Source organism: Numenius arquata, chromosome 5 (assembly GCF_964106895.1).
Source record: "Numenius arquata chromosome 5, bNumArq3.hap1.1, whole genome shotgun sequence".
Taxonomy (NCBI): Eukaryota; Metazoa; Chordata; class Aves; order Charadriiformes; family Scolopacidae; genus Numenius; species Numenius arquata.
Genome location: NC_133580.1, coordinates 4,385,242 through 4,455,780, shown reverse-complemented (window position 1 = coordinate 4,455,780; position 70,539 = coordinate 4,385,242). Strand labels below are relative to the sequence as shown.

The window sequence follows — 70,539 nt, the reverse complement described above, 5'->3', positions numbered from 1 at the left end:
TCCTTGCTTCCCTGTCATAATTAGGTGAGAACAGTAACAAGTTCAAACACACACACGCACTCACACCATGGTTGGAAGTGCCTTTGGCTAATGAAGCTGCCTCTGCTCCAGGCCAACAGTGGGATGTCGTTTGTGCTCTAGATGCTTTTTGAATATTTGCCATTATTTTAAGCGCACCGCAAGAACGATCCCTAATTTTCCCATACAGGCTACTGTGGTTGGAAAGGACTTCATTATTTCAACATTTATGGGACGTTAATGAGGCAGGTCTTCTGCAGCCATATCAAAAATAGATTAATGACCACATAGCTGGTATGGCACAAAAGCAGTAGTACAATCAAGGTAATACTGTAAGCAACTGGCTAATGGATAATGTCTGCAACTTGCCTCAAATGGGTGGAAGCCAAGCGGTTGAACTGTGTGCTATTGGCCTTATTTTACTAGATTAATGGCAAAAAATGATTGATTCTGCTCCTGGCAAGCTCCACAAGACTATGGTAACATTTCAGCTCTCAATGGCTGTAGGTTCGTGCTCTTAAAGATCATCTGGTGTCGAATTTTTTTCGGGAAACAAAACAAAGGAACAGCTGTTAATCCTGAGTCTAGAGCGATATTTTTAATGGAATGTCCCCTGTCTATCTGAAAAATGTTATTTGCTTAAATTCTGAGCAGTCGCATAGGATATTCTAAGCCAAAGGATTTTATCAGAAAAAGTATTTTCTTGGCGTCTGATGTATTTGACACCACTTCATAAATAATTATTTTGGTACTGATCCAGCAAAGCACTTAACTCAATACTTAACGTTAAGTACATGAGTATTTCCTAGATTTCGGTATAACTATTTATATACTTACAGACGAAAACGTGTTGAAGTGTTTTGCTGGATCAGGTCTCTTCAGCATCATCCCATGCCCTAATCAGATCTCATGCTGCTCCTGATGAAGTCAGACAAAGTGCCTGTTCAGTAATGCAGAATCTAGTCCATCAGCTTTTATTTTTTTTTCCTCCTTGTGCATTTAAATTGACTTTCTCTGAACTGAACGACAAAACTCTCAGTGACATCAACAGATCAAACCTAAGCCTACAGGGAAAGTCCCTTATAAATATCTGTAGGGGACTTTAAAATTCACCCTTAAAAAAGTGTTTACAAACAGATACAAATTACCTCAATACATGCTGTTGAGAGAATGGGAAAATAAAATTCAAAACCGTATCAAATTCAAGTTGAGAATAGGTCATCTCCAAACTATTGCGTGATGCCTAAAGCAGAAGGACGGCCAGGGAACAAGTTCTTTTTCATACTGTTCTCTCAGGATATTTTGTTTACCTCCTCTGCCAGGCAGCCCAGGTTTCTCCTCTGCCTTCTGGAAAGCAGAGAGGCCAACGCAGTGAGAGAAAGGCAGGCTTTTGAACTCTGCTTTCCTTCACTCTCGGTGAGGGTTGGGGAATATGGGAGAAAAGAGAGCTGGAATTTTTTTTATCCTTATTTGACCTGGCAGTCCTATCAGTTGGAAGAATCCTGCTCTGTTTATTGAGCAAGCTGTCTCTGCGACTGACTGAGGAAGAAGAAATATGAAATACCCAGATAGATGATAGCTTTTCTAACCATGACTGATTTGCAATAAAGCCACACGTGGAAAAACCTTGAAGTCAGAGCACAAGAAAGAGAAAAAAGCGTTCTTTTTTCTTTTTCTGTTCCCAGCCCTGCCACTGAGTCACCAGCTGATGGCCACCAGGTCATGCTGCCGCACAGCAACCACATTTCCCAGGGTGGGAAACTGGGACAATTAGTTATACCACTGCCTCCCTCTTCCCAAATCTGCACTGAGGTTCAATTTGAAGAAGGTTGTAAAGCATTTTGGTGCTCCCAAATGGGGAAACCACAGGAATGAGAAGAGGAGAAGATGTCTGACAGTTTTCTACCTACTTGATCAACGAGATTAAATTTCTAGAGGCTGTATATCTGAACATTCCTTGAACGAAGATTAACTCCTCTGTATTTCCACTGATTTTTTCTTTCACATCTTAGGAATACAAATCCTTTGCTTTTATAACTGTAGTGTATGTTTCCCCAAGGTAAGTCCCCCTGCATCCTGCTGAGCAAACGATCTATCTCCTTCCTTCCTCACTCCCCTCGTGTGTTCAGGAACCCTGCCCTGGGCCAGGTGGGAAATGCACATTCTGGCCCCACAGGCTGCTCCAGTCAGCTGCCTCTGTGGCAGAGCCATCCCAATTCTCCGTTGCCTGCAGGAGAAAGGGAAGAGTCCCCCAGAAAGAGTGACAGCAAAAGAGAGATAGCCAACAAATCCAGGCGACGTGGAGGGGCCAGCAAAGGTGGTTCTGTGAAAGAAGGTGGGAATTGCCATCCAGTTCCTCCCAGGGATGATATCTCAGCAAATACCACTGATGGGCTGACACTAATTTGAAGTTCTTCCTGGCAATTCAGTGTTTTAGAGTATTATTAAGTTGTAAATGTTAATGAAACTACCGTGTTCATTAGAATTACTTCTTTTTTTCTTCTTTTTCAAACATTTTTCCAATAGCTCTAGCTGGCAATTTCAGTGAGAGGCAAAACACTGACTGTGGCCATGGGAATGAACTTGCTTGCTTTCAACTGACCCCTGGAGAGTATGTGGGCGAGCGCAGGTGAAGCCTGCACCATGGTAAGGTACCTATTTTCCCATTTTCTCCATTGCTTTTGGCTGGACACTCTTGTCCACCCTTCAAACCTGCAGCCAGCCCACTGCTCAGGCTGGAGTGTTGCCAGTTACACAGAGCAAAAGTTGTGGAGAGTTAAATCGTGTATTTTTAACTGCTGAGATGGAGGGGGGAGCAGGTGCAGAGGAAGATGAACTATTTGCAATCTCTTCTTCAGACCCGCCCCCCCTAAACTGGGGTGTCCAAGTTGCCCCTGTAGAACTGCAGAGTTAACAGCGAGACCTGGACAGGCTGGAGAGCTGGGCAAGGAAGAACCTCATGAGGTTCAACAGGGAAAAGTGTAGGGTCCTGCACCTGGGGAAGAAGAATGTCAGGCACCAATACAGGTTAGGTGTGGACCTGCTGGAGTCAAGTTCTGAAGAGAAAGATCTGGGGGTCCTGGTAGACAGCAAAATGACAATGAGCAAGCAGTGTGCTCTTGTGGCCAGGAAGGCCAATGGAATCCTGGGCTGCATAGGGAAGAGTGTGGCCAGTAGGTCGAGGGAAGTCATTCTCCCCCTCTACTCTGCACTGGTGAGGCCACAACTGGAATATTGCATCCAGTTCTGGGCTCCCCAATTCAAGAGGGATAGGGAACTACTGGAAAGAGTCCAGCGAAGGGCAACGAGGATGATTCAAGGATTGGAGCATCTCCCTTGTGAAGAAAGGCTGAGAGAGCTGGGACTCTTTAGCCTGGAGAAGAGAAGGCTGAGGGGAGACCTTATCAATGCTTATGAGTATCTGAAGGATGGGTTGAAGGAGGAGGGAGCCAGACTCTTTTCAGTGGTTGCCAGTGAGAGGACGAGGGGCAACGGGCACAAGCTGGAACATAGGAGGTTCCACTCAAATATGAGAAGAAACTTCTTTCCGGTGAGGGTGCCAGAGCCCTGGAACAGGCTGCCCAGGGAGGTTGTGGAGTCCCCTTCTTTGGAGATTTTCAAGACCCGCCTGGATGCAGTCCTGAGTAACATGCTCTGACATGCTCTGGGCAATCCTGCTTCGGCAGAGTTGGACTAGATGATCTATACGGTCCCTTCCAACTCTAAAAAAAATTCAGTGAAATTCAGTGAAAATTCAGTTATGGTTTTAAACAGTCGCAGTCTTGACCCAGTGCCCAATAATTCTCCTCAACCAAAGAGCTCTCCACGTTTCAGCAGCACAACCGGCTTCAGTGGGTAGGGGTTGGTTGAGGGGATGAATAGCCTGAGTGCAGCAAGTGAATACAGGAGTAAGACGACAGACGGACAGAGCTGCCATACAGAAGGACTCGAGGCCAAACAAACAAGTCAGCGCTGGATGCTGTTTGTGTTACTTATGCCCCAAACAGCAAATGCCTGTCACACCTACTTTGTATTGTTTTCTGCTATGGCAAGCCCCGCTGCAAATCACTGAAACATAGAAAAATCTTTTCACAGAAGGTAATAAGTTTTCCCCCATTGTGCAAGGCCCTGATCCAATAACGCACGGTGGACACATGCTGAATTTTAAGCATAGAGACCTCACAGACTTGAAATTAGCTTTTTTTTTTTTTTTCTCCCTAAAGTTAACAGCATGACTACTATTTGCCGCCCCAGGGCTTAAATATTTGATTTGAAATGAGATGGCTACTGCAACTCTTGTTTCCTGAAATCTTGATGACAAAGTCTAAAATACTCAAAAAAGAATGATGATTTCAGTGCTTAAGCTGAAATAGAAACTTACAGACAAGGTTTGAACAGATTTCTTGCAGTTAGTTTAAAAGGAGAAGTTTTGAAAGCATTTTTGTATGCTGTAGGCAGGCACAACCAGCCTGCTGAAGATGTGTGACTTCCTAGTAGAAAGAAACTGAAAATTGCATACAATAACATTTTCTGTCTGTGGTCAGAGTGGCAGAAGAAACTCTTTAATTTCCTGTGACAGTTGCATTCAAGAATAACTAACCATCCTCAATTTACTGTTTGCTGTCCTTTAGCAAGGCCTGAAGAGTATTTATAGCTGTTGTCCTGCTGTATCTATGGAGCACGGAACATTTTGAGCCAGATTCTAGTATATGAGGTTGCACTGAATAGCCCTGCAGTCATCTCCTTGGAGCAAGTTCCTACAGTGTGAGATACTCAGACTCTCATCTACCCAGGTACTAAGACCCTGCCGCCAAGTCATGTTCTAGCATGTTTAAGGCATACAAAAGGGAAAGGTTAATAAGATAAAGATTCCGAGTTAATTAGAAAAGGTATCCCAAAGGACTTTATTACTCTAGCAATTGCAGCACATAGTTAGCTCTGTATATGATTACATATTTAAATACTGGGAGCCCCCCTTCAATCAGTGGAGGCCAGTCCCAGCTCTCAGTAAATACCATCTTTTATAGGCTGCTGTTACTGGTATTTCCTTGCCACGGTGTTTAATTTTAACTTCAAGGCAATTCCCAGCCAGGTACTGCGTAAGGATGAGAATCTATTTTAAATTTGCCAAGCTTGCATCTCAGCTGCAAGCTGCACCTTACCCATGTACCAATAATCATCTGGTGCAATCATTTCCACCGCAACACCCGACGAGTGTGTATCAAGTTACTGCAGGAAACGCCTGTGCTGTTCTCTTCCATTCTGAAAAGTCAATGCCTCCTTGATCTTTCTAGGGATGAGCAATTGTATGATGTCTCCAGAGAGTATTTTCATCTGTTACAAAACTCCTGATCTAATTCAGCTGCTTGACAGGAAAAGCCGCCTTGAAGAATTACCTCCTCTGACTTTCAAAAGAAGGTGTACATTCCAGATGAATGAAATTAAGTCACAGTGAAAGACATTTTCACTGTCATACCAAACAGAAGTAGCAGGTAATTGTGTCTGGCTGATGTTTGTCTCCATAGGGTGAGAATCCACCTGTCTGCCCATCTCACTACTGGCAATTTTCCCCCACCTTGCTCTTGCCCGCTCCCCCAGATGGTGACCGTGTGGTCCTGTTGAGGCTTCTCCTCATGGATGCTGTGGGTGAGAGAACAGCCAATGCATTTTAGGTAGCGTAATGAAAAACAGCATTTTGGGAACTGATTTTTTTTGGTAAGGATTCAAAATGGTAAATGCTAATAAGGGCTGGAAGAGTCAAGCTTTTAACTTTGTGAGTAGGTATTATTGAAAAGAATGCCAAAAGCCCCTCTGGCATCAGCAATGCAGAAACAAGCTACAGAGAGAATGTAGGAAACGTTTATAGAATCTTAGAATCATTTAGGTTGGAAAAGACCATTAAGATCAAGTCCAACCGTTAAACTAGCAGTGCCAAGTCCACCACTAAACCATGTCCCTCAGCACCACATCTACACATCCATAGGTACCTCCGGGGATGGTGACTCAACCACTTCCCTGGGCAGCCTGTTCCAATGTTTGACAACCCTTTCAGTGCAGACCTTTTTCCTAATATCCAATCTAAACTTCCCCTGCCGCAACTTGAGGACATTCCTCTTGTCCTGTTACTTGTTGCCTGGGAGAAGGGACCAACCCCACCTCGCTACGCCCTCCTTTCAGGCAGTTGTAGAGACCGAGAAGGTCTCTCCTCAGCCTCCTTTTCTCCAGGCTGAACACCCAGGAGAATGCTGTGGGAAATGGTGTCAAAGGCTTTACTAAAGGCTGGGTAAACAACATCCACAGCCTTTCCCTTGTCCACTAAGCAGGTCACCTTGTCATAGAAGGAGATCAAGTTTGTCAGCAGGACATAAGTAACGGCTGGAGTGGTGTTACAACACTGTGTTGGGTTTTGTCTTACTCTCAATAACACGTTTTTCTGGCTAACATCCTGCATTTTCTTCTTAAAGCACGTTCCATGGGCAAGTGAGGTCAATCATTAAGATGCAAACACGCCTGGGGCTCTAAAGGGTAGTGATGCACAGTATTAGGATAAATATTGTCATGCTTTTGGATTTAACATAATTAATTTTTCTCAGTTTTAACTGTCTTCTTGAGGTGGATAGCACTAAATAAAATAAACGCATGAAAATGGAAAGAGAAGTTGTTCTCTTACTTCTTTTTCATGGGAGGCAGAGTGCTGGGAGGAGGAGGAGGAGGGAAGAATGCCCTTCCTTGGAGAGGGGATGGTGTGGCAGGAGAGTGGAGGATGTGGGTAGTGCGCGGGTGGGTTCTCAGCAGAAGGGGAGAGACCAGCAAATCTGAGTTTCAGAATAATTTGGTTGCTCCCCTGCCTCTGCCCAGGGGCTCTGTAGTGCCCGAGGCCAAACCTGTACATCACATGTTGCTACGAACCACAGAGACACTGGGGAACGCACGGGTGGTTTGGATAAAGCATACTTAAAAGCTCAGGATTAAAATAGGTATTTAATCCCTTTTGTCTGTGTCTTTATGCACAAGCAGTTCCAGCGGTGAAGGACGTGGGTTCCCTCCAAGGCGCTTCTGGAAGCAAACGCCGCCCTTTCTCGGAGGAACGAAGGGATGTGTCGCTGCAAGTCCTGCCCGTCCCTCTGGCAGGGTTGGAGCCCAGGCGGTGCCTTCTCCCTCCGACTGGGAAGGACCAATCAGGAAGCCATGGAACACGCACAAATTTATATTTTATAGCTTTACATTCTGTTCTTGCAGGATCTGCTCTCACTCCTTTCGCCAACTGGTTCTCAACAAAAAGAGCCATCCGCTGCCGGAAACCAAACAGGCACCAGTGTAAGGACAGAAAGCCAACAGACGGGCTGACAAGAGGTAGCAGCATCCTTAGGAAAGATACAAAGATGAGCTAAAAACATTACTAAAAAGCTACAGGGGCTTGGGAAGGAAAAATGGAAACATACTAGGTCAGATGTTAACTAAAATCCCTCATATTGCTTTTTGCCATATCTGAGTGATAAATACATATTTTAACATTGTTTATGACAAAACATAAATGATTTGGTGTTGTATGAGGGTCATGAGAAAACAAATATTAGACATTTTTATTGGTAAACAAGCTTGTGTAAGTACAAACCCAGAAGCTATAGGAATACAATATAGCTAACACAGAGCTGGTCTTAAAAGTCCCAAAAGTTCTTATGTCAAATTTTCTTGCATTCTATTTGGGCAAACTGCCTGTTAATCTGACATCAGTCGTAAGTAATAGGTTATGTGAAATCCTTTTTAATTTTGGCACTGTAAGGGGTATTACTGCCTTGTAGTCAAAGAGATTCCCATTATAGGCTTGGTCTCTACAGAGCAAGTTTAACAAATCCAGCTGTACGGGAACCGTAAAGATTTCTAACATGAAGTAAATGAAGTAACACTTTGCTTCCATTTTCTTGGCTGTCTTTAAGCTGTGCCCAACCTCAAGGCAAGAAGAATGTGTTCTCTTTAAATATTTTTAATGAAGAAACTGCTTGCAAGATATGTATGGTTGAAATAATAAAATATGTGTAAACTGATTTTTTTAATTAAGAGAACAGACAAAAATATCTCTAAGGTGTTTTTTTTTTCTTTTATAAATGGATTCCTTTATTAAAATGTCTATTCAGTGTTGCAAATCATACACATGGGCATAGTGCACTGCACTAATGCTCTTCCCATCCCAAATACCCAAACAAACAGGTAAAACTACGTCTTCTTTTACAGCAAAGCACAGAATTACCTCACTCAGTTGCTTTTTATTTTGTATTCAGTACATGTACAACTCGCTGGTTATCAAAATAACTTGTATTCTCCAGACAGGTCAGGCTAGTAGGAGGTTAATCAATATCAAGAGTTTTAATTCTCTGTGTAGGTAAGAAAAACATACCAATAGAATAGAACTGTATCTTGTTCAGCATTATTTTTTCCAGATTTTTAACATTTATTACATTAACAAACAGTGAATGAAATATTTCTTATAGTATGGTTACTCCTTTTATTTGTGTGCTGTATCAAGCTGCATTTAAAATCAGTTAAAACATACACGCAGAATGTTAAGATTGTTTTTACAGTTAAAGCAAATGCTATTAAATTCTGAGTATGAAAAAACTTTATTATTTAAATGTCAAAAAGTATTTTATGAAATAAATACAGTGCCGTCCACATGTAATACATTGCATTAACTGCACATGGTCTCTGTTTCCTTCCTGATTTCAGAAGCAGTAGATCTCATCCATTCACATCCCATTTTGACCACAGGATAGAAACAGGAGGGCTTTCCTGCCTTTCCCAGTTTTAAGCACATAAGTTACTGAACTGGACTAGTTGAATGAGCTAAAATGAAAAATTCCCCCTGACCCTTAATAAGACACTTGGAAATGATGGTTTAACTTTTCAATAAACTTTAATTTTAGGTGCTCGTGTAGTGACTTCCACCAGGCAAATGACAAAAAAAAATTCTTTATGATCCTGGGAGCAAATACATAAAATAATATAATGTTTTGATGTTTAATTTAACATGTTTTTATGAACTATATTAAGTTTAGACATGAATCTAGGGTCTCATTTCTACAAAAAAAAAAATCAATATGCATTTAGTTTACATCAGTAAACCACTCGTAAAATAAAGGAGGTGGTGATGTTTCTCTTACAATTATTTTATGTACTTTTCGTATTTTATTTTATAAACATCTCCTTTATTTGTATCTTTTCACTCCCCGCCCCACTACACAAATTGACATCTCTCTGAATGCCAGGTATTACCACGTCGATCTGCTGCTCGCGCGTAGAATACCAAACCCAGCCAACAAAAACCAAACTGAAAAGAAAACCTGAGGCGGCAGCTCCTTTGCATCGCCGGAACGGAGAGAAGAGCTTTGCAGAAACCCTGGCCCCCGCAGGCGCCCACCTCATCGCCGCCCGTTCACCCACCGAAGATGCTGCCGCCTCCCCCAGCCGCTGGGATAACCTGGGTTAGCAATAACCTGCCGGTACCGTATCGCCCCCCCCCCCTTTCCTTTCCCCGTCTTCACTCAGCATGAAGCCCTGATAACCTGAAGGAACATACGCTGCAAAATATTCAGCTAAGCGCTGGATTTTATTTTGAGTCATTATTTTATAATAAAAGCCACATGTACCTCGGGTCGAATGAAATTGGTTTGTGAAAAAAATAATCTATTTTCACTCGCGGCTAATTTTCCTTCTAAACGATGCATTTTCCTTAGTCAGGAAAAACCAGCAACTGCGGGGAGATGCAGAGAGGGACAGGGCCCTGTGCTGGCAGCCCCCGGGGAGCCGCGGGGACGGTGCCACCGAGGAGGTGACACTGGGCTTCCGTCTGTCAAAACAGTCGATAACGTCTCTACGCTTCTCCAAACATATTTATCTGATTGAAACTGCGGATTTTAGATTGGATGCCCACCCCGATTGCTGATTTTAATGTTATTTTTACATAACAGAAAATAATGTATTACAATAATTATAATTACACTTACATTTAATGAATAAAACCAAGTACCACTGGAAGGTTAGAAAAGAATGCTTCGGTGTCTGTAGGGCAGGAAAGTGAAAGAGAATACTTCCAGCCTGCCTTAACGTTTTAGCAATAAAATGCAATCAAATGCAGGAATACCTTACCTCAGCCTCCGACAGCCGGGCAGAAGGTCCAGGCAAACAATCCGTAACACGTTCTTCAACTCCGTTCTGAAGAAAAAGCACAGACGCATTTACGAGAAAGGCACTTTTCTGAGCCATGCGTAGGCTCATACCGCTGCTCATTTTTTCACCAATTTCATAATCAAAACTACAGCTTAGCTTGCATACAGGAAAAATACACGTTTGCCCAGGTTTTGCCTGGTCTTTCCATAGACAATGCCTATTTTACTCTCTTAAATATATAGCGCTCGGAATTCAAGATGTAAGCTGAGACTGTGGTTGACTTCTAAACTGTAGAGAGTGATTTTTAGGGTAAGGATTTAACTCAGCTTTAATGAAACCAGTAAAAGAACTCCGAAACACTTAAAGAAAGCTACATTTTAATATTTGTAAGATAGTAACTGCGAATAAAACACTCTCTGAAAAATCAGTACAGATTTTTCTTCATCAATTAGGTATAAAAATTAAAATACATGAAGTCTTTAAAAAATAGCATTTGCAGCCAGACACATACACATCCAGAAAAGCCATTAACGTTTAATAATTTTTAAAAGAAACATGCGAATACCAAGAAAACAAAACGCTCTCAAGATGCCTTTTCAGGAAATACATTTAGAAAAAAAAAAAAAAAAGAAAAAAAAGAAAAAAAAATGATTTCTTGAAATCTACGTGAAGATCTAATCACAAAATTGCTTTTAAAATAATACGTCTCAACCACATAGACAATCGGTCAAAACTAAAGTGTTGGCTCTGTAAACCGAGAAGAACATAAACCATTTTGCAGTCTTTCTTTACACGCGTCTGTTGCGATTAACATCTCCCAAAGCCCGGCAGCAAACTCCAGCTTGTGGGGAAATCCACGCACCCACAGATGTTGCGGAGACACAAGAGGCCAGGAGGACACCGAGAGCAGCAGGACAAGCACCAACCCGAGAGACAGAGAGCCAGGAGGCACACGCGAAGGCCCAAATATATCCGATCCCGGACAGAAAAAGCTCTTTGACCATAAAAAGTCTCACTTGTACCAAAGTCTTCACGGCTCCTGGTGATTTCAGGGAGTTCGAACTGGGGACATATCTTCCTTGGTGGGAACAGTGATGTCAAACAAAGTTCTTCCCTGGCTTGTCAGAATCGCACGTGTGAATAATCCACTTTTTGTTTAAAACACAAAGCCATCTGTTTCTTGTGGGATATTACACTACAGCTCCGAACCTTGCGTTTTTCCAATCCATTTCGTGATGCTAATCATGAGAATCCCCTCCCTTGATGTTTTCCAGAGTCCGTATATTTCGCTCCAGAAGCTTGACAACTCTTGGGAGGCTCAAAGAGCAAAACCACTGGAATCCGCATCCACTTGGCAGGTACCTGCAGGAATTCGTGGCAACAGCTAACTTTTTGGGATGGGGGGGGGGGGGGGGGGGAGGGGGCGGGATTTGCATCATTTACAGGGGATATCATAACAAGATTCAGTGGTGAATCCTGGGTTTGTACCCCTAGGTTTTTGCCATCGTTTCTGAAGCACAGAGCAGCTCTGCAGTAGACTATCATTATTACCGCCTAGCTGGGAGGAAGAGTGACTTCATACACTCACCTGTGTCCAAGAGAGAGAGAAAAAAAAACCAAAAAGAGGTGCTAATGGCACTAATCTTTCAGAAAATCCAATTAAGGCTTTATAGCAACTCTTTGAAAAGCGACGCACACAACCTTACTTCTGCAGGAGACACTTCTACGCAGGCTTTTCCCCAGGTGGGTACGTGAAGAACAGTTTGTAACGTGGTTAACGCTTGGCCACACAAACATCCTCCTCGTCTCTATGGGTTTTCTTTGCATCCTTCCCAAACACTTCTCCAATCCTCTCCCGTCGTGGTCCCTACCCTCCTACCTGGGGCTGCAGCTCCTTGTTCCTGCAGGGCTGGGCTGTCCTTGTGTCACCGGGCTGAGGCTTCTGGGCCACACACAGGGAGGGAGCCCACACCAAGCTTCAGTCTGGCCCATCTCCAGTGATGCAGGTGGGATCGCTGAGACCTACCAGTGTTTAAATAGGCACTTTGCACATACTTTACATTATCTCTCTCTATTTTTACCTTTTAGGGTTTTTGCTGTGCTTCTGTATTATTTTAAAGGCTCTATTACTTGTCATTAAAAAACCAACGTGGTGTTTCATCCCTACTGGAAGCCTACAAGGTTTCTCTCTAAATTCCTCACCCATGGCCAGGAAGAGGTGGGGACAGTCCCGGGCCCCTCACCACCTGGGGGGCAGCAGCCCCTGCCCATTGCCTTCCTGCCCCACTGGCACCAGCAAACGGTGAGGTCCGTGGGGCGGGCAGTGACGCCGTCCTCACCTTGTGCACCATCCCTTTGCCTCCTCCAGCTGCTTTGCCGATGGGAGATAGGGTTCTCTGGCCACTCAGGCCATATGGTGGACACTGCCAAATTTTGCTTGGCTGTACTTAGTTTTCTATTTTTATCTTCCACGGCTTGTAAAAATGCTTTTTAAAAGACAGGACACGATTCTCCCTTTTCCCGACTGGCTCCACTTCTCCATTTGCAGCAAATTATTACTTTTTTCCCCCTTTCTCTCCAAAGGGGTTGAAATTAATGGGCTTATTTTAACCCATCTCAAATGAGTATGATTCCATTACCAGGCTGCCTGAGAATGGTACCTACTAGCAGTTGCTTTAAAACTGTTATTACAGGGCCAGTAAGGGGAGCTCAAGTCTTGTTTACGGTAGGTCCTACACTAATGATATCTGCTATCTGCTCGGTCTTTTTCCACCTCGTTCGTGACCAGAGCGGTGCAGATACATAGGCACAAGATGCACGGACCCGCTGTTTCTCGCTGGTGGCGAGTGGGGATTATTGCCAAGACGTGGAGCAGAGGGAAGTTGGGAGCAAACTCTCCCACTTGGCGAGGAGAGGGCGCCCGGTTCCCTCGGGTGGAAGTTGCGCGGAAGCCGAGTTAGTACCCCCCCCCCCCCCCCCCCCCCCCCCTTGCCCAAGCCCGGCTGGAGGAAGCCTTTGACCACCCACCGCGCCAGCGCACGACGAAAAAGAGCGGATTTTCCGCTGAATTCCGCCCAGCTGTGCGCACTCAACGCCTTACGAGCCGCGGAGGGAGGGGAGCCATCCCGGGCCGGGGCTAGCTGTCCCCGCCGCCCCGGCCCCGCCAACCGGGGAGCCCAGGCAGCCGCGCCCCGGCTCCGCTCCGCCCCGCCGGGCGCTCACCGGGAGGCCGCGGTGACGGGCGCTGTGCCCCGGCGGGCCGGGCCGGGCAGTCCCGTCCTGTCCCGCTCCGCCCGCGGGGGCCGGCGCCGGTGAGACGCCGAGGCCAGAAATTGCGGCGAACGCCGGCGGCGGCGCTGCGGCTCCGCGGGCCGCGCTGCTCCGGGGCCGCCCCGCGGGCTCCGCTCGCCGCCCCCGCCGCCCAGCCCGGCCGCCGCCGCCGCCGCCGGAGGGGGAGCCCAGCCGAGGCGAGGGCAGGGCGAGCACCGCTTCCCTCCGCGGCGGGTCACCGGATTAATCATTGCAGAGCCCCCGGACCGCGCCGGCGGCGCGGGGCGGTCTCCCCCGCCGCACCTCCTTCCCCGGCAGCCTGCCTCCCGCTCTGCCCCCCGCCGCCGCCGCTCACACGGACGGCAGGCAGCTGCCCGCCGCGGCCGCACCTGCCCGCTCTCCCGGCTCCAACTTTTCCCGCCTGTTGCACGTACCGAGCATCCCGCCCGTCGCCGTTCCGGCGGGGATGGACGCCGCGGAGCAGCACGGCTGCTAGCCGGGACGGCGGCCGCCCGGTCGGGGGGCTCCTGCCGGGGCTCTCCGCCCTTACCTCGCCTGCCGCTGCCGTTTTCGCTGTCCCGCTCCCGGCGGGCATGGAGGTGCAGCTGGGGGTCGGCCGCGTCTACCCGCGGGCGGGCGGCAGGACCTTCCGCGGGGCTTTCCAGAGCTTCTTCCAGAGCGTCTGCGAGGCTTTCCAGGCGCCGCGGGAGGAACCGGGTACCAGCCAGCAGCCGCCGGCGTGCGCGCCCTGCCCGCCGAGCAGCCCCCCGCCGCCGCCGGGCTCGCCCGCCTGCCTGCCGCCCCAGGAGCCCCGCGGCGCCGGGAAAGCGCTGCCGGCCGGTGGCCCCGCCATGGGCTCGCCTTTCCCCTGCGCCGGCGAGCTGAGGGAGCTGCTGTGCGAAGCGGGAGCGCTGCCGCTGCTGCCGCCGCCCGAGGCCGAGCCGGCGCCCAAGGAGGACCCGCTGGGCGACAGCGCCAAGCAGCTCTGCAGGGCCGTGTCCGCCTCCATGGGCCTGGCTCTGGAGGCTCTGGAAGCGCCGGGAGAGCCGCTGCCCCGGGAGGACTGTATGTTCGCCCTGCCCGCCGAACCGCCCCGCGCCCCGCGACCCCCCGGCGGGGACCCGCCGGAGCCGCCGCCCGCCCCGGCCGCCTTCGCCGCCGCCGAGGCCGCCCTGGCCGTCGACGCGGCCGCCGGACCGGGGCTCTACCGCGGCTCGCCGGGGCCCGCAGCTCGGCCGCCCCCCGCCTTCAGCCTGGCGCCGCCGCCCGCCCGCATCAAGCTGGAGACCCCGCCGGGGCCGGTGGCGGGCGGCGGCTGGGGCGGACCGTGCCGCTACGGAACCGAGCTGGCCCCGGCGGGCCCCGCGCCCCCCTGGCCCACCTTCTTCGCCGAGGAGGGGCAGCTCTACGGGCCCTGCGCCGAGCCGCCCGCCGGGCCCTTCGGCTGCGGGCGAGGGGCGGCCGCCGAGACCGCCGACTTCCCCGCCGACGCCTGGTACCCGGCGGGCCGGACGCCCTTCGCCGCCCCCGCCGCCTGCATCAAGAGCGAGCTGGGGCCGTGGGCCGAGGGCTACGCCGGCGCCTACAGCGAGGTCCGGTGAGTACTTGCGTCCCGCATCCCGTCGGCATCCCGTACCCCGCGTCCCGCATCCCGTCGGCATCCCGTACCCCGCGTCCCGCATCCCGTCGGCATCCCGCGCCCCACTCCCGCAGCTGCCCCGGCAAACGCCGCGGGTCCAGCCCACCCCTGTCCCGGCTGCCGCCGGCTTGATTCACCCTTCTGCTGCTGGAGCCTTCCCTTTTTACCAAAAAAACCTGTCACTTGTGTTAGGCAAGATTGTGCCAGAAATACTACGCTAAACTCCTGGTGTTCTCCGCCACCCCCCTGATGGGTTTATCTCATTTCCTTGCGTGTCTGTTATCCCTCTTCTCTCGGCCGCGTGTGGGAATCGGGGCGCTGCGCTTCAAGCACCGACCGATCTCGAGATTAAGTTAAAATTCTCCCTGCACCTTGCTCTGCCGTGAGCTGGCTTTGCAGAACGTGCTGAAACTGCTGAATGCATAGGTAGAGAAATACTGCATGTGCTTTAAAGCTGTTTTAAGTACAGATAGAAGATGTGTTTTGAAGTAGAGAGAACAGTATTTAGGAATACGGCAAAGGAGGAAAGGCTTATGTGTTTGAGAAGAAGGATTTGTTCAGAAGTAATTTTTCCTGGCCGATTAACCTCAAAAAAAAAGGAGATTATCTCTGTAAAATAAGTGTACACAAACAGTGGGCATACTGCATCATCACCTTCCATCATGGCAAAACGCGTTGCTGCGTGAGGGAATCGCTGCAGCGGATAGAAGCGGGAGAGAGAATGGGAATGCAAGGGGATTTTTCTGCTGGCTTGGCGGTAGCCCCAGCCACAAGTGGTTGGTAACGGCCCTCAGCTGGGGTTTGCATCGTTGGAGTTTCACATCCCCATGCTCACCCTGTGGTACTCTGTGTGGTGGGAGCAAAGATTAAAACCAACAGTTAGATTTTATTTTTTTTTTCCCTTTAAATTAGCACAGGGCAAACGCATCACGCTCCCGCTTCTGTCCTTGTTTTGCTGCTTTAAAATGCTCACAGCTTTATTTGGGCGGCGTGGTAATTATCATCCACACAGCAATATTCTTGGGGATTTTTTGAAGAAGGGCTTGGCAAAAAAAAAAAGGGGGGGGATAAAAGTAAGGAAATATCCAAATGAGCGTGGTACCGGTGGCGGGAGTTGTGTGTACTGTGTGTATCCTCCTCTGGAGTGCGGATAAATCTCTGCTGAAATCAGCGCAGAGTGAGGAGGGATGAGTAAAGTTGGGAAAAGTTCAACCGTTGAAATGCAGTCAATGGCTGATGCAGGTTTTTGATAGTGGAAGGCTCAGCCTTGCGATGGTTTGTTTGCCTGCGAAGCCCGGGCAATAGAACCTTGCAGAGACAGGGAATATTGTGATGAGAACAGGTTTGGGCTTAGGTGGTGGTCAGCAGAAGGTCCTGTGGACTGGACCTGACCTGGGCAGCAGGTAAATTTTGCCTGAACCTCCTTAGAGATAAATGACGTCTCCCTTATTCCTGTGGGAAAGGTTGTATTCTCCTCTTCCTTGTGGCACCATTCAGTGTGCTGGGTCCGTGTCCCCGTTTCCCCTGGCACAGTGGATCTGGGGGGGGAAGACGGGCTCCCGCTGGCAGACTTCTGCAGGGATCGGTGGAGTGGGAACTAGCGCAGAGAGCTTTTAAAACACCATTATCTTGTCCTTTGAACTCGGTTGCTTGCGCAGCATTAGCTAGCCGCTGCGAGTGAGCGAGGGACTGACAGTATTTATACCTTTCTGCGTGCTCGGATGCGATTTAAAAAGCTGTAAGGAAAACGGAATGCTGCTTTGTGGCCTGTCTAAAGCCGTATGGGCTAATTGCTGCCAGGTTTATATTTCATCCTAGTAAAGTCTCCAATAACTTTGCAGCCTGGTGCCTATCAATTGCCGTGGCTTTTGACTTTCTCCTAGACACGCGACGGTGCCAGTGCAATGAGCAGCCTCAGCTGGAGCTGATGGCAGCAGATGATGTACCAGCTTCCCAGGTAGCCGCGCTCATAGGGAAAGGAGGTCATGGGAGCTAAAATGCTTTATAGTAAAGTTCCTTCAGGATGGTCTGCTTTGGAGCTGCGCTCCCCCACTAGCCTCTAGAGCTAGGTTTAAATTCCTGCCCTGTGTGGCACGGCACAGAAAGCTGTACCCTCTTAGCCTCAGAAAATGTGGCCTCAGCATTTTCAGGAAGGGCAGCGCTGTGGGCTTGCTGCAGCTTTCCCAGCCTAAGGAGATCGGCACTTCGGAGCCCCGTGCCGCCTCAGTGCTGGCAGTGGCAGCTGCAGACACAACCCCGTCTTCTTTGAAGATTATGAATAAAGAGCATTTTAAGGTGTGTCGCTCCTAGTTCTTTCCCTTTTTTGAACGTCCCGTCTTGCGCTAGCGGGGCTGCATCTCTTCCCTCCATGGTGAACCTTTCTTCAAAACCCCAGCTCTGCTCTGGTGCAGCCTGGGTCAGGTGTAGATCGGTATTTTTGAAGTCAGAGACACCCCCCCGGCTCCTCCTTTATATATGACACTAAAGCACAAACAGTTTCTTAATATTTCGTGGGAGTTGTTTACATTTCCCCTTCATATAAACTCCTATCGATTTGGGTTTTGGGGTTCCTAGTGGACGAGTTTACCTCTAAAGCCGTGAGAAAGGGGGGGGGGGCTGGGCTGCTCGAGGGATCATTGATGGAAAATTGGGTGCTGCCTTCTACTTCGGGAGACAGCACGCACAGCTCCTAAAACAAAATGCTGTCACCCACCAGGGGAAGCCAACAGATTCGAGGGGACCGAATGAAGGTGCCCCCTCGGCAGGAGCCGTCCTGGGCACCCTCGCTGTTTCCTGGGGTGGTGGGTGGTCTCCTCGGGGCGCGGGGTGGGACGGGTGCTCAGAGGGAGCAGTGACCCTGCAGATCCGTAACCGCTGCCGGTCCCTTGGCGTGTGCAGAGAAGGGGGATATTGGTCTGGGCTTAGAGGCACTGGAACATTGCAGAGGAAAGAAAATAGGCATTAACACAATTTGATTTCATTTAAAGCTTTTGATACAGTGTACCTGATTGTGCCAGTAGTGATTACATATAATTAGCAAATCAATCCAAGCTTTTGTTACACTGGGGACTTGTAGCTGTTTATCTTTGTGCTCTTGTTGTTGCATAATTATTACCAGCAGTCGTTGAGGTGACTAAATAATCTCTGTTAAGAGCGAGACGCAGCATTGGTAGAGTAAATCCGAGGTTACCATGTCAAAACGACTTTGTAAGACCAAAACACAGCACCGGGTGAGTGGTGTAGATGGCTTAAGCTAAAATGGAACCAAAGAAGGAGCTATTACTGAAGCAATGGAAACAAAGGTGATAAACTAATTTAGGAGGTAACTGGCTCAGAAAAATCTTAACTGTCCATGTAGTTTCAGATGTTTTCTTAAGCCGCGTTTGCTATTACTATTGCTACCCCTTTGGCATCCCTGTGTTTGCCGGTTACACCTGCCTGCAGATTCCTTTCTCTGGTTCAGTTGTAATCAGCTTGGGCCCGCGCCATGTGTTTATGCATCGCCTGGCATAATGGCTATATAATCTTTTTGTGACCAGCTATGTAATTGTGATACCGCTTGCAGATAATACCTGTAATAATTTCTACCTACTGGAGGAGATAAGAGTCAGATAAGAAGATCGAGGGCAGGTTATTACACTCACAGATGAGAGAAGGAGCAGGAGGCCGTTCTCTGGGCAACCCTCGCTCCTGGCCACCGTCTGCCCGCCTGGGCTCTGCTCTGGTGTCCCCTTCCCCAGGAGACATCTGGGGGACCCTCAGCTCCTCACTGGTGGGACTTAAAAGCCCTTGCGAAGGGGATGACCCTCCTGTCTGCTGTTGTCGGTATGACCTCTCTGTGCAGGCGAAAGGCAGTATTATGTAAATATTTCTTTTGAAGACAAGCCGTGCGTGGAAGAATGCTCATTCTGAAGCCTGTCCCTCTGGCCAGCATCGTGGTCCGCAGCTGCTGGTACGGATCCATGGATTGGGAACCAAGGGTGGCTGGGAACCTCATTGACGGTTCCCGATAAAAGCAGAAGAGAAAGCATAAAAGAAAGTTTTCTTCCGCATCGCCTTTCAATTCTTGTTTTTAATTCTTTAAGCTTACACTCCTATTACCAGTGCTCTTGGTTGGAATCAAGTCCTCCTCCCGAGGTGCAGCTGAGGTTTTCCTCTTTTCAGGAGACTTTTTGGGCATGGTGTTCTGAGGTTTCTGCGCAGGTACAAGTCATTGTGGGGCAAACGAATGCTGTCAGAGAGCACTGCATCTGCCTCGGGAAACACCCGTTTCTTGTCTCTTTTATTTGGTAGGTGATAGGGTTGATCTCTTGTCAGATCTTGTTGGGAAAACCAGATTCCGTGTTTTTTCCTGATCGCTTCCGGATTTTAGGCGAGTCGTGGGTAGCACTGAGTTCAGTGGTGCACATTTAAATCACGGTCATCTGTGTTTTCATGTTGTGCCAGGCCAGTTTGCATCGCTGTTATTCACTGGGAGTGACTGTGCCTTAAATTAGCAGTTAATTCTCCAGGTTGCAACAGAGATCCCAGCGAGTTTACAGTAGGAGAAATCTTTCCTAGGACACGCCTGAAAAGTATCCTGGATTCGTGTAGGTGCTTGCCGAGCCGTCTTCAGTCACTGCGAACCCTCAAGCTTCTCACAGTCAAAGGGGGAGCCTGGGGTGGGAGAGGGGACCCCAGCTCCTGTGGCACTTGGCTGACGGGCTCCCCGGCTTCAGCGGCTGCTGGATCTGGCCGCTGGTTCGAAGCCTGTAGACCCGCAGGGTTTATAACTGTGTGCTAAGGTCTTCTGCAGCCAAGTTTTGTCCCGGGTTGCCAAACCAGCGCTCCGCTTTTCCGTGCGGAATGGGATCCGCATGGAGCACGGCTGAGTCACGAGGGCAAGGGCGGCTGCCAGCCTGTGCCAGCGGGGCTGCCTTTCAAACCGCCTAAACACGGAGGGGAAAGAAGCAGAAGCGCTCTGCGAAGCTCGGGAGGGATGGGAGCTGAGCTTTCCCCAGGATATAGCGTTAATTGAAAGCTGCTTTCAGAGGTTCCCTACCGACAGGCAGGAGAAGGCTGTCGTAAACACGGCACGAAGCGCCCGTCCTGCACCAGTGCTGTGCCTGGTTTGGAGAACTCGGGATGTGTTTAAGAGTGAACTGGCACGCTGCCAGGCTGTGGCATCCGTCCTGGCTTGAGTTAAGGTTGTGAAACAAGTGATGCGCTGGGGCAGGGTAACTGGAGTGGCTGGGATGTTTGACTTGTGCTCAAGCCTTGGTCTCACAGCGTAACAGTGGGGGCAGCAAACCCCTCGCGTCCTGGGAGAGCAGCAGAGATGGGCACTGCTGGCTTCCCCCGTGACTGGTGTGGCCACTGGGTCACCCAGTGCCGGGGACGTAGCGGTTGCGATTCCTTTTCCTCACTCCTGGGAGTTGCTCTCTGAAGGATTGTGGCGTGTGAGCCAAAGCTCATTCCTTCTCTTCCATGCTTAGCTGGTTGACTTGCTTTCATTTCCTTTTGAGGATGCTGATTTATTTAGTCTTTCCCGTGAGTTAGTTTTCATTTAAACTGATAAACGAGATTATCCTCGTACACATCGAGTCACCTAGACCCATCCTGCGGTGGTGTGAGGGCAGCAAATGGCCCTTTCTAAAGATGGAACGTTTGACTTGATGCCGGGTGCGCCTTGAAATCTGCTCCGGGAGCTGGAGTCCCGGTGGCGTAACACACCTGACTGTCAGAGAGTCTGCCTGTCAGAACTGGAAAGATTGTAGTCCTTGTGTTAAGACACTGGCTGAGCCCATGGGCACTGGAAAAGTGTCGGTGGTCTCAATCCTCACCCAGGTTTGTCCTTGCGGGTGCAGCAGCGCTGGAGGTGGGGAACGGCTCTGCCCGAGGGGCTGGCACGTCCCTCTCCTGTGCCATTAAATTGGGATTTATGTCCCTGGCAATGGATGAAGGAAAAATAACTGTTTTGAATGTTCTTTATTTTCCAACTTGCTCCTTCCACTCAATTGATTTTGATTCTGGAGTTTTCCCAGTGTTTCCACAGCATACACCAAGTACCATTAAATGGGTCTTCCCTCCCTTCTTCCCCTCCTTCTTTCCTCCTCCATCCTCTGTCCCTCCTTGTCTTCCCTCTCGTGATGACTCTTCCACTCCCCAGCTCTCCCTCTCTCCCTCCCCACTGGAAAGGGGAGATGTGTCACCTTGTTAAGGGACGGCTATGGAGGGCATACACGCACGGTGTGTTTGCGTGGGACCTGCCTGTCCACTTTTACCACACAAAACATCTATTTATTTGCTTTTTCACTCATTCATTGTAAGACTCTTCAAGGGCAGACATTCCCCCGCCCCTCTGTGTGCTTTCCCATCCTCTTCTCCCCATGTCTTGAATTTCTGAGCTCTTACACCCTCTGAAAACCGGCTCCAGAGTCTCATGCTCAATACCAACAGTGATTGCTTCCTCCATGTCCCCAGTTGCTCTTAAGTGCTGGTTGCAGCCAGAGGATGCACTCTACAAGACTCTAGGCATAGAAAACGGTGGCTGAGAATTCAAAAAATTTTACCAGAGAAATAATGCATAAAAAGCTATAAGGGTATTGGTGGGTTTTACAGGCATTTTGTTTACTCTGTGCTGTATTTCTAAGGACTTGTGGGCAGGAAGCAGGGAAGGATTTGCCCATGGTGGCTCTTCTACTTGAACTGCTTTTACTTTTTTTTCTCCTGTTTGCGGTATTCACTGGTATTTATTTGTTATGCAGATGCTATCTGGCCTCTGCCAGTCTATAGTATAACCCGCTGCTTTTCCTGTTCTGAGAACTTCATTTCAGCCAGAGAGAGCTAGTTAAAAGTGGGTAGCCATTTGGTGCTTTTTCTGAGGGCAAAAGGGCAACCTATTTCAAAATACTGATTGTGAATGAGAGATAGAAGGCGTGTTTTGTAGCCCTTGTAGGAGCCTGTGGCTTTGCAATATTGCTGTATCTGAAAGAAAACAGCGCTGGTGCCTTTCCACCCATGTTTTCTTCTTGGGAGGCTGTGGGGACAGGAATTGGCCCCCGGGGCCGGGTCCCCTCGGTGGGGACGGGCATCGTCCCCTGGTGCAGCATCCCCCCCTCCCTTGGGACATGCCTCCAGGAGGATGGCACTCTTGCCAGTGGGCACCTGGCAGCGTGGTCACGCTTGGTGATGATCTGGCACCATGCTGCCGAGAGCATCGTGGTGTAGGAGGTATCTGGATGGGGCAGGGGCCGTGCTGAGGAGCCCGGGAGCCTCCGGCAGGTTTATGGGCACTCCTGTTGGGAGCATACCACTGCTGCTGCCCTGTCCCCATGGCACGGAGCCGGCAATTCCTGGAAATCTCTGCCTCTGGCCCCTTGCTTCAGATTGAGGAAGGTGTGGGACGGTCCCGGCAAGAATTTAAGCAGAAACAGTGTAGCCAGGCGGTGAATGCTGAATGCCATCCATGGCCCGGGCAACCCCTCCGGACGATGCGCAACTCCCCTGGCATCAGCTTCGAGGAGCCTCCAAGGCTACCCTCAGCTCTGGGCAGGAGACAACGGTTCGCTCTGTGTCCCTTGCCAAGGTGGCACCTTTGAATTGCGTCTCTCGGGCGAATGAAAGATAAAGGCAGGCAGCGCTTCCAGAGCGAATCTCAGATGGGGAGTCCGAGGGGAAAAGCACAGTGAAAACTGGAGCTGATCGGAAGTCAATCTGTGCATGGGGTGGGGGGAGAAAAAAAGTTGCGCTGGTGAACTGGGAAGAAAGCTGGAAATGCTGCCATTCGTTGCAGGAAGAAATGCCAAAATTTCTTAAAATATTGGAAATTTTTTCCGTCATATTGGGAACATTTTGTTTTGCTGTGGTGAAAGCCGTTTCATCTCACAGAGTGAAAAGTAATTTGTAACAGAGAGCGGTAGTTCAGTTTCTCTGTCATTCATTTTAATTACATTTTTGTCTTCAGCACTGAGCTTCATTCATATTTTATGAATTGCTGATTTTAAAATGGCTGTCCTAATTTGCCATTTCTGCAGTGGCATTTGTTGTTCTAATTGGCTTTCAGGCTGTACTTGGCTCGCTGGCTGGTGGCTGTCCACTGGGCTGCTTTGGTTGGCTGTTCGGTTTGAAATGGATACTTTCCGCTTGTGATTGTAGGCTAAAATTACAAAGTTAAATATAAAAGAAAAAAATCGTATTGTTTTATCATCCCGTGGAACATTTTTTTTTTTAATTTATCAAATGAGCGTTTGCTGAAAGAAAACTATTCTGTGGGAGACTTTCTACTACTTCTAGTAAAAAACGTTTCTTTCTTTGAGCTGCTCTGGTAGATCCCAAAGATGCGTGCAGGGGTTGGGTGACTCTGGCAGTTAAACATTGGAAATATATTGAAAAACACCTCACCTCAGCAGGTGAAGGAGGTGATTCTCCTCCTTTGCTCTGCTCTGGTGAGACCCCACCTGGATGGAGAACTGCCTCCAGCTCTTGGTGCCCCCAACATAAGAAGGACATGAACCTGTTGGAGCTTGTCCAGAGGAGGCCACAAAGATGCTCAGAGGGCTGGAGCACCTCTGCTGTGAAGACAGGCTGAGAGAGTTGGGGTTGTTCAGCCTGGAGAAGAGAAGGCTCCGGGGAGACCTTAGAGTCCCTTCTACTACCTAAAGGGGCTTCAGGAGAGATAGGACTCTTTATCAGGGAGTGTAGCCATAGGACGAGAGGTAGCGGTATTAACCTGGAAGAGGGTACATTTAGGTTAGATATTAGGAAGGAATTCTTGACTGTGAGGGTGGTGAGACACTGGCCCAGGTTGCCCGGAGAAGCTATGGAAGCCCCATCCCTGGAGGTGTTGAAGGCCAGGCTGGATGAGGCTTTGAGCAACCTGCTCTAGTGAGAGGTGGGGGGTTGGAACTGGATGGTTTTTAAGGTCCCTTCTAACCCAAACCATTCTATGATTCTATGAAAATGAGGTTTCCCCCTTGCACAGGCATTCAGCACGAGGCCTGGGAGCATCTTTCCCGATGAGGTGCCCCCAGGTGGGGCTGTCGTGTTGGCTGGGACTGTGTTCCTGCTCTGTGGGGCTCAGCCCACAGCCCTGGGAGCTGCCAGGCTCCACGATCCCCGAGGCAGCAGATGGGAGCCCACCATGGCCAGAATGGGTTGAGAGAGGAGATGCTCCTGTGCAACAGGACCCAGCGAGCGTGATACAGCTCAGCTGGTGTGCAGTAACTCATGAGTGTCATCTGTGAACTCACTGCATTGCAGATGTTTGTAGAGGTTCCAAGCAGCCTTTGGCCCTTGTCATGCAGTTCCTCAAACCCCTCCTTTGCTGTTAACAGCTCACGGACATCTTGACATAATAGCCCAATAAACCTCACACCTCCACATACACGTGAGCTTTTAAAGAAGGATTTTAGTGTTTGATATATTGCAAGGTGATTTACATGCCTTGAGAGGTATCAGCTTTACCTGTTTGCTCTATTCCCCCTGCATTCCCCTGTTGGATTTTCAGGATGTGAGCAGTCTTGAATGCATTTGCAAGTGGAAAAAAACAGTTCAGCATCATAAACCAGAAGGCAACGCTAAACAAGAAGCATCAGATGAACCTCACTGCCTGCTGGGCTTACGAGACATGGTCTTTTCATCTTCCCGTTCAGTTTATTTCAATATTTTTTTGCAATTTAGAGTGAATTTTCTTTTTCTGAAGAATGTTTTCTGCCAAGAGGGACATCCGCACCAGAAACCGACACAAAGCGAGAGCTGTAAAATCATCTGGGACAGAGCAACCAACTCATGTCACCTGGGAAGAGACTGCTCATTGATGCCACGTCAAACTGGTGACGTGGCGCAGAGGGCATGGGCACCTTTCTTTGTTCTTATCCTTAACATTTGCCAGAAGTGATCTCCTCTCACCTTGGGTGAACTGTATTCGTGGGAATGCAGCAAAGACAAAGTTTTCTGCGTGGGTACCGGATCCTTTCCAGCTCTTTTTTTTAACTCAAGAGAGCCGGGAGACAGCGTGCACAGGAGGCAGATGTCCTGTCTCCCTTTTTAGTGGAGCGTTTATGCCTGGTAAACAATTAAGAGACGGATACAGACATGTTCTATCTTAATACTTGGCCAATGCAGACATGCTGTCCTGCCTCTGCCAACTTGTCACAGTTGCTGGATTGCAAACCAAACTGCGGTATTGCAACTTCTCATTGCTAGCAGGGTTCAAGAGGCAGCTACAGAGTGAACCTCGCTGACTTCTGCCTGGAAAGCTGCGGCCATAGAAGACGTCTGGCAGTGTCTTTTGTGTATCTCTGTGTCAGCTGAATCTTCTCTTCCTCCTGCACAGGCTGGCACGGATACCAACAGGGAACACCTGGAAGATACAAATCTACCTGGCAAGCACACTCAGCAGCATGGACTTAGAGAGACCAGTAACCTGCTCAGAGTCCTTCGCAATAGCCCAAGCTTCATGGTCCAGCAGGTGATGAGTAGGAGGAGGCCACAGGACCACTGTCTGGCTCTCGTTAGCGTTCTTTGAAGAAGTCTTGAGGACAGCAGTGGATGCGTTACCTTCCAGTATGCTGGTAGGATGTGGTGAGTGCCAAGGGGTCGCACTGCCAGGAGTTAGGATGCTGCCATGCCAACGCTGAGACCCAGCATTCACCCGTGGGGTGTCCCTGCCCCGTCCTGCTACAGCTCACCTCAGATGGGAGCCCACGAATCCGGGTCCCGCTTCCTTTCCCTCTCATCCTCGGCTGTGAGGGCAGACCAGCCGGTACCTTGGTCTGTATTGGGCCTGGCATGTGGCTCCGTGGGGTTTGGTTGTTGGATGCAGGATGCTGTGCTTGTGCTGTACCCTATGGAGCACCGTGTTGCACGTGCAGGTACCCTTCCCTGCTTCTCTTGGCAGCCCAGGGGAGCCCTGGTGGCCACGGCATCCCGCTCCCTGGGCACCGCAGGAGGTACCCCCGTGCATCAGTTATCAGCACACGTACGGGTCCTTGCAGAAGCTTGTTTTGCTCTGTGTAAGAGCTTTAAATTAATTAGCAGAAAGTGTAACTTAGGATTTGACATTGAATATGAACAGCAGCAGGACACGAAGAACTTCTACCTGATACACAAAAGCACATTCAGTTTCTTGTAGGTTCAGCTCTTTTGCAGAGATGGGTCCTGTGACATAAAGCTGAGTAAAAATACTCATTTATTTGGGGGAGTGAGAAGTAAATCTTAGATTTTACGTACCCCTAGGGGTGAGAGCAATATACTGTCAGTGGCCCCGTCACTCACAGTTTTGAGTTGGCACCGAAGTGAGGAGGGTGGCAGGAGCCTCTGCTTGGATATCCGGAGAGCTCAGTCTTTCAGGTTGCAGAGCGACGAGCCTTCCTTTGGGAAGAGTTTAGGGATCCGGGGGTAGGAAGCCAGGTCTGGTTGGTGACAGTACTTGCTTGGAAAAGCTAAAGCCTATAAAAGAAGTTGTCTTGTGAACTTCAGGTCTGCGCCGTGCGGCAGAAAGTATAAATTCTGGAAGGAGAGCCCGTGGCAGAAGGTGTGGTGTCCCTGTGTGGCTGACGGCACTGCTGGCAGCAGCGATGTCCTGCTGACCCGAGTGCGTTGCTGCCGAGCGAGGCAGGGAGCCTCATCCGTTACTGCGCTCATGTGCTGACAGCAAAGGATCCCTGTGATATCTTGTGATCCTGGAGGAAATCCGAGGAGCCGAGGCTGGGGCTGTGGGAGGCGTTCATCCTCTGCCTGCAGCTTATGCAGAGGGAGTTACATCTGGAGCTTGAGGAAGCTGGCAAGTGGGCAAGCTGGAGTCTGGTGGGGCAGGCGAGCTGCTCCTGACTGGGTGAAAACATCTACCTTTCAGGAGGGAGGTGTTTTAGGGCTTGGGCTTTACAGAATACACAGCAGTATTGATGCAGGGGAAGGGAAAAAATGTAGAGATTATGGTCGTTTTCCATTTCAGCGATTCTCGGCATTTTGAGATGCTGGCTGTGACAACAGGGGAGACCCAAAGGGAAACCAGAATATGATGAATGGCTATTTTATCCTTTTATCCTCCTTTGTCAGGGGTGTAGTGCTCTGTCAGTCGGTGTCACCGGCTTTCCTGGCTGTCGCTGCGGGGTGGCCGGATGCCGTAATCTGTTCTGCTATCGAGATATAGAGGCAATTACTCTTCAGCTGAGGAGAGCAGAGTTTTAGATTAGTGAGCGTGTCGCAGCACGGTTGTAGTTTGAAAAAAGCCTGAGGGCTGTGACCAGCCCGGCTGGCCCTGGGTGGCCACGGGCGGTTGGGCACAGCCGTGCCGGAGCCACCATGCCACAGCCTCCTGGGGAGTAACGGAGCAATCCCTCCTCAGCAAGTGAAAGGTGAGGAATAGTTCCCTCGGAGGGAATCGAAGGAGTACGGCTGCATGGAGATAGGAGGTTTGATGGCCACATCTGCGTGAATAAGCATTCCTGGCTTTTGAGCTGGAGTGACCTCGTCTGGCCGTGACCTGGCGCTGGAGGCTGTGGAGAAGCCAGGCTCTGTTTGTTTTCCTGCGCTGGAAGAAAGCAGTTTGGTCACTTTGGGATTTTTAACTCAGACGGGCTGCTGGTATCGATAGTCCCTGCGCACCGTGTGGACCAGAACTGGCTTTATTTTTTAACAATAATACTGGTATGAGTAAGCTCATTAAACTAAAAAGGAACTGACCTAGTTGTCATGGCAAAGACTTGTGACGGAGGTTCTTCATCCATATTCCCCTTCGCTGTATCCACCGCTGTCTCTGTCTTCTCCGCTGGCCTGCCTGTGCTGGCTGTGCATCTCATCCAGGTCCAACTGCAGCTTAATCCTTCTTCCAGCTCTGGGTTTTGGGGCGAAGCGAAGGAGGAGCTGCCCCTGGGAGAGCCCCGCAGCGAGATGCCTCACTCACCTGGCAGGGGCAGAGTAGCCCACTCTTCCAACCCTTGTTTGTGTCTGATTCTGCTTCAGAAATAATGAGTATGACCCGGCTTGTTCTCGTGACTATTTTTTAAGTGAAGTTCAGTGTATCCTGTAACAGGAATGAAAATACTACCAGTAATACTACTTTGTGCTTTTATGGCACTTTGCTTCTGGAGCACTTAGGAGCAGCAATTCGTTTAGCCTCCAGGCAACCGTGCAGAATAGGTATTATTCCTTTTCCGTAGATGGAGGGAGGTGAGGTTTATTGTGAGCTGGTGGCTTTGGCAGCAGTCCCTCAAAGCGTATGAGGGGCCATCGGAGCTGGGCTCCCTGGGGGACCGGGCTGGGGTTTGAGCTTCGTTTTGGGAGAGAGTCCTGCAGAAGCGGACTCGTGCACTGGACTTTACGCCCTGTCAATAGTCCCATTTACTTTAGCAGACCCGAGTGGTGTCCTCAGGGATGTCTGACCCCATCTGACTCCCAGGCTCCAGGACAGTGTTTGCAGGAGAGGGGTTACGGGAGTGTAGCGTCTCACCTCGGGGGACCCGGGCAGGAGCCTCCGCGCTCCCCGGGTGCCTGCATGGGTGGTGGGCAGGGACAGAGGGGACAGGCAGGGAGGGCAGGCTGAGCTCTGGCTTGCTCTCCTACTGCAGCTTTTTTCCTGTTTAATACAATCTGAGCAGAAGCCAGAAAGAGCAAGGTCACCCGCGCTCCTCTGCGGTTTGAAACTCCCCAGCCCCCTGTCTGGGGAGGCCTTTTTAAATAATGAGAACAAACTTAAGTCAAATGCTGACATGTCCTCGGAAGCGGTAAGAATGATTTGTCAGGACACAGACCAGAGACTAAATGATTTTTGCAGTGACAGAAATCATTTTTAAAATATAGCCCAGCTCTACAGGTATTTATAGCTGCTGCCCTTTCTCCAGGCAGCCGGCAACCATCCCACTGGGGCAGGAATTGGATGCTGCGCTGCTCTGGGCATCTCAGGTATCTACACAGGCTGGATTACACCCCGAGCTGGTGACTTTTCTGTGCAATCAAAAAGTGGAATGGAGCACACCATAATAAATAAATAAAAAATAAATGACAGTCCCCAGTGAAGAGTGGTGGACAAGCCCCTGCTTTTGCTGGAGGGGTTGGTTGGGTGCCTCCATCGCGCTGCCTGGGACGTGGGGCTGCCGAGGGGCTGCGTGGTGCCGGGGACCACAGTGAGCCCCTCGAGATTGCGGCAAGGTGGCTGCTGTTTCCAAAGCGGCTCTGAGAGCAAAGGATATGTCTTAAATAAGGCTTAGAAAGTCAGTGCAGAACCGCCAATATTGGGACACCAGTAGCGTTTGGACCGTCTGTGAAGCTCAGGGTTAAGTTCTTGCTGGGATCTGGGGGTCTGATGTGCTGGTGAGTTGTTGAGGATGGGTGGGTGCTGGCTGGTGGGTACCTTCTCCCCCCGCACCGATGTGCTCCTGCTGGGGCTAGAAACTGGGACTGGCTGCAGCCAGTGGCTTTGGGAAGAGCCCTGGGGGTAAATCCCACTTTACAACAGCGTCTTCGCCCCTGCTGCCGGACCACCGTCCTGCTGGGTGTTTCTGGAGTTGCTGCCATCAGGGGCGATCCCCAGAAATGCCAGAGCGGAGGCTGCAGATTTCCTAAAATGCATTTTATAGAGTCCCTGGGACATGATCAGCTCCCAGGATGAGGTGGGAAAAGCTTGGACTTTGCTTCCTCTCCTCCCCCTGTTCTCACTGGTTGGGGAAGGCCTTAGAGGGCTGCTTCTTGTCTTCCCCAAGATGATACTTTACGTCTTTTTCCAGTGTTTTCTCACCAGCCCTTCGGCAGTTTGATTGGTGTTACATATTTTAGCTGCATTAGCTTCTTTGCGGGTTAGAAATGGCATTAAAAAAAAAACAAAAAAAAAACCGAACAAACCCACTTTGACCTTGGCCAGTGTGCTGAGAACGGAGCCCAGGCACAAGTTTTTGTATCAGTAATTTCCTAGCGAAGGCTTCTGCCTCCTCCTCCTCCTCCTCCCCGTCTATCTGGAGCAGGCAGCGGCACCAGCGCTCGCGCATTTTCCGGCGTGCCGGTGGGGAGGGTTCGGAGGGGGCTGTCTCGGCAGCTCCTCTTTCCTCTCGTAAAAGAGAGGAGAGGAGAAAAGCAATTTGTGCGCACATCAGATGAATTGCTTTCGTCTGGGTGGCATGAAAATTAGGTGCCTCTAACTGGAAAACGAAATCCCGCCTGCAAGTATTATTCAGATGATCTGCAGTTTTCTTGAATCGAGTGTGTTTGTGTGTGGGTTTGTGGGCATGTGTCGTCTTCTGCCCATGGACGCAACGCATGGGGTTTGTATGTGTGTTATCAGAAGATAATATAAAGAAGATGTATAGATAACATCTCCGTCCTTTGCCCCGGTGCCTGCAGCAATCCGTCTGCAGACACTGTGGAGAAGATGTGGAGAAACGGGGGTTTTGCCCCATCCTGTCCATGGGAAGGTCATGGGTGTCCGCCCCCGACTGGATGGGGCTCTGCCAGCCTCTGTGCCGTGATGTTGTGAGGATCGGCAGGAAATCGGCATCGCTGCTTCTTACTGCTCGGGTACCAGCTTGGGAACTAACCCTCCAGGTCACCCCCCGTCCCTTCTCCCACTCTCTGGAAGTGCCAACTCCATTCAGCAGGGCAGGTCGAGGTGGCTTGTGTCCAGTTGGGGTCCAAAGCCTGGAGCTGTGGGTCCCATGGAGACCGTGTCCCCTCCTCAGCCCGCTCCAGGCTTTGTCCCTGCCTGTGCTCCTACGCTTCAGACCGTGTAAGGTCATCCCAGTTAGCTCAGCCTGTTCACATGGATTTAGTTTTCTAGTCTTCAGTTATTTGCTTTGTTTTGATGTGTCCCCTGTGGTCGGAAAGTCTTTCCCTGATAACATGCTCTTCCACTTGCAAAGAAATTGTTACTTCCCGATCTGCTCCCAAGTCCCCAGGAACATCTTTAAATGGTTAGGGGGGGGGAAAAAATAGCAGCACAGGGATTTTTTTTTTTTTTTCCTCTTTCTTGTTTACAGCACAGCCTGTGCCAAATGCCAGGCCCTCGGTTCTGGGCCGTTTGGGAGGGCAGCTTTGAAGGGGGGAGCAGAGCGGGGCAGAGGCGGGATGGAGCATCCTCCCCCTGGAGCTGTGCCCTCCTGTGGGATGGGGCTGGGCTGAGGGACAGCCTTTCTCCCTTCGTTCAGCTTGTCCTCCGTTTTGCCACGTTGGTACTTAAACTCTTGAATTAGGACCGGAGCTGGAACAGTTGCCCGAGTCCCCGGCGCGTCGGCAGATTTCAGTGTCTGCCTGTGTTTTGTGGGGGTTCCTCCCACGCACGTGGGTCCCCTGGGACCAGCCGATTGCTGCTGCAGGGTTCTGCCCTCTGTATTTCCCAATAAATCCTTTCAGCCCCAAAAAGGACAGTGCCGGCCGGCCAGCCATGCCTTGTATCATGAAAACAGAGCATACTGGCACCAAGGCACCATTTCCCAGGTCTGTGTCAGGCTGGGATGCTCTGGGCTTGCCCTGAGGGTACCGCTGGGGTTGGTGCCAGCATGGCTCGCTGCTCCTCCCCACCAGCCCAGCCTCACCCAGGTGCTGGGGTCTTGCCCCAGGTGTGGGCAGCTGGTAGCCCCGGGCATGCATGGCCATAGGGCAACCACCGGGTGAGCCAAGGCCACGGATCAGGAGGACCCGGCTGGACGTTAGCCGGTTGCTGCGGGATGCTGAGGAATTTGCCTCCTCTGTTGCTGAGATCAGGGCAAAGAGTGCCAAGAAGACCATAGATATGTGAAACCTTCCTTATAATTTGCGTGTTTGCTCTTTACGAGATGACTCAAAGCGTGATCTGCTTTGAGGGCATGGGGAGATGTTATTGTTGCGTAAGTTGTGAAGTCTCCAGAAAACAAGTGGTTTGCCAGCAGAAAAGAAGTTTTGCAGATATAACTTATACCCGTTTCCAGACATAATAAGGGAAAGCATTTGTATGCCTTTGCAGCTGCGTCTCTGCAAAGGTTTGGTCTTGGTATAAACATGGCTAGTAATAAAACAATTCTGCCAGGAAGTTCTGGCACCAGCTGAAGTTCTCACCTAGGCCAGCCCCCAAACCCCACCGCAGGCTCTGGGTGGCTGTGCTGGGAGCGGCACCGGAGCTGGCACAGCTGGCGATGCACGGCCACCGCGGCAAGTCCTGGCATCCTCCTCCTGCGAGAGGGGACGCTGCAGGTGGGAGCCGCTCCCCGAGCGGGATGTTGCTGCTTCTTCCTCCCTTCCCCATCCGTCCTTGGGGCCGCTGTGCTTTGCTGAGAGGAAGAAGAGGGTGCTGGTCCACTCGGGGACAGGGGAGAGGCAGGAGCAGTGGTCCTCCCATGGACAGTGATGCTGCCTTTGGCTTTGCTGCCTGTGCCAGCAGGTCTTGCTTGCCTGGTGTGCCCCCCCTCCCGGTTGGCTGCCACCAATATAAGTGGTATTTGTGGTCTTCTCCTTTTCCCATGCTGGATTCCTCCCTTGTCTGCCATCTGCCCGTTTTCAGCTTGTGCTTCATCCAATAGAGACATAAAAATGCAGAATTTGCGGCACCGGTTTCCTTAGCAATAATTCCACTGCCAAGTGAAGTGGGAAAAATGTTATGTTTTACATAATCCGCATCTGGAAGTCACTCCTGATATCCCTCAGCAATCCAAGTGGGAGCCTTCCCGTGTACTGGTGGTATGAATGGGGCACAGGGAGCGCTCTGGTCTGCAGCCCCCCGTTTGCACCCACTTGTTTTTTTGGTGGAATCGCCGGGGAGTGGGATTATCAGACAGGTTTCCACGAGTTCCCACAGGGGCAGTGGCGGATGCCACCTCCGGCTGCAGAGCCAATGGGGCGGTTCATGGTCCGTAAGAGGAAGGTGGTTAAGGACATGTTGCAAGTGGGGCGATGTGTGGAGCCGTATTCCCACTTTTCTCATCACAGAAGAATGTGGAAGCCTGTGTTTACTAGAGTCTGTGAAACTCACAGGAGGTCAGTAAAATATAATGGTGGGTGGTTCGTTGGGTTTTGCTGGCATCTCAGAAGTGGTCAGGCTCCCAGCAGAAGGAAGCACCTCAGCACCAGGAGTTTGCTGTGTTGCTAAACCAGCTCAGGAAAGCAGAGAAAATCCAGTTTATTCAGCCAGTTCGGTTCAAAGGCTGATCATTCATAAACGCAGACCTACTCGGAGTTGAAAAAGCCAGAAAATGTAGGAGGTTTTCCCCCAACCTGTGTAGAGAATGAGGCATGGGACAAGCGGCATCCAACGGCTATTAAATCTTGGCAATCCCTTTAGAAGAGGGCCAGTCAGCAGAGTTTGCAGTTCACAGATAAGCCTGACATGGCTTTAGTCAATTGGTTTGAAACACAGTCTGCTTTGATAAATTTAGTTCCGACTTACCAGAAGAGCAATTTAAAGTGTTCACATTTGCATTGAATTTATGGACCCCTTTCAATGCAACTTGACATGTATCACAAATAAAATATTAAATATGAAATATGTCATATACCATTTTCTAAGTTGTAGTATGGAAAATCAAAAGCCATGGCAAGCTGTATAATTGCTTAAAAAAACCCAACCGCGTGTATTTGCTACAAAGGGGATGGCTCTGGCTAACAAGAAGAACTGTCACATCCTCTGCAGAAGCATCAACATGGCCCTATTCAGAATGAACACGTTCCGCAGATTGCAAAGAGAAAATGCGAAGGTAGGGAATGTTACTGAATGCATTCTTTAGGGCAAATCCCTGCAAAAGAGACACAGAAAAGATGAAAATTGATTATTTAAGTGGAGGGATCCCTGTTGCCAAATTAAATTCTGATTATGTTAGAAGTTCAATATGATGTTGATTTAAATCAGCCCACCTTGGTTTTCTTTCTGCAGTACTTTATTATAGATTCTGTGGAGTTGTCTGGAGGGGTCAGCCCGGCATTTGGATTGAGACAGCATGACTCTGGGTGGCCCCCGGTGGGGAGCTCAGGGGGGGTTCTGCTGCCCATGGGCTGGAGGTGACGCTGGGTGCTCTGCTGACAGTGCTCAGAGGGGACACAGGCCTGAGGTTTCCTGTTCTGTTTTAGAAAGTCAAGGCTGGTGAATGAGGCTTATGATGCTCGTCCTACTGCAGGGCTACAGAGGAGATGTCCATGGAAGAGATGTCCTTCTAGCACAGGAAGGACCTGGACCTGTTGGAATGGGTCCAGAGGAGGCCACAAAGATGCTATGGGGGTTGGAGCACCTCTGCAATGAGGACAGGCTGAGAGAGTTGGGGTTGTTCAGCCTGGAGAAGAGAAGGCTCCAGGGAGACCTGATAGCAGCCTTCCAGTACCTAAAGGGGGTTACAGGAGAGATGGGGAGGGACTCTTGATCAAGGAGTGAAGCAATAGGACGAGGAGTAATGGTTTTAAACTGAAAGAGGGCAGATTTAGATTACATATTAGGAAGAAATTCTTGACTGTGAGGGTGATGAGACACTGGCCCAGGTTGCCCAGAAAAGTTGTGGCTGCCCCATCCCTGGAGGAGTTCAAGGCCAGGGTGGACGGGGCTTTGAACAACCTGGTCTGGTGGGAGGTGTCCTTGACCATGGCAGGGGGTTGGAACTCGATGACCTTTAGGGTCCCTTCCAGCCTGAACCATTCTATGATACTATGATTCTGTGGGCTGGAGAGGGGCTCTCTCCTTGCCCTAGTGCGGAGGTGAGCAGGGTGTCTGTGTACAGCATTGCCATCAGTGTCCCCATGCTGTCAGCGCCGGCCATATCCTATCATCATTCCTTCCACCAGCTGCTGTTTTCAGTTTGAGGCCTGACAGAACTTTGCGGGTTGGCCAAGTGATTTGTGGAGATACCTTGGGGACCAAATGGTCGGTTCACATGAGGTGCTCTGGCTGTGCCCCTGGAGCCAGCTCCGTTTGTGCTGGCCGACCACCGGCTCCTGCAAACCTCCCCTGATCCCTGCCAGGGAAAAGGCTCGGAGCAGGTATTGTTCTACAAAGGCTTTGGGAGCAGGAGCGGGGACAACTTGTCTAATTTATAAATGCAGTGCTGACATTAAGATCCATGTACTACAAAAACAAAAGGAACATTAATTCTGCACATGCAGGGAGTGTGGAGAAAGCAGCTTCGGTCTTCTGCCCCGTGTTGATCTCTGTGGTTGCGTGACCCTGGCAAACCCTCGGAGAGGACAGGGATTCTTGCTGAGAACCCCCCTCCTGCCCTGGGATTGCCACCCCGGGGATGTTTGAGGTGCCTGGAGCCATGCTGCTGGCACGGCCGGCTGCGGGTCCTGTCCCCTTTCCCAGCACCGTGAGATGGGGGCTGCCAAAGGGTGGCCCTGGCCAGTGGGACCGGAGCTGACGTATGCAGGGAGATGTTTTGTTGCCTCTGGAGATTCGCTCTTCAGACCTGGCTGTTGTGAAAAGCTGCCAAGGAGCTCACATCATCTCTTCCGAAGTGTTTAATAAGTATCACTTATTTTCAAAGAGGGAAAGATAAATGTGGTAAAGCCAGCAGGGTGAAGGAGGTGATTCTGCCCCTCTACTCTGCTCTGGTGAGACCCCACCTGGAGAACTGCGTCCAGCTCGGGGGCCCCCAACATCAGAAGGACATGGACCTGTTGGAGCTTGTCCAGAGGAGGCCACGAAGATGCTCAGAGGGCTGGGGCATCTCAGCTGTAAAGACAGGCTGAGAGAGTTGGGGTTGTTCAGCCTGGAGAAGAGAAGGGTCCGGGGAGACCTTAGAGCCCTTTCCAGTCCCTAAAGGGGCTACAGGAGAGATGGGGAGGGACTCTTGATCAGGAAGTATAGTGATAGGATAAGGGCTAATGGTTTTAAACTGAAAGAGGGGAGGTTTAGATTAGATATTAGGAAGAAATTCTTTGCTGTGAGGGTGGTGAGACCAGGTTGCCCAGAGAAGCTGTGGATGAACACCATCCCTGGAGGTGTTCAAGGCCAGGTTGGATGGGGCTTTGAGCAACCTGGTCTAGTGGGAGGTGTCCCTGCCAATGGCAGGGGGTTGGAACTGGATGGTCTTTAAGGTCCCTTCCAACCCAAACCATTCTATGAAAAGTCTTCCTATAAAAGCAGACCGTTAGTATGTGGTACTACAGGGCTGTGGTGCCCTGCCCAGTGCGGTAACAGCCAGGGTGGTTTCTAGGGGACTGTAAGCCAGTGCTCCCTATCTGGCATGATGGCAGCGTCTCTTGGAGCATGAAATACATGGATCCAAAATATCTCATTATTTGTGATTTTCTTATAGTCACATTTTCTTTTTGTCAGCAGAGGAGATGGATTTGAGAATGGAAGATTATGGTGTGGGTTAAACGAACTTAAAAAATATTAGTCAGGACAGACTGTTTCCTTGGGAAATAAGTCGGGCTCTCTGTGCACCGAGGACACCAAGGTCTTGTCCTTGGAGGCTCCAGGTGACTCTGCAGTCACCAGGACGATTCGGTGTACCGCGCTGATGACCTCGGGAGCGCTCGTCAGGGCTGAAGCCTGCTTGCATTACTCCTGTTTTGCTTTTTGTTCCCTTCATGCTTCATGATCGGGTGAGTTCCCATCTTAAGTAACCTCACAATATGTTTATGCCGTCTCTTTTCGTAGACACCTTCCCTGTCGGGGGAAATCAAGTGTTTCGTCTTCTCTGAGCTGATTTATTCAAGCTGCTCCCTGAGCTCGCTGGCTGGAGATCAGGTTTTGAAGGGAGAAGTTTTGGTCTCAGTACTGTACCCAGAATACCGAGGCCACCTGTGTGATACAGAGGCTGCAGAGTGGCTTTGCATTTCAGGTATAGCACACCTGCCTCATTTCACCTCATTAACCTCATTTTCTGCGTCTTTTTGAGGGGTGACTGGAGGGCGAGAGCAAACGATGGCCATTAAAATCAGGAGGCTCCCCAGTGGTTTGGGTTATGACGTGGCCTCTGCCGTCCATCCCGTCAATAGGTTTGGGGTGGTTCGGTTGGTCCGGGTGGCTGTTTGGGACTGTCACCTGGGTGCCAAGGCAAAGGCCAACCCACGGGGCAAACGGCAGCCAGATTCCAAGCAGGAAGGAAAAGGAGCAAAGGAAAGCAAAAGGAAAAAGAGCTGTGGGCTTGTGTGGGCTTGGGCTGGTGGAGATAGGGCTTGGGCTGGTGGAGATGGGGCTTCAGCTATGGCTGGGACCCAGTGTGTGAAAAATAAACTGTCCAAAAAAGTAAATAGGGCATTTGAAAATTAAAAAAAAAAAAAAATTTAATTTGGGACATTTGCAAATGGTTTTGTGCATCTGGGCTTGTTGAAGCTATTTGTGCCCCCCCAGGGGTGGGAGGCAGCCTCTGAGCTGCTGCTGCCCTCTCTGCTGGAGAGCCCCACGCTGCTGCTCCTGGGAGCTGCTGGTGGGAGGACCTTCTCCTGAGGGCGTGCTAGTTCTGCCTGCCCTCACCGCCAGGGATGTTTGGAAAACCTCTTGTCATCTGCTAATGTTTATTTAAATCCAATGAAGATCAAGTTCCCATATGTGTTTACCACGGACGCGTCCCTGTTGTTCACACTGTGCACCGTGCTCTGCTCTCCCCGAGATGCTATCTCGCCTCTCCGCCTCCAGCAGTCATACATGAAAACAAGGCATGGTCAGTTTAGAAACATATTCAAGGCTATTTAGAAAAAAGGAAATAAATTCAGCGTGCAAGGCTGCGTGTTTATAGATTTAGCTGCTCAAAGCATTTTAACAGATGGGATGCTTTAAAGTTCCCGGGCAGGTCTTGTTATCTGACTCAGGGCGGCTCAGTGACTGTGGTTTGAAGACTCAGTTCAGCTCCGGCTGAAGCCAGGGACGGTGAAATGGGGGTGTGCAAGAGGACACGAGACTCGTGCCTGAAACGGACAGTCCTGCTCTTGGCTAAATGTGGGTCTTGCCACCTCGGTGGGAGTCACAGACCTCTGGGCAGGCAGGGGCCACGCAGCTCCGTTGACGGGAAGTCAGTTCTTTTTAGTACTGTGTTTGAAAACATCATGCACAGATGATGCCGTTTTAAAGGCAGCATTTACTACTGATAACATCACGGTATCTCAGAAATGGCAGTACTCGCGGTGACTGGGCAGGATTCTGTGTCATCCGAGCCTGTGTGCAAGAGCTTATTCAGTTCATGGCTCAGCATCTTCTGGAGCATTATGGCCAGGCGGATTTTCAGACCGAGCGTGATAAAGGTGCAGAACCACCAGCCGCTTTCCCCAAATGTGTGCTTTGCTCCGGGGATTCCCAGCTGATAGCCGGTGGGGCCGGGATGAGCTGGGATGCGCGGCAGCCACCGTGGGTAGGCGGCCAAATGCCAGTTAGGGATTCTCCGAAGGCCAGCCCAGCTGAGTCCCCGCGTTTGCAAATCCACCCCATTGTGCTTTAGCAGACGTGTTTCTGGATACGGCAGCTAAATCCCGGGGCGGGTTCCGAGCCCGATGCCGAGCGGTTCACCCGGTGAGCCGGTGGCACGAGGAGGCTGTGCCAGCCCTCAGGGCACAGCTGTGCAGAGAACAACGCGGCCGCCTTTCACTCCAGTCTGGTGGGCTCTTCTGCTGGAACTGATAGAGTAATTTTAACACGGAAGATGCAGTCCAATTTAAGAGTGAAGGAGGTGGAAATCGTGTTTGTTCAGTTGTGTCAGACTGATGGGAAACAGAGGGAGCGTAAGGAATACGCACTGTGTTACATTAGCGTGGTGAATTGCTTAATGAATTAATCTCATTCGAGCAGGTAGGCTCGAATGGCTACAGAAGCCATGCAGATAAAGCAGCAAACATACTCTTTCGTGGTCCGTCTTTGGAGTCAGAAGTCCTGGGCAGGGGGAAGTTGTGCCTTGGCTCCTTCTGGGGAGTATGTGCCGTCTGTTGCTGAGACGGAAACTTTCTTTGTGGGTTATGAGAAGTGGTTGACGTTAGTGGTTGACTTTTCTCTTATCCGTGATTGCCCCTGGGTTTCTGGGTGTGTTATGAAGTCTGGGCTGTTGGGTGAAATCAGCTATTGACAAACAAGTGCTTGCACTGCAAAACTATAGTCCCTGCTCTACAGAAATATTTGCATGTGGCAGGAGCTCAACAGATTCTATTCGTTTCCTTAAAGAACCCTTCCGAAACAACAGAGAAATTCTTCCTGTAGCTGTAAGAGAGATACTGAGGTTGTTTTTTTTTCTCTCCCCCCTCCTTTGTGACCAGCCCTGACCTTGGCCTTCAAGCCGTGTGCCAGGGCTGGAATCTCTGCCCGACGTCACGGCTGCACCAGTTGTGTCTGCCCGCGCCACGCTATCGCCCTGCTTTGGGTTTCTGAGGCGGTGTGACACTTGCCATATATCGTGCAAACTGCGGTCACGCATTCGGGAGCCCTCCCCAACGCTCTGGGGTTGTATCAGCAGGGACCGACAGAGTGAAAACTTCCGCTGGGAGGAACGCTTTGGGCAGCCCCTGGTGATGCTGCTGCTGCCGAGCCACCCCACCGGTCCCTTCCGCAGGGGCTGAGGGGCTGCAAACACCGCTGGTGGCTGGGACCCCAGTCCACGTGGGTGTCTGGGGCTCTGTTGCCAGTCCACACACCCTTAGAGCCCCCGTAAGCCTTTTTTTTTTTTTTTTTTTTTTTTTTTGGCTCATTGCAGTGTTATTATCTACACATTTTGAGAATGCCTTCAAAAGGTCTCTTGGAAACTGGAAAATAGATCGTTAAAAGTACCATTATCACAGCTCATGCCGAGTTCCCCACATTTTCAGTTATCTCTCTTTCTTACCATTTTCCCTCTAAAATAAAAAAGAAAAGGCAAATTGGCATCTTTGTAAAATCAAGGGCATTCCTGGGCAAATCCTTCTGCTCTATGGACAGTGACTGTCGGTAATGGAGGTCCAGGAGAGAGCTGGAAATCATGTTGGTGCTGCCAGGCCTGGAGCCGAGCTGCTCCCCAGCTGCCAAAAAATCAGTTCCCGAGGGATGCTCCCTTGTGCAAACCCCAGAGGCAGGAGGATTAGACCCAGGATGAGCCTGTCTCACAGCCAGGATTAACCCTCAGGGACTGCCAGCTCCCTCTGATTGCCATCCGTAAGTGGGTGGCGGGGGGGGGCGAGACTGGCTGAGCACAGGGGGGTTTGCGGGGAGACCCCCAGCGCCTCTGGGATGCTCTGCTCAGCACCCTTTGTAGGCAGATGCCAGATGTATAGGTGCACGAAGGCATATTTCTGCTTGCACAACTCTCCTGCAGAAACCTCTATTTAAAAAGCTGTTTAAAATTGCTAACCTACTTTGCAGCTTTGAATAATTAAGCCTCAAAAATAGCCCGGGGTCTTCTGGGGGTCCTGCTTCTCTCATCACAGCAGCTGCTGCTGTGAGAGTCACTTTTGCTCGTTTCCAATCTGAAATACATAGTGCAAAGAGCAAGGAAAGCACAGTATGGAAGGCCTTATGGAAAAACAGAAATGAGCCCTTTTCAGATTTCTGATCGCATAGAGAGGAGCAAAAAAGGTAACGGGTCATTAGAGGAAAGGTCCGCTACTGCTGGAATCTGAAAAATTGCTGGGTAAATAGGACATTTTTAGCAAAGCTTTTGTATCTGCTGCTGGTTATTTCTTAGTGGTGCCTGCTCTAAGTAGCACCTCGAAGTGAGTGCTGAGGCTGCGTAGCCTTGGGGGTTTGTGCATACGTGGCGTGGGGGGAACGGGGGGTGCCCTGAGCCGCTGCTGGGGACGGGACAGTGGAATTGCACTGGGAGGACTGGCGCGATGCTGGGAGGCGAGGCAGGGAGATGCCTGTTGCATCAGGACCTAACTATGGCAGGTATGTTGCAGCCGACTGTGTCTCCTCCATTTAATGGGTAATTCAGGAAAAGCCTTGGAAATTGAGCTTGTCAGGGACGGGTGGTTGAGCAGCATCTACAGATGAATCACTGATTCTGATTGCTGCTGCTAAGAAGATGAGAAATCACTCAAAATGTTTCTTCCCTTAAGAAGAGAGGATAAAATTGCTGCTCCAGTTATTAACCTACAATTTAGGTAGGATCTGCATAGCTCTCGTATGAGGAATAGAAGATAGCAGCCTTCTTGAAGGACACAACTGACAGCAAGATCCGAGGAGAGAGGTGAGCCTGGGTTTTGATCTCCCCAAATAATTGTCCCATTTCGCTCTTTGCTGTCAAGGTGTGAGGGGCTTAGAAAAGACAGCCGGACTTCAGCAAAGAGCCCCGACCTGTGCGAAAGGCAAACCGTGCTGGTACTTGGGTCACAGAGTTGATCTTTGGTTGAAATTAAGCATCCCTGCTAGTTGTTCACAGCAGCAGCAACAGTCCCTGGAGCCCTGCCTGCACCTGCGGGTATTTTTCAGCCCATGGTATGATTTAAACCAGTCAAATATTGGTTCTTCATTTGTTCTTAAGGAAACACTTCTTCTCATTTGAAACCCCTCGGTTTAATTTATGTTTCTTGGGGAACAAAGCAAAAGGCAATGGGCTAAAGTCTGTGGCTAAAGAGGCTACTCTTATTACCAGAATTAAAAGAGCTGTTCAAAAGGTGATTAGCAGGCAGCTGCCCCTACACGAGTGCGTCGTTGTCCTTGCCACAGTTCTCCTTAAGAGCCATTGCTCTTTAAGCTCTTCCACCATAAGTGGTTTTAATCCCCATGCCTGCGGCGCCGCTGCCTGTGCCAGTGCAGGTTGCAGGATCTCCCCGTGTTTTGGGAGCAGTGAAACGAGACCGGGGAGAAGGAGGTGGGAGAGGGATGGGAGAGGTGGGGGGGACCGCGGGAGACCGGCCGTCTGCCCCGGTGCCCGCTGCAGCCCCAGCCCGGCAAGCGGGGGGCAGCGGCACCGTGCATCCTGACTCACCGCAGAGATGGAAACCCCAGGGGAAAAGCTGGTGATTAACACCGACAACACGCATATCTTTCCTTAATTAAACCTGCTGCTCTTTCGGTGTGTGAGATGTCTCTTTGCTTGTGCCGTGCCCGGGGGGCGCAGAGCTGCCATGGGTGGCAGTTGGGGGCAGAAGGATTGAGAAGCAGGACAGCATTCCCTTGCTCCCGGGATCTGTGTCGGCGTTTGACCCCTTTTTCTAAAAGTTGCAAGGCTTTTCAGAAGATTCACGGTGTGGGTTCTGCCTGCCATCTCTCCCAGGGCTCTCCTCTGTTTCTGTGGATTTTGGGTTTGTTCACACCATGGGCCCGACCGGGGCTTTTCAGAGCATAAAGATTTTTTCCAAGAAGTCCCGGCATTGTCACATTTGCTCTTAACATAACTTGATTTCTAAAAGCGGACCTGCAAGCGTTCAAACAACCCCAGAAACCAAAAGCAGATCTAATTTTGACCAAAAAGTTGCAGTGACCTGCTGGCTGTTAGAAGCTAATTGCCTCATCCAGTGTTTTGACAAAAAAAGCCCGTTTTAGCAAGTAACTTACCATGCTATTGCTCCCCATGCTGCCTGGGCATGCATTGGCTCGTGGTTCTGATAATCACCTCTCGTGCTGCCGTGCCTTCTGAAAAAGCAGCTTCTCCATAGATCTGACCAAGCAAATGTGTGGGAACGTGTGTCAGGAGGGAGGTGGCAGGACGGGTACCAGCCAGGAGAAAAGGATTTGGGCATGCGGATGGAGGGAAGCGTGAGGAACACGTGGTCGGATATGAGGGATGGCTCTTGGAGCGTCTCGATGCTGTGGTTGACGTGGTTGGTTGGCATGAAGTCCTCCCCCAGGGGTCCCGGCTCATGGGGACCCAGCCCCATGTTGTCAGCACCCTGTGAGCTGTGCTGGCCAGGGAGCAGTAGGAGGGGGTGGTGGTGGTGGTGGACCACCACAGTCCTCTCACTGGGCTTGGCACCTGCTTGGCTTGTGCCAGGGCTGCAGGAGGCTTCTCCTGCTTCCCCAGCAGAACTTGGAATAAGTTGTGTCAAAACGAGAGGCTGGGGAGAGCAACAAGAGGCAAAGATGACCCCAGGTCCCCATGAGAGTCCATGTTCTGCCCCTGGTTTCCGTCCCCAGCCTTGTTTCCAGCCTGAAAACCTGAAATGTGTCGTTCAGGCTGCTGAGCTGGAGAGTGGAAAATGTGAAGCTCTGTAATCCAAACTGACCCTCTTCAAGCATTTAATCGTAATTATTATTTGACAGACCCTTTGCCACTTTTATTTTTGGCTCCGAGGTTTATTTTCGCCATTCGGGTGGTTGGCAGCGCCGTGCTCTGCCTGTGGGGCCATCCCAGGGCAGGGACCTTGGTGGCACTATCCCAATGTACCCTCTGTGGCTGGGAGACGCAGAGGCAGTGCCTTTAGTCATGGGGTGGGTATAAACAGGAGTCTACTTGGACACATTCACAGCGAATGCTTTATGTTTTCACCAGAGGCCTCTGGCTGGTTTCAGTAGTCATGTGGACGAGCAAGGCATCCTGGAAGAAAGTTCACTGCAGCCGTTGCTGGGCGTTGACAGAGGGGATGGGTAGAAAATAAGCAAGAGAAAAAAAAATGAAAAGAGTAGCTTAAGGGAGTTTGATAGCTTAGGAAAAAATAATTTGTTTGAATTAAGAATCAAAAGGATAAATTAATCTGTAGTGAAGTGACCGAGAATTACTTCAATGGAGTGGGATCACGTAGCTTAATGAGCATGCAGAGTCCCTTCTTGATGTACAAGCCTCACTATTGAAGGCAAAATTACATGAAAACTGCCAACAGCCAGTCCCGGTTGTCTTCTCTTTCTAGGCTTTGCTGTCACTGTGCCTGTACTTTGTCACACATTGTACTTAGGGGGAATGTCAGGAGGAGCACCCCAGCACAGTCTTCTGCATGGTCAAAGTGAGGTTTGGCTTAGTCATCTCTTACCTCCTTTCTAATCAATGCTTGGCTTGTCCCATCACCGAAATTTGGGTTTTGCCATGAAAATTCTCCCAAGTCCGATCCGCTGTGCTCACCCATAGCTCACCCTGACCTCATCTGCTGACCCTTTGCCGCCTTCTCTTTCTCTTTTACGCTGCAGGTTGGAGACTGGCCATGAGCACGTCTTGCCCATTGACTATTACTTTCCACCTCAGAAGACTTGCCTGATCTGTGGAGATGAAGCGTCTGGGTGCCACTACGGAGCCCTCACTTGTGGTAGCTGCAAAGTCTTCTTCAAACGAGCGGCTGAAGGTAATGCATACAGAGAGAGGAGGGAAAATCACTCCCACCTCCAAGTGTTGGCTTTCCCTACCAAAGTAGCTTAAGAGTCAAGATATACTGACACAAGTTCTCTTATCAGCAGTCAAGTCATTAACATATAAGCGCTGGAGGCATTTGCAGCATCACGATAGGCTTTCTTCTTGTTGAAAGATGTTAAACAGCCTTGCTTTGGGGAGCCTGCCAAGCCAAGGGGACTGATGCAGGAGTGGTGGGGACAAAGTGTGGTGGGTTTCTAAGGTCTCTTAAACTAGTAAAGGAGAAAATTCAAGGATAAATTGATTTCTTCGTCATATGTTTGTCATTCCACATGAAAGATTGCCCTCAAAAAGTAGCCAAACCAGTTTGCAAAACAGTCCTTTTCAGTGCCTGATTATCTTAGTGACCTGGTGAGATGCTGAAGCAGTGTCTGCTTCTCCTCTTGACTCTCAAGGGTGCTTTCAGTTCTAATCATCCCTCCTGTGATCTCAGACCCACAATTCCAAATTTAGGGGATGCTTTTCCTCTCCTCCATCCCTTTCAGAGGGTCACTTCTCTCAATACCTGCGAAATGGCAGAACTCTCTGTCCAGCAAGAGCCATGCTCTGCCCTTGGTTTCCAAGAGGTTGGAACTGGATGATCTTTAAGGTCCCTTCCAACCTGAACCATTCTATAGTTCTATGATCTCTGGGAGCAGGAGGCACTGCAGTTCCCAGTGGTGGCCAGTGACACAGGGATGGAGGCTTCTGTCTCTGGCTTGTCTCGCCATGCCCTTCTCCTCCTGTGCCTTACGTCACCCCTCTGCCGAGCGGAGGTCCCAAACCGATGGGTGCTCACCTGCCATTGTCAGAGCACTGCTTCTAGGTTGATTCTAGCATTATCCTGCACATTTTCAGGGTCACATTTTCCCTCATTCATCGTGCATGCCAGGAGTGAACTTGCCAGCACTGCTTCAGGGAAGAATCGGGGCTGTGCCGTAGAGGACAACAGCATCCTTTTGCCATAATAAGACAGTCAAATAATATTAATAGATAATAAGCTTGGCATAATTTCCCCAAGTAAATCATTTACAGATAAGTCTCTTTGCTATACACTAATTCTGTGTAAGGCCAGATGGATTGGCTTGTGCAGCCAGAGTAAATAACAGATGCTTGTTTAAGTCAGCAAGTTATTGTTGATTTATAGTAAGTGGAATCTTGGCTCTCTCTGTCAAATAAAGTGCTGTTGAAATACCCGGTGTCCGCTGGCGAGTCCCAGAGCGGTGCTCCTCCTTTTACACCAGGGTGGGCTCCGTCCGGCGGATGAGGGCTGTGGGATGTCCTGGGGGAGAGGGGACAGCTGGGCTGCTTGCGCTGCTCTTAATCATACGCTCTGGTGTTGTTTCTCTCTCTTGATTGGGTTAGATCATTAATTTAAATCGTATTTATACCTCTTAGTAGTTAAGCCTCGCGGTATCGCCGAGGATTAGAAGTGTTTGGTTGCATTAGGATCGGGCAGCAGCAGCCCTTTGCCTTTCCCCTGGGTGAGACCATGGAGTGAGCTGTGTCCGCAGTGAGGAGCGGCAGCGGTGGGGGGGACCTGCCTGAGCGTGAGGTTTCACCTCATGTTACCCTCAGGTATATGGACAGAGTCTTTATTTTGGGGAAGAGGCATTAAATCAGAGTCCTTTATAAATACTGAATGCAGGGTAGTGTTAGCTGATGATTTATATCCTAACTCTTGGTGATTTTCCAACAGACCTTTCCTCTTTCAAAGTTGAGGAGCAATATTGCAAGCTGATATTTCAGTGTGTTCTCATGCTTTAAAGTCCATAAAATGCATCTCTGAAACCCTTAGGTCATCTTTGGAGACTTTTTACAACAGCAGATCAGAAAGCTTCCCCGATGAGAAAAGAAACCTTTTCTTCTGCCTCTGTTACCATCCTGTTACTGGTGTAAACCAGCAGCCTCCAGTGGGTCAAAGAAGCAATGGACTGGGAACTGAAGAGCAGGACAAACAGATCTCCTCGGAGGGAATGGAGAATAGCTAGACATGTAGTTTTTCTTTTATCATATTCTTTGCCTAATACAATACTGAATTAATTTGACAGTAATTCAGGTATATTGACGAAGGCTTCTAAGGGATTAGAAAGGGAAAAGATTTAAAAAAAAAACCAAGTTTCAATATTGATTCCTCTTCCCTTTCAAAACAAGCTGAGGGATTCATGTAGTTTCTAGTAGAGCAGATCACTCCTGCTGTGATAAAGTGTTTGACAGATGTGAGGTCTTTTTCAAGCTCAAGTCCAATTGGTTCTTCCAGAAAGATGCTGGAAGAATTAACAGAAAAGGCACGAATGTTTTCCTGATCTCTTTCTGTCAGCTCTCTCAATTTATAGACTATTTAGAGATGTCCAGGATATATATAGGCAAGCTCTAAAATACAGCCTGCAGATTCTTCAGCTGTGATGTGGACTTCTTCACTTGCAAGATGGCCAGCCTCATTTTTGTAATTAAACTGGGCATTTGTCTCTCCCTTTCCCTCACCCTCTTCAGTGTTTGAGCGCTGAGGGATCCAGAGGGTGGGGGCTCACCACCTCGGTGAGAAGTTCTGCTGCTCCTCTGCTGCCGGACACACTCGCAGTCTGCAAAGGAGGATGACTCCTCCTTCTAATTCCTCTTTTTCCTACAATAACAAAGGTTTGGTAAAGAAAAAGTGCATCCACCTTAGCAGAGATTTAGCTTTTTTTGACATGCATAGGCAAGTAATCTCTTTGCGCAGTTAGGGTCGCTCAAATGAGTTGAAGACATCAGGGTTTTGTCCTCGTGATACCACAGTTGTCCTTGAAACAGGAGAAGGCTTCAAACACGACGGTCTTCCAGATTAATTTGGAGTCCAGGGGTTCCTGATGTACCATCCCCTCCAGGAAGGGAGTAGTCTTTGTGTCCCCTGCAATCCATCCCTGAAAAATGGTAGAACTTCCTCATCCCTCCAGGATTGCAGGAGATCTGATGGCCATCTTGGCCAGTTCAGAGCCGCCTTGGTGCAGTGTTCCTGGCAGCACAGAGCTGGGATGTTTTAGGCTGTGTTCCTGATGGGGCTGCCTTTAAATAGCAGAGAGCTAAATGAAAAAAAAAATCACAGTATTTGGCAAATTTCCTCTTGGGCTAACAGCCAGACGGCTGTGCAGTGTGTCCTGATTCCCTTTCAGTCGCTCTCCATATGCATTATTGTTCTTCGTCCCAACCTGCTGGAGATTAGCCTTGCACCGGAGAAATGTCTCTGGGCCAACTCAACAGTTTCTTGCCAGTTTTCAAGATGACAACAAGTTAAAGTCAACTGTTTTCCAAGACCATCACCATGTTTTAAAGTTCTTTCTTTTCCTTCCCGTGGCTGATCTGTCACTATGCAAAAGAGTCGTGTCCGCAAAAGACTTCTGCGGTGCTGCGGCACCATGATGCTTCTGCTGCAGTGGTGGGTTTCTCACTGTCCAACGGGTATTATTGGCCTTAAAAATCCATGGAAAGAGCAGAAGGTGGAATAACCAGCCCTTGGAAAGCTCAGGCCCTCCTAGCACAGCCTGCTGCCTGTCTCCCGTGTGTCCCCCTGCCAGGTGGGATTGCTGCTCTCTCCCCTTGGTGCCCACAGACCAGGACCTCCTGGTGCTTCTCGGTGGGTGACCTGGTCCGTCGATGCCTGCAGGGGTGGCCGCTCTCTGTGCTGTGCCACAGATGGGCGGCTGCTCATGGCTTCAGCCTGGGCTCCAGCAAGCTGTCAGTGAAGTGTCAGCCATGGCACTGGGTGGAGAATGAGAAGCAGACAGTTTGACTTCAAGCAGGCTCAGGAGTTAAAACATTGTAGGTTTGTCTTGTTGCCAGAGAGCTGAGCAATTGGGCCACGAAGATGCTCAGAGGGCTGGAGCCCCTCTGCTGTGAGGACAGGCTAAGAGAGTTGGGGTTGTTCAGCCTGGAGAAGAGAAGGCTCCGGGGAGACCTTAGAGCCCCTTCTAGTACCTAAAGGGGCTTCAGGAGAGATGGGACTCTTTATCAGGGAGTGTAGCCGTAGGACGAGAGGTAGCGGTATTAACCCGGAAGAGGGTACATTTAGATTAGATATTAGGAAGGAATTCTTGACTGTGAGGGTGGTGAGACACTGGCCCAGGTTGCCCAGAGAAGCTGTGGCTGCCCCATCCCTGGAGGTGTTCAAGGCCAGGTTAGATGGGGCTTTGAGCAACCTGGTCTGGTGGGAGGAACTGGATGGTCTTTAAGGTCCCTTCTAACCCAAACCATTCTATGATTCCAATAAAACTTTTTTGCTTGCTGGATTTAACCATCTTTAAAATAAAGCCATTTCAGTTTGCACAGTCCTATAGTTGTTGACTTTTAAAGCTCATCATTTAGCCTTGGCTTGCTCTGGGCTTCTTGCTGGATTGTCATCTGCCCATGCTGTTAGTTCACCAACATCTGTAACTTCCACGCTGGTGTTTCTCTGGCTGGCTCGTGTTTTCACTTGCAGACCATGATTCCGGGTTTCCTGGAGAGCTTCCCCCTTGCTCTTCCCACAGCCAGCCCTCCTTCCTGGCCACCCTGGGCTGCTGAAGTCACTGTCCTGAGAAAGAACTGGATCTGGTGCTGGAGCCCAGACTCTGTCACTGGGGCTGGACACTTTCCTTTTGTTTTCTTTAACCTTCTGGTAAATACAGGTGACCATTAAGAAAATGAATTTGCAAAGATCGTTTATTAATAATGGCTTAGTTGTTTTTACAGAAGAGCACCAGAAACCCTGTGGTTAGAGACCCTGGGGGATTTGCTTTCTCAGAAAGCTTGGCCTTATCCCCCAGCTGTTATAATTTGGTTTATGCCCTGAAATACGAGGCTATCTCTCTCTTCCAAAAGGCATTTAAGGGGTTTTCATATTCACAGTCGTAAATCTTACTCCAGATGTTTGCATAGATTACTTTGCTTTCTGGAAAAGAAAGCTTCTCTAAGCACAACAATTCATGTGACAACAGGCTTTTAGTTAAATAACTTCTCTGGACTGAGCAACTAATCTTTCTCTGTAAATCCGTATTTTCAGTTGAGGCAGGAGAACTGCTGTTTCTCTACTGCCTCTGCTCCTGATGCTTATTGCAGGTGATGAGCAGGAGGACTCGGTGGTGGCAGAAGTGTCTTTCTGCCTGGCGCGAGGTGGCACAGGAGGGAGCTGGAGCCAGCGGGGATGTTCCCAGCGAAGGGGACAGTGGTACAGCAGCGTATAAGGGGGCACCTACAGCAGCCTGCAGGAGCCTTGGTCACACAGTACTGGTCTCCTGGGATTCCTGTGCTGGTCTGACATAGCAGAGGGGTGCTGAGTACCTTTGTAGCTTCACTTCTCACCTACATCCGTGTCAAACAGTGTCTGGAGCAGCAGGGAAGGAGAGGGGACTTCCTGAGGCTCACATCTGGGATGTCGAGCAGAGGGGACGGGCACAGGCAGTTCAGGATGGTTGGCTTCGCCGGGGCAGCGACCTCTCCCAGGTCATGGATTCCGTTCACAAACCTTATCCGCAGCTGGGGATAGTAGTGATGAGGGCGCTGGGTTTCTCCAGTAGTTAAACGGGGAATCTCTGCATCCCTAGGAATTAGGACAAGATGAGCAAGCAGCTTATATCTCGTGCTGAGCAGAAGCAGACTTAGGAATAGCCGTTGCATGACCATTTGTTTCCCTTTTTGTTAATGGCTAACAGCTTAAAATAAACAGTGCCAGACTATACGTGTACAGTTAACAGAAAATCGGTTCCTGCCCCAAAGAGTTTTATTCTGTGAACGAGGAAGCAGGTCCTTGCTATTTCAGCAAAATCGCTGTACCGTGACCGCGGGGTGAGTTGTTGACTGCGGCTGAAAAGCTTGCATTCACCCGAGCCCATCGGCAGGGAGGTAAAGCTGTCACACAGACTCTTCTCATGTGCCCGATTTGTGCACAGTGATCCAGGGGGGGGCCCCACAGGCGCCGAGGCACCTGCCTGCTCTCGGCTGGTGGGATATCGCTCCCTCTCCGTGTCCCTTCCCAGCCCTGCCGGAGGCGGTGGATGCTGCGGGAGAGCTGCCTCATCCAGCAAGGCTTGGACCCGGTCCCCAGATCTCATGCGTCCCCTGCTCCCCTCCCATGGGTGCCCTGGGGGGACAGAGCAGGGTGGGGGATGAGCCTGTGCATCCGGACGCTGCCCGGAGCGTGGGGGAGAGGAGAGGGCTGGGGCTGGCGGATGTTCCTCCTCTGGGCAGAGGAATTTAGATAGAGCTGTGCCTGGCCCTGGAGCGTCCTTGGGGAGCTCGGGCAGTCACTGTGCCGCCTTCCCTTCCTAGAGCCATTCACAGGAGAGGCTTGATTTTTAAAGATTTTGAGCTATTATTGTTGCAAAAAATGCTGTAGTTTAGACTAGAGAGGCAAGATAGGGAAGGAACGGGAGCCGATGGGTGAGGGGAGAGCAGGAGGGTTGTGCGGATGCTCCTACAGCAGCATTGCTCACAGCAGCCCGACGGCCTCAGCCAGAGACCGAGTTGGCCCCGTGGGCTGGGCTTGAGCCTTCCCAGGTAGTCCCAACCCCAGCCGTTTTATACTCGTGGTAGTTTTGATGGGCTCTGGAGCATCCCGGTGTCAGACGTTGTCACGAGAGAGGAATCCTGCAGTGCAGCTGGAGGGGAAGGAGAGCAACATCACCATAGAGCTCTCCATGCCCATGCCTGAGAAAGTAGGGCGTCCGTTCCTCTTTGATGCGCGCACGTAAAGAGGTCGAGCGGAGAGCGTACGGCCTTGGCGCTCCTTTCCCATAGCACAAAAATAACTCCGAGTAACCCAGTTTCAGCTGAAGTCGTTTATTACTCAGCCTCCTCAATGAACTGTCGAAAGGGAGGATGGTGCTTGTGTTCTCTGGGATTTGGTGTAATCGCTGCTTCTGAGGCTTGACTAAGTGTCCTTAACGCTGGTAATGAGCGGAGGGAGGGGGGACGAGACGAGGTGCTGATGAGAATGGTGTTAAAAGGGTTTAGCAAGGTATCACGTGCTGCAGGTAACGCACTCTTGCCCTATTATGTCTCTAGTCTTTACAGCTAAGGCGCTGGGGGTGGTGTAATGACCAGCTTTTAATGGGGACGATTCCAAGAAGTGCAAATGCAAGGTATTTGTGCAGCCCTGTGCGCGCAGTGTGAGGAGGAGTTGATTTATACGGCCAGCCTTCCAACGACTTTTTTGGGACCCTGTGGTGAGGGGCTGCAGGTGGGATTTTGCAGCACTGGGGAGGAGCGGTGGGACCTTCCATGGGCTCCCCAGGATACAGGAAACAAAGCTGCTCTTTAGAAGGGCGATGGGGAAGCAACAGACGGTACCAGTGAGGTCTATGATACCAGGCTGCTAAAAATTTGCCACTCCTTATGACTCCAGTATCTTCAGAAGTTGTGGATGCGTGTGTGGGAGGTGGGGAGATACTAAATCAGTGCACCCAAATCAGTGCCTCTCTTGTCAAAACTGGTACATTAAGCAGTTAGATTCAACCTCATCCTTTTAATGGATCTCTGATGACTCCGAAAGGCTATTCCTATAAGAATATAGAAAGCAAACACTTGCAGGATGATAAGTAAAGGTTAAGCTGGATATAGACCAATTTCCCGTGTAGGCTACTTACGCAGAGTCTGTGAGGTGCACATTATTTACTGAGATTGGTTTAGTTTGGAATGGTATGAAGAACATCAGATAAATCCTGATCCAGTAAACGTGTTTGGACTTGACAAGAAAACAAATGGTGAGTCAGGAAGGAAAGTTAATTCTTGGCATGTCTAGCAAATGAGGCAGTGAAAAAAAAAATAATATTTGAAATGTGGAGCTCTAAGGGCTGCTCTCTAAACAAGTGGAAAGGTGTGTCTAAGATACCAGTTAGTCTGACAATAAGTAACTTAGAATTTTCTGGAAGTCCCCCCCTAAACCTGCTGCTGCTCAGGGTCTCCCTTGCTGGGAATCTCTGGTCCCAGTTTCCTGCTGGCTGTGAGTGCAGCCAGGGGACAGGGTGACCGGTGCCATGAGACCCACTGTGGCAGAGCCTGTGGGGCAGCGGCTCCCCACGCAGTCGCTTCCCCGACCCCAGTGTCTGTAACCTGCAGACAACAAACACAATTAGTATTAATGGATGGCACCAAAGAAAAAATAATCCAGTCTCAAAAAGCACTGTAAAGAGAGTCGCGGTTGTAGAGGGGAGGCCCTTGTCTGGGAAATATATTCAGCAAACTGTAGGTAAGAGCCATGGCAGGAGGGGTCACACTGTGTTTTGAAGGTGTTCTGGGAGAAAAACAGCTCTTCACAGCAAAAAGCCAAGCAATAGACGTATGACATTTAAAAAAATGAGAACCAAGCTATCCATATTTCATTACTTTTTAATTGCTGCTTATTGACTACCTCTGTTGTGCTGCACAGCGCAGAGTGATTTTTCTCCTTGGACATCTTGGTCTAAAAGCCTCTGCCGTGTGCCTGTCGGGAGGAGCGGTGCCACCGGGCTGCGGGGAGGACAGGCAGAGGAGGGGTATTGAAACACGGCAAAACAGCAGTGACCACGTCTGCATTTCGGGTAGCCAGCTCTCATACAAAGCGTGTGTACCTGGCAGCGAACCGCTCCTGTAGCAGCAGAGGAAGAACGGTGCCATTTTCCCAAAAGATCCCAACTACCAACTTAAATTTCCTGCTGAGGCATGAACTGGGAAACCAGCACTGATACGGTCCTCTCCCTCATCTTCCTCTCCTCTCTGGTGATACTGAGAAAGCCTGAGCCCATTTCTCCCTGTAAACCCTGATCGGATGGGTACCCACCACTCAACCTGCCATTTCCGTTGATGTTTGTAGGCAAACAGAAATACCTCTGTGCCAGCCGGAACGACTGCACCATCGACAAGTTCAGAAGGAAAAACTGCCCGTCCTGCCGCCTGCGGAAGTGCTACGAAGCTGGGATGACTCTCGGAGGTACGGTCTGAATAACGGTCCCCTGGGTCCTTGCAATGGGCTGGGGATGCTGGGCTCATCCTGCAGATAACAAATGTACTTGGCATATTAATCGTCAGTAAATGTCTAAATAAATGAGGCTGATGGAGCGTAATGAGCTTTGGGAAACATTTGCGGGTTTCTAATACCAAGCCTGTGAATTTCATTAAACTTTTGTTTGAGTTTCAGGAAACATTGTTTTCCTTAATTTAAAACCTTTTTAAATCTGAAAAAAATGTAAATGGCTGGGTAAGCTGGATTCTCACTCGCACCGAAGCCTCTTTGAACAGAGCAAATGCATTTTAAGATTATTTTTCCCAGGCAGAAAGAGGCATTTTTCTTTATAAAATTATAGCCCCAGTATTATTCTTCACTGAATGGAAGTTGCTCCTCTGTCACTGGTACAGATCCTTGTTACCGTTTGTTCCAAAACCTGTAGCTCTACCAAAACCTGACAGAGTGCCCGTATCCAAAATCTGAGGTTTTCTGCTCAAAATCCAGACGGTACAATGTAGCTCAGTGAGTGGCTCATCTTTGTGTTCGTTTGATGTGAGATTGAGGAAGGAAATACCCCGTAAAACAGAGCTGATGGACCTAATTCAGGATGAAAAGGCCCCTGACAGCGAAGCGGAGGGGAGTCCCGGGTGATACAGAAATGAAACCCACTGGCAGCATCGGTGCAGCGCAGAGGGATGTGGGGAACCCTGGCCAGTTAAACCCTTGGCCAGTGCCAACATTTTACTTTAAATACTTCCACCGTTGCTGGGATGGGCAGTGCCTCCCGGACCTGCCGGAGCATTGTCTTGAAGAACTTTCTACCGAAAAGGTTCTGGTTTATTGCTTATGGAGGAGCAGTGGTTATAATTTTATTTCTCCCCAGAATAGTTCTTACAGCTCAGGTACCAACAAGCACGTCCAGTCGGTGGGACACCAGGGAGGTGCCCCATCCACCTGGTGTGACTGAGCAGGTACTTTGCTTGCTGAAGGTACCGGGTGGTTCTCTCCAGCTCAGTTCCCCGGCATCTGCTTCCACAGTTCTGCCCCCAGCCCTGGTCATCCAGCACAGCTGGGAGGGGGCGAGGGTAGAGAAGCCTGTCCCTGCCCACACACCCGATGACAGTCATTTTCATGGCCACTGGTGGCAGTTTGTAGCCGTGGCTTCCCAGCAGAAGCAGGGAGACTCCTCTGGGAAACTTCCCTTGTCTGCCTGGGAGGGTTGGGACTGGGATGCCACCACCCTGGGATGCCAGGATGCCATTACTCTGCCCATGGAATTGCTGGGCTCCTGAGCTGGGGGACAGGGGTGAGGAGGCAAACCCAGCTCCCCAGTCCACAGCCAGCAGAAAGGCTTCATAATGCCATCCAATACAAGCATGCTCTTATTTTTAAGTGCTCTTTTCTGGTGAAATTTCCTTAAGTAAGAGGAGACGTACATCAGTGTAGGCTTCTTCTGCAGGACACACTGACAAAATTAATGCTAATACTGATAGCCCCCCCCTCCCTTTTTTTTTTTTCTTAAGCTCTTTGGGTCACCCTGACCTGTTCTGCCTGGTCTGTTTTACATTTGTTTTGAATGTCGGTTTAAAGGCAATTGTTAAAAACATGCGTGCTATGAGTTTGTCCACAGTCATTTCTCCCACAGTAGAGAGGCAGAGCATTTGAAAATGCTCCCAAGCTCCAAACAGTTGTTTTTAACTGCCTGTTAATTACCAGTCACTTGTAGGGTATAATGGAGCCTCCTGTGACCAGCAGACCTGCAGCTCTCAGTATGTTTAACAGGAGGAGGAGCTGACACACTGAATACCTTATTTAGGACTCTCTGCTTTGGCACAGAATGGCAATATGTCGAAGTACTTCATTATTGATTGAGATCACTCTGACCCGCAAGCTGAAATCCATTAAACAGAATCTTCTGATCAACACTGTAAAGCCCAAGAGAAGGAAATTGAAAAAAAAAAAATCAAAAAAAGAGGGAAAAAAACCACCCCAAAGCGATAATGCCGGTTTCGTGTGCTCGGTTCTGCTGGTGCACTGTCCTCCCTCTCCCACAGCAGTAATTCCTGCTGCGAGCACAGGTGCCTGCACGGATCCTACTACTGGTGTCCAGACCTCTCTGTCCTGCTCCATTCCAGACCCTGCCCCTCTACTCCGCTCTGGTGAGACCCCACCTGGAGAACTGCGTCCAGCTCTGGAGCCCACAGCACAGGAAGAACATGGACCTGTGGAATGGGTTCAGAGGAGGGCCATGAAGGTGCTCAGAGGGCTGGAGCACCTCTGCTATGAGGACAGGCTGAGAGAGTTGGGGTTGTTCAGCCTGGAGAAGAGAAGGCTCCAGGGAGACCTTAGAGCCCCTTCCAGTCCCTAAAGGGGCTACAGGAGAGATGGGGAGGGAATCTTGATCAGGGAGGGGAGCTGTAGGACGAGGAGTAACGGTTTTAAATTGAAAGAGGGTAGATTTAGATTAGATACTAGGAAGGAATTCTTTCCTGTGAGGGTGGTGAGACACTGGCCCAGGTTGCCCAGAGAAGCTGTGGATGAACACCATCCCTGGAGGTGTTCAAGGCCAGGTTGGATGGGGCTTTGAGCAACCTGGTCTGGTGGGAGGTGTCCCTGCCCAGGGCAGGGGGTTGGAACTGGATGGTCTTTAAGGTCCCTTCCGACCCCAACCATTCTATGATTCTGTGATCACTCGCCCAGCGCAACTCCTGCTGAAGGGCAAAGCTCCGGATTTAAGGCACCTCCTGTTCCTGCTGCCTGTGCATTTTCAGTCGTGGGTGCGAGGTTGTGTAGTCCGTTTCCCTTGTGAGACCCAAGCGGCTCTGCCCTCGGTCAGAGCTGGCAGCTGCCTGCGCCGCGGGACCTCTGCTCTGCACCTTCAGCCTGGCGACTGCGCTCCCTGTGCGTCCCGTCTTGGGGCAAAACCTCCCCAACATGTAAAATCCAGCTCATTTCATTGATGCTAGGACCAGAAAACTACTGTAGTAACTGCCGATATCTTGTAAAAGCCCGAGGCACGAGTCATACCTGTATTTAGTCCTAATTCAGGTCCAGTTGCTGTGGTTAAAATAGAGATCATGTCTTATAAAAGCATTTGATATCGATGTAAGCATTTCCAGCAGTGGAGAATCTCACGCGTTTTTTTGCCATGCGGCTGCAGTACTTAATTACATTCAGTGTTGTGAGAGATGTACCTAATTTTTCACCTTGTCTGTCCTTAATTTCCAGCAACTGGATCTTTATTACAGCTTTGCTTGCTAGATTGAAAAACCTACTCTTATTGAATTTGTGTCCCCGCCGTGGGTATTTGTAGGCTGTGACTTAATAACCCATTAGCCTTCTGCATAACCACCTAGGTAAGATTCTTTACTTCCGTGCTCCAAGGTGCATTGTCGAGTCTTTGCTCTTCTTATGGCTTCTGCAGTTTGCAAACAACTCCCTCGTACGGTGAAGTGAATCAGTTTCCCAGGATCAGCGGCATCAGTGCTTAAGGGCGGTGGGAAGATGCTCTCCAGCCCAGCGGTTTTTCCTCCTTCCCATGACACGGGATCCTGTTAGTCCTCTGTCCCCTGAGCCACGCTGCCAGCTCAGCCCTCTGGCTTTGTCCATCAGCTTTTGGTGCAAGTTCACTTTTTCGGTTGCTCGATATATATCTGCTTACAGTGAAGTGTACTTTGCTTTAATAGACTGAGCTTATCAGCAGACCTCGATTAGTCTGCTCGATGGTCAGCCTTTAATGTTCGTTACTGCTTTCCCATCTATGCCCTGTCATACAGGCCTTTTTAGTAAAAATATTTAATGTTCTTTTCTGGAAGGTAGACATTCACTTAGCAAAGGGCCATGAGCAACCCTTCTAAGAAACGAACCTGTCTGATGTTGCTTCAGCATTTGTAATTACTTTTGAAATGTATCACCTGTGTGATTTATAACATTCAGCGGTACCGTCTGATTTTATATCATTGGAGTTTTTTAAATTCGTGTGGGCCTGACTGACATGTCTGCTATACCGGTACTATTACAATTATCAACTAAAATCATCGTGCCAGAAAAGGTTGATAGCTTGGCAGGGTCAGGTTTTGACAAGCCACACGTTGGTCGATGTTAATAACAAACTTGAAGAAGAGGATATGTCGAGTCCTGGTTCAGTTTCTCTGTCATTTTGCCTGCAGCTGAAAGCGGTCTGCGGTGCCTGAGGCTGGCAGGATTTCTCTGTCGTTGCTACTGCAAAAGCAGTTTTCTTCCAGGTCCCTAGAACTTCCCCGAATCCCAGCACTGGTGAAAAATCCATGCCCTTGTCCCTGCTCCCGCCCGGCTGGTAAAACTGCAGGTGTTTGGTCAGCCACATGTGCTGGGCTTTGTCCCGCCTGAAAGAGGGGAGATTTAGATCGGATAACAGGAAGAAATTCTTTGCTGTGAGGGTGGTGAGAGCCTGGCCCAGGTTGCCCAGAGAAGCTGTGGATGCCCCATCCCTGGAGGGGTTCAAGGCCAGGTTGGAAGGGGCTTGGAGCAACCTGGTCTGGTGGGAGGTGTCCCTGCCCATGGCAGGGGGTTGGAACAAGATGATTTTTAAGGTCCCTCCCAACCCCAACCGTTCTATGATTCTATAAGTACAGTACCTAGCTTAGCTCATCCTAAAATAAAAGTATAACAGATGTCTTTAATTTCTATTTTTCTTTTTATTTCTGGTTTTGTTCCCAGTAGCTGCTTGAGTAGGAGCTACCAGCAAAAAGGTTTTCTGTACAGATGACTTAAAGTTAAGACAAAAGTATTTGGCTTAACTACAGGAGGGTTGGTATCTTTAAAGCTGTGTTTGTGAGAAGGTTCAGATATCTGCCTGGATCCCAATACCTTTAGTTTTAAAATAAGTGTGAAGACTCCAGTAAGGCCATTGCAGCAGCTGAATTTCAGGGTACAATAAGCACAGTTTAATAACTTAGAGAAGTTTGTCCATAGTAACTTAGAGAAGTTTAATAACGTAGAGAGTCCTGCTGTAAACCATAGATTTTAGACTGTATATAAGCTACTGTTTACCTCTGAAGCTTTTCTCCATCTAGTAATGTCGGTATTTCAGTGATCTGTGGAACAGCTGCTCCTGGAAGGCACAGACATGAGACTCCTCTGATAAGAGCAGTTATCACCCACCTTCACTACTTTCCGACACGGAAGTGTTTGGTTTACGGTTGCAGGCTCAGAACCTGCAGGGTTGGTTGCTTGCTCTCTTCTTACTTCACTCAATATCTTTTAGTCCTAGATAGTTCAGATTGAAGAAAAAGAATTGAACATCTAAGCCAAACTACACGTGTGTTTTATACAGTGTGGGTTTGGCTCCAGTTACGCTCAGGACCTGACGAGCACTGATTATTCATCTTCAGAAGATTCAATTTGTTTTTTATTTCATCTTTTAAGCCTGGGAGCTTTTCTTTCCTAGCAGCACTCCTGTCTCTGAAGGTCCAGTGCCAAGTACAACTATGAGAGTGGTTTCTGCCTCAGGTAGAGTCAGCCCTGGTGCCTCCTTCCCAAATTAACAGCAGGTTGTCGGGAAGAGGCTGAAGGAGCTGAAGGATGTCACGGTGCACTGCAGCCCTGTTTTCCTGTTGCTCTCTTTTATCTTTATTACTCTTTTCCCCTCCTTTTAAGACAAGAGCGGCGTTGTCTTAATTGCTTATGCGGTAGATGATCCGAAGTACGTTACTTAAAGATCAATGTTTGGAATTGATTTACAAAGCTGCTCTTTAACTTGACATTTTTATGTTTTGCTGCTTATTTTTCTAATTACAGCTGAAAGGAAATTTGAGATAAGTATCATGTAATGAAGGAGCCAAAACCCCAAGGGCAATTGGTTTCATGTTATATTCTCTGCTTGAATTAAACGATTGGCTTTTTTTCTCTAATTAATTAGGGCTTTTTGGAGTCAGGAAGGGGCGAAAGCTGTTCCTATCTGCAGTAGCCTGCCAACCCGTGTTGTGCTGAGCACCATCATGTAGATATCAAATTAGGTGAACATTAACTCCCAAAGAACTTTGAAGTCACGCATCTGAAGCTCCTGGTGTATCTTGCTAGCAGACTAGCATCTGTAATTAAAGAGCCGGGTGCACAGGAGAGACACTTCATCACTGTGATATGGCCACAGTCATTGGCTTCCTCAAGTCCCAAGCCCACAAGCCTCCTCTGCTGACGTTGCTCTTGAAGCTGGCCAGCAGACCAAGGTCACCCCTGCTTGAGTCTTCTCCTTGCTGGTGCGCTAACTGGGGAGACTCCAGGGAAGTACCTGTGGGACCACCTCCTGCCTTCTAAAATGTATTTTCCATAACATATTTGTGGAGTAGTGACCCATCTGGGGGAGCTTGTTTATAGAGCAGCGGGCCTTGAGGAGCCCTGGGCACGGAGAAGGCTTTTCTCTCGGTTGCATTCCACTTCCACTCTGGCCTGGGATGGAAAAATCCCACTCGAGCATCCGAGTGCAATGGCTTTTTTCCCTGGAATGTGACCAGGTACTGGGTTTATTTGCTTGCGTTGTTTCCCTTTTTAATTGCATGTGAGTAGTTGTTTGAATCGAGTTGCCTCTTCCTTCTTTTCCCCTGTTTTTCCTCTCCATTTCGAAGTGGGAGTTAATGTGTGACGAGTCACAGCTGGACATAAATAATACTTGTTCTTTTCCATATAAAATTAATGAGCAAATGGATTTCCTTGAGCAGTGTGTGCTCCCTTTTGTCCTTACGTGAGGTCTGCGGTGCCGGGGCACTCTTTGGACAGTGTGGACCAGAGGAGTAGCTGCTGCTGGCCATCAGTTTCCCTTTCCTCATAAATACAAGTGATGGAGCTGGAGGCTGAGAAACCTCAAGCTTCTTTTTTATTTTTAAGTCTCACACTAAAATGTGTCATTTCCACAGCTCGCAAGCTGAAGAAGCTGGGTAACCTGAAGACACAAGATGATGCCGATGGAGCCAGCTTATCCAGCCCCACAGAGGAGCAAGCTCCCAAGATGGTGATGACGCGCATTGATGGGTATGAGTGCCAGCCCATCTTCCTCAACGTCCTGGAGGCCATTGAGCCTGGCGTGGTGTGTGCCGGCCATGACAACAGCCAGCCGGACTCCTTCTCCAACCTGTTGACCAGCCTGAATGAGCTCGGGGAGAGGCAGCTGGTCTACGTGGTCAAATGGGCAAAGGCTTTGCCAGGTGAGGAAGAGAACTCAACAAATCCCATTCCTTCCCTGGCACGTTCCTAAAGTCCCCTGTTTACATCATCTGGGGTGGTTGTCCAAGGAGGTGGTCTGCAGCCTGTGTCCCACCATCACACGGTCTTCCCAAGGTGGCTGGCTGTGTAATTTCTCCATAAAGCAGGCTGCAGCAGCATCAGGTTTGTCTCCTTTGGGTGGCTGGTTGATGGGAGAGGTGACTAACCGGTGGCAAAGTATGTTGAAACTTAACCCTTTGGGTTCTGATAACCCCCACCACGCAGTAGGGTGTAGGTGTGTGTCTGCTTCCTTGCGTGGGAAGGGCTGTTGCTGGTCAGGGGTTCAGCATCTTGCTGTCTTCCTTCTCTGCCTGTGGCAGTTTTCCTTCACTTCCAGAGCTGTGTCCACCAGACCTGCCGAAGTTTTCTTTAAACAAGTATTAGCCCCATCCCGTAACCTGCACGAAGTGGTGAAAACGGTAAATTCCCCAGGTGAAGTGTCCCACTTCATGATGTGAATGTGAGATGGGGAAGACTGGGCTGAAAGGAGCTGAGGCGTGAGAGATGGGAGTCATCCTTCCTTGCTTTTCGTTGTATTTTACAAGCCAATTAATTGTAAAAGAGTGAGAGAGAGACACAAAATCCCAAAGGGCTTCTTTCTGGCAGTCAGGTTGCTCTTGCATGACAGACTGCTGGAATATATTTATGATGCATTCGGAGACATGAGATGGGAGTACATTAGGGTCGGGAAGTTTCCAAACAGTAGTAGTTATCAGGTGCTGTAAATGAAAACATCCCGGTGATGTACGAGTTTCGCTGAACACGCTCCTTGGTTGTGAGCATAGAGGTTTCCAGTCTGGAACGTGCTGCCCCTTGGGTGTCGTAATCCTGCCAACTGAATGAGTGCAATTACAGAAGACGGAGATCACTGGGTGCAGCGGGATCCAGTTCACTTTCTGGCATCCCTGAGACTGGGGCGCGGGGATGATACCGAGCTGCCTTCCTCACCCTGGCCCTGTTCCTCAGCAAATGCCGCAGGAAACAGGGATCCTACTTTTTATGTGCTGGTTGATATGACCAAAGGAGGAATGTGAGGCAAAATAAGTTTGCTGCTCTATGCCAAAACCAGACATTTGATGTTCCCAGAAATCGGGAAGCAGCTGGACCAGTGCTCCAGGAGGGGTGTTAGTCTGAATATGCTTAAACACAGAATAGCCCATTCTGTTTCTTATGTTCTTAAGTCAGAAAAGGTTTATCTGGTCTGTGAAACCAGGATCAAATCATGCTTTCTCTTCTGGCTTATCTACATCAGACATCAAGATTTCTTCAGAAAAGTACACGGAGACACCACCAAACCTGACCAGCGATCCAGGGGTTGAGGTTATAAAACTGGAGTAGTGCTAATGGAGAGGGAGAGTACAAAGAAAAATGCTTTTCACAGCAATCACCCCCTTCTGAAAGGCTTTCGCTCTCCTGCACTGTGCCGGATCCCTCACCGGTGGTGCCGGCTGCTGCACCGCAGCCTCCTGGGGCCGACGACGGCATCTGGGCAAAACTAATTCTAATTTTCTGATGTCAGAGCAGTCACCGCTGTCTGGGCAGGGGATCCGTTTCAGAGGCCAGCTCTCCCGCATGGAGGGGTGCTGCCTGGCTGCCTCCCCATCCCGCTGGCGCTGGGCTGACCATTAGCATCCCTGTGCTGGGGGCGGGGGGGGGGGGGGGCAAAAGGCAAAGCCACTTTGTTTTCCTCAGCTTTCTCTCAGCAGTTCCCTGCCATGTGCCAACTGTTATTCAACAGTAATAACCACAAATTCGCCACTTAGTCATTCTTCTGATATTTTCCAGGGAAGGAGTAAACAACCGCAGTGCTGTTGCTGTGTTGGTGCTCCGGGCGGTGGTTACGCAGCCCCTTGGCCCCAGCAGGAGCCCGGTGGGTCTCATCCACTGCTGGGTCCTGCCCTCTCTGGTGCTGATGCTCCCCCGGGAGCCATGCCCGGGTGCTGCCACCTCGCTTTTTTGGGTAAACCTTTCAGAATCCTAGCTGTAATTTATTTAAATTATATTTTGGTTAATAAAGCAGAAGGGTTTTCAGGTCTGCAGGTTGGCTGGGCGGCCAGGCAGGCTCCGGAGAGGGGCGATGAACGCGTGCAGGGGGAGAAGTAATGGAAACAAAACCCAGGCAAATTTCAAACAGCGGGATGCAGTTGTTTTTATCAAAACAGAAAGATCTTCACGCGGTCTGGGGGGAGGCTGGAGGCTGGCTAATGAACACCGTGGCTGGCGACGTGCAATGGGAGCAGACCGCAGGGCTTGGCCGGCCGCTGCCATGCCAGGGCACAGCCAGCATCAGCAGGGAGCAGGAATAGTGCCCGAGGCCGGGGTTTCTGGTGCCAAGCAGGCAAACCTCACTCGGTCCCCTGCCCTGCAAGGAGCCCAGCAGCAGGCATCAGCTGCCTGGTCCTCAGCAGGTCCTCGGAGAGAGTGGAAATGTTATCCCCCTCTTCCCCTTTCCCCATTAAGGAAGCACATCTGGCATGAGCATCGGCTTAACTGAGCATAAGCAGCCCTGCATGTCAGTTAAGATCTATATCAATGTAAAGAGGCAGAGGTTTTACTTTCCAGTAACTGCTGCTGGTGGGAGGAGGGGGAACTTGCACATGTAATAGAGGTAGCTTTAGCCTGATAATACTGGCAATAGATTTAATATTGATTAATAGGTGATTATTCACCTTGCATCCTGCATTACCTGTACACCAAGAGTGATGACTATGCAGCAAGGTGTTCCTGCACTTCTTCCAGTCAGGTTTCAGTGATATCCTAGAAACAAGACTGCATCAGGAAGGAGTAGTTCTGAATCCTGAGTTCCCGCAGTAGCAATATCTGTCCAGTGGAGAAAGCGTAATGTATGGCCCTTTGGACCCTGTGGAATTGAAATTCTGCAGAGGAGAAGATAGAATCAAACTGTGGGTTCCCTAGAAATAGATTAAATAGCCACAGCTTGCCAAGAAGGCTGCTGAAACGCAGAAATCAAAAAATCTTATTAAATCCATACAATGTGTCCGCTGCAGGGTAAGTGAAAGGAGTATGTATTTTCCCTTTTCCATATACATAAATTCAGCGAAGGTGTTACAGTTAATTTATATCGGCACTCAAGCACATTAGTTTAAAGATCTATTTTAGCTGGCAGCAAATGAAAAGCCTTCAGTTCATTCCCAAAGCTGTTTGGGAATCAGTCTATAAAAAATAACTGGCCTGTGGGTGTGCGGGGAACGGCTGCTTTGCGGCAGAGCCAGGGGGAGGGCAGGGTCAGCCCCGCTTCTGCTGCCAGTGAGGAAGATGAGCAGCCTTCACATTTTTAGCAGCTCGGTGCCCCTGTGCTCAGGTGAAATACCCTCCCTGGGATCACGGGAGATGGACCTATTTATTAGGGACGGTGCAGAATCTCTGTGTACTTGCCCTTGGTTAGGGCTTTATGGGTGTTCCAGGCCATTGCTTGCATTTCTGTTTCAAATCTACTGCCTTATACTATTATCTAACTCCCCCTTTCAGTATAAGGATGGCAAAAGATGCCCAATTATTTGCATTCTCCAAACAATAAAATTTCCATATACAAACCGAGTATTTCTTTATCTTACAAGTGTTAAATGTGAGGTGTTCAGCTGCTGATCTCTTAGGAAGATACCATTCTGGCACAGCAGTGCATCAAGAGAGAAGATAAAGCCTTTCTTTCCAAACTATCCGGCTTTAAGATTATTCCCAAGACAAAAGGTTATGCATTGATCTTTTTCAAGTCACCAGTAAATTGAATTTTACTTCTGCTGTGATTTCTTTCTGTAGAAGATATCTTCGTTTGTGTCTCTTCAAATTGTGCCAATACTGAAAATTTAACAATAGATTGTGGCATTAGGTTTGTATTTATTTTCTTTTACAGTGATTTTGGCCATACATCGTATAAGATGCCTGGAGGGAGGAGGTTTCCAGGAAATGATAGGTACCTGGTTTCTGCAAATCAGTTTTGTTTCAAGGCGTTTCTGCTCAGAAACTGAAAGCGGTGATTCCTTTTAGAAAAAGTCGGCCACTGTGTTTCTAGAACTTGTTTTCGTGGACAAGCAGAAAGCAAACGTTAAGCCCTGCAACAACAAAACTGTTGTGTTCAAATACCTTCCCTTAAACAGTGATAAAGCTTGCACAAATATTTTTTTTTCAGTGAACGTAATTACAAGGTAATGAACAAGTGCACCAAAATCCTTCTCATAGCAAAGATTAGGGGCAACACTTTCACAGATGCGTTGAAAAGCTGATACTTGTCCCAAGTTGCCTACAGAGTGTAGGTGTCCTCTCTGGTTGTAGGATTTATGGGCTTTGCTCCCAGAATATAGGCAAGAGGCAAGCCAAGCACCAGAGACCTCTGGTTTGCCTTCTTCCTCCCCCACCTCATCCTCTCCATCATGTCCTGGTTTGCAGTTCATTTCTGGCCCTACAGCACCTCTTGGGCCCGACTTGTTGTTGGGACATTCTTGCATCTCTTTTGAAGACAGAGCATCTGCTGTCATAGATATGTTTGTATTCGTAAGATTTTCTTGTCTGCGTGGTTACGAGCATTGTGGATGCCCCATCCCTGGAGGTGTTCAAGGCCAAGCTGGATGGGGCTTTGAGCAACCTGGTCTAGTGGAGGTGTCCCTGCCCATGGCAGGGGGGTTGGAACTGGATGGTCTTTAAGGTCCCTTCCAATTCTAACCATTCCATGACTCTATGATCTTTCCTTTGCCCGAGCACGCTGGGGTGTGTGTCCTCACTGTTCTGTCAGAAGGGCTGCGCTGAGCCTTCTTCAGAGCTTTCTTCAAGCTACAGAAGTAGTTTTGGCCCTCAGCCTTCAGTTTGATGTACTCTTTAGCGTTTGCCCTTTTTTGTAATAGAGCATTTTCTGCTAATTCTCTCTGAGGACAAGATACGTTTTTCCTTCAAAGAGCAATTTAAAAAGGGGAAAAACCCAAGCTTATTGACTTGGAGCGGGATGAGTGCGTAGCAGACTGACGAAATGTTAATACTCAGCATTTGGTGCCAGCGTGGGAATGTTCCTGGCACCAAATCGCTGCCTACTCATCACAAAGTCTCAGCTACTGGGGCCAGCAGCGTGGCTCATCTTCAACTCAAGTTTTTCCCATCTATTCAGAAAGCCTAGGCAAGGAAAAAGACAAGGAAAAGGTGTGGAGCGGGAGGAAATTCAAGGAAGCAGATGCTCTGAATGGCTTAGGTTTTACTAGGCAGTGAATTCTTCTCTGACTATATTTACTGGATAAATAGGACGGGTTTTTATAGCGTGCAGGACTCTAATTAAATATGAATATCCAAGTCAGACATGTCCTAGTGATGAGTGTGAGTGATTTTATGAAGTCCTTGAGTTGCCCGGATGCCTTGTCTGTACTCATGTTGCCGTTAACGAGTTTCACTCTGGCTCCCAGAAGGTTCATGTTCAGCCAGTAGCTGAGAGCCCTCTGGTTGGAAATCACCTCTCCAGGTTCGGTAGGACACTACTTGCACGCAAGCTTCAGGTTTTTTAAGCCGTTGACACGAAAGCTGAAAGGAAAATGTACAAACGTGAAGCAAGTTTAGTCAGCAGTAAAACATGACTTGTGCTCATTTGCAGTTGACAGCTTCCCAAGCAAGAGACAGATGCTCGCCTCAATGGATTATAATTGTACACTGGAGGTGTTATAATTGCTTTAATATTTGATTGAAATAGCGTATGATTTTCTTGAAACCAGATTACATTTGACTATTTACAAGTAGCTGGAAAAAAAGTACAGTGTTGGAGGTGATGTTTGTGCGTGTGGTGTAAACATGCCTGGGATTTAACTGTGAGCCACCATCTGGGAATACTAATTTGAATTTAATTGATATTTTTGTTCAGCTTGCAATTCAGCAGAGGTTTTCATATTCATTTTCGTAGTCATTAGATAAATGCATCGTGTGTTTGATGGAGAAACCACAGTCTGTTAACCATGTGATGAGGCCTCGGGATTACTTTCTGGCTCTGAGCATTATACATTAAAATCCATTTACTTAAATTTGGTGAGGTCCTAAAGGGGTGAAAATAAAGGAAGTTTTTTGGCTTATTTCCTTGAGAGCCAGAATTGCACCAACGGAGGTAATTGGTTAATGAGGGCTTGTTTCTGCCTCAGTGCCTGGAGAACGTGATACGGTTAATTGTATTGCTGCTGGGGCTCCCGCTCCCCTTCAGCTGATTTATTTGTTAGCGGAGCAAAGCAAACAAATCCTCATCGGCTATTAATTTCACCCACTTTTGACATACTGTCTCACGTGGTAGTTGCGAATTGCTTCGGAGTGGAGACTTTGGGGGTTACACCGTGACTGCAGAGCACATGGCACGGTAAGACTCGGTGGGTTTGGGCGCTTAATTAGTGCCAGAAATGAGGGTTGTGGCAGAGACCCCCCGCCCCGGGTGCTGGGGGAGCTGGACCTGCTTACCCCCCACCCTGGTTGGACCCATTATCCTGCGGGACTTTAGGAAGTCACTGAATCCCATCCTGCTGGATCTTTTTTGTCCGCTCTTGTTGCAGGATGAGGCTCGTTCACCACCTTGTCATAACAGAAGCCCTGCAGGAAGGCTGGAGCCTGCCCGAAAACAGTCCTGGTAACTGCAGGAAACCGACGTTAATTTGTAACATCCCTCTCTGTTTTTATTTTTTTAATAGGATTTCGCAACCTGCATGTGGATGACCAGATGTCAATAATCCAGTACTCTTGGATGGGCCTTATGGTTTTTGCTATGGGTTGGAGATCTTTCACCAACGTCAATTCCAGGATGCTTTACTTCGCTCCAGATTTGGTCTTCAATGAGTAAGCGCGAAATAACAACAGTCTAATGCTGTGCTCTGTGTGGGTCAGGCTAGGTGAGAACCGAGAACAAGACAAGGAATGTGCTTACCCGTTTGCTTATGAAATGTACAGCTTGAGCAATTGTACTTTCAGAGCTGGCCAACAAAACATAGGAGGGCCCTGCTTTTCCCCTCTAATTGCTCTGCGGTAATCTCCAGGAGCAATAAGGAGAGTTGCAACCTCTCTCCTGGTCCTTCTTCCCTTTCCTGCAACCTTGCCTTGGGTTTGTCTTCCATCAGGGCAGCAGCAAGTGCTGGTGCAGGGTGTGAAGAGCCGGTCCCTACAGACCTGCCTTTTTTCTGAGGGATTTGAGCTCCTCTTTTCAACTTGGTTGGTCAGCTGGAGTGAGCAGAAACAGAAGCAAATGTTTTTTCTGAGTTCCTGAAGGGTTCTTTCTGGTGTACCATCAGCTTAGAACTGGGGAGGTTTTGCTGACACTAAGGTAGAAGAGCTTAGAAGCAATAAGTAGAACAGCAAGCAAAACCACACCTTCTCTCTGAGAGGTCCGAGCTCAGCTTGGCATCTCTTGCGGGTAGCCCTATTTGGTGAATCACAGCAGTTGTTTTTCAGGAGGGCAAAGAGTCAGACAAACTCTATAGATCCCAGGCAGTCATCCACATCCAGACAAAAGAGGATTACACACGGGCATTTTGGAAGAAGGTTCCTCACCTGCATGCAGGCCTGTTGCTGCCAGCATCCCCCGAGACAGAGCCCAGGTTCTTGGCAGCGGGGATGTGCCAGGCAAGGCTGGGATCGCTGGCTTGGGCAGAGTGTGTCCTCCCCATTTCTCTGATGTCTCCATCAGAGAAATGTCTCCACATCTCTCTGCTCTCCTTGCCCTGCCAGGTACCGGATGCACAAATCCAGAATGTACAGCCAATGCCTCAGGATGCGGCACCTCTCTCAGGAGTTCGGGTGGCTTCAGATCACGCCCCAAGAGTTTCTCTGTATGAAGGCTCTACTCTTCTTCAGTATTAGTAAGTACTCACATCCTTTCCTCAACAGGGCTCCAGTTGCTCTATGCTGTATCACCCTAGAGGGACCTGGTGCTTTCCCTGGGCATCTGCATGTATCCTTGGCTTTGGATGTTCTCTCTGCTTCAAGCTGAGCTGCTCGGAGACAATGAGTGGCCAAGCATAAGGGTGCCACCACCCAGCTGCCCTCCAGCCAGCACATCCCATCTATGGACAGTGCAGCATTTCTCCATTTAGCTCCTGCAGGAGGTTGCTCCTCAGCCTAACTGCTGCCATCGTGAGGACCTCCAGCCATAACCTGCTGAGCAGGAAAATAGCTCTGCAGTTTGTTACGTTGCTTCTCTTTTATAACCAGTGCTGAACAAGGGTTCTTGGGATAACAGTAGTCCAACAAGCTGGTCAGAGTGAGGTCCGTAGTGGAAGCAGGGCTGGTGGGCAGATCTTCCCTCTTAGGTCTTCCCTGACCACTTCTCCAGCCTTCCTCTTGCCCTTTTATTTTCTCCACTCTCTGGGCAACTCTTACTGTTTTCTTCCCGTGTTCCATCCAGTTCCAGTGGATGGCCTGAAGAACCAGAAGCTCTTTGATGAACTTCGAATGAATTACATTAAGGAACTTGACCGTATCATCGCTTGCAAGAGGAAGAACCCTACCTCCTGCTCTCGGCGATTTTACCAGCTCACCAAGGTCCTGGACTCCGTGCATCCTGTAAGAGAGGACAGTAAAATGTCTGTCTATACACATAAGAAACAATATAAGAAAAACCTTTTTACAATGAGAATGATCATTCACTTGAACAACCTCCCCAGGGTTGTGATAGTCCCCATCACTGGAGGTCTTCAAGATACGATTGGATAGGGCACTGGATAGTCTCATCCAGGCTCCTTTTCCTAGGGAAGATTGGACCAGGTGACCTTTCAAGGTCGCTTCCAACCTGGGCTGTTCGATGATTCTGTTTTTTAACTCTTGGCACACCTTTGCAGGGACAGTATTGCGGTGTGCTCTCAGATTAAGTGACAGAGGAAAGACAACCACTAGCTCTACGGAGGGAGTGGAAGTTACCCGTGTCTGTCACTCCCTGCAGTAACCACTCTTGCGCTTGGGTTTATGGGCTTCATTTTTTAGCAATGAAAAGCTTTTTGTAGACGATGGTTGTCTATCGTCAGCCCAGCAGAACAGCTCAACATCTCAGTGGCCCCAGTGAATCTTCTCTGATTGCAGCAGAGAAAACAAATTCTCTGTTTGTGACTTCAGGTGGTACCAGTGAAAGGTGAGCTAGAGCCTTCCTCTTTCCCGGGGCTCAGCTCCATGCAGTTACATGTCTACAAGCAAAAAGTAATTCTTTAATAAGTGAAGTCAGCAGCATCTGAACACAGTAAGACAAGTTTCTGCAGGAGAAAGAAAGTGCCATTTTTATACATCCCCGTTTTGGTGGGACTCAGTAATGTTTGAGAGTGAAGGGCCATGGCAAAATACGCTACATGCTCCCAGGCTGGGTAGTTACCTCGCTCATCCTTGGGGTGCTTTCCTGCCATCTGATAACTGCTAGCCAGGCAGTGATGGCCAGGGAGCAGGTCCCACCACAGCAGGGCCAGCCCTGACCTGCTCTGCCTGCTAACGTCTGCTTGGTATTTTCCCAGAGAAATCATTGACCGGGGACTTCTTGCTTAACAAACTTTCTTCCTTTCCCAGATTGCCAAGGATCTGCATCAGTTTACATTTGACCTTTTAATAAAGGCACATATGGTGAGTGTGGACTACCCTGAAATGATGGCCGAGATCATCTCTGTGCAGGTTCCCAAGATCCTGTCTGGAAAAGTCAAGCCGATCTACTTCCACGCACAGTGATCTTCCGGAAGGGACCTCCCAGTTCTGCCACCCCCATTTCAGCCATCTCCTGCCTGTTATTTCTGCACTACTGTACTGCAGTGCCTTGGGGAATCCCCTCTACAGAGGCCGAGAAGACGGACGGTAACAAGCGACTACCTGCTGGGATTCCTGACATTTCTATTTTTCCTGAGGTACCTCTGAACTGAACTACCTGCCGCGGCTTCTGCCTGCGTTTGGCTGGCTCGCTCTGCTGGGACAGGGGACTGGGGCACGGTGGCAGCGGCGCCGTGTCTACGCTCTCTCATTTGTGTGTTTTCTGCAGTGACTTTCAGTGGCCCAGGCCACGGGAGATTGGGAGAAATGCCAGCAGTTGTTGGATTTGTGGGGTTTTGTGTTTTTTCGTTTTTTTTTTAAAAAACAGAACAAGACAAGAAGCAGGTTGAACCTCTAAGTTTGAGTGTGGGTTACTTTACTGGCCTCCTCCGGGACTTTTTATTTGCATTATGGTGCTGGGAAGCAGATGAGTTAAAAAATTGCAGTAGAGGAGCCACGAAGAGTTGGGG

General features: G+C 49.5%; 1 protein-coding gene across 1 annotated transcript; it reads left to right on the top strand.

Moving 5' to 3' along the window:
• The first annotated feature begins 14,045 nt into the window (after positions 1–14,045).
• Positions 14,046–69,994, top strand: AR (androgen receptor). The gene is made up of 8 exons (XM_074148156.1): positions 14,046–15,049; positions 43,971–44,122; positions 52,967–53,083; positions 59,989–60,276; positions 66,991–67,135; positions 68,021–68,151; positions 68,697–68,854; positions 69,839–69,994. Exons 1-8 carry the CDS (start codon positions 14,046–14,048, stop codon positions 69,992–69,994), a joined length of 2,151 nt encoding a protein of 716 aa, XP_074004257.1.
• The last annotated feature ends 545 nt before the right edge of the window (positions 69,995–70,539 follow it).

Excerpts from the sequence above, each read along its gene's own strand:
- AR (XM_074148156.1), top strand. The coding sequence starts at position 14,046 with ATGGAGGTGCAGCTGGGGGTCGGCCGCGTCTACCCGCGGGCGGGCGGC. Across the intron at positions 60,277-66,990 it reads ATGGGCAAAGGCTTTGCCAG|GATTTCGCAACCTGCATGTG; the intron begins GTGAGGAAGAGA and ends TTTTTTTAATAG. Across the intron at positions 68,152-68,696 it reads TCTACTCTTCTTCAGTATTA|TTCCAGTGGATGGCCTGAAG; the intron begins GTAAGTACTCAC and ends TGTTCCATCCAG.